The 72,089-nt window shown below is 32.1% G+C and overlaps 6 protein-coding genes across 9 annotated transcripts in view; 2 read left to right on the top strand and 4 right to left on the bottom strand.

Moving 5' to 3' along the window:
- The window catches only part of LOC124941362 (toMV susceptible protein tm-1(GCR26)), a 9,213-nt gene extending 2,341 nt beyond the window's left edge, over positions 1–6,872 (top strand). The window contains exons 4-10 of the mRNA XM_047481673.1: positions 1–133; positions 212–428; positions 1,620–1,867; positions 2,721–2,899; positions 2,974–3,227; positions 6,056–6,229; positions 6,651–6,872. The exon at positions 1–133 is cut by the window's left edge and continues 83 nt beyond it. Coding sequence (XP_047337629.1) covers positions 1–133; positions 212–428; positions 1,620–1,867; positions 2,721–2,899; positions 2,974–3,227; positions 6,056–6,207 — 1,183 coding nt within the window. The 3' untranslated portion in view covers positions 6,208–6,229; positions 6,651–6,872. The remainder of the gene's footprint in view (positions 134–211; positions 429–1,619; positions 1,868–2,720; positions 2,900–2,973; positions 3,228–6,055; positions 6,230–6,650) is intronic.
- A 2,476-nt stretch (positions 6,873–9,348) lies between these two features.
- Positions 9,349–14,979, bottom strand: LOC124942138. 3 transcript variants are annotated; one of them, XR_007099657.1, is made up of 5 exons: positions 14,599–14,979; positions 11,318–11,562; positions 10,704–10,944; positions 10,338–10,397; positions 9,349–9,537 (listed from the first exon to the last, which is right to left on the bottom strand). XR_007099657.1 is itself a non-coding variant. In XM_047482567.1 (4 exons), the coding sequence occupies exons 2-3, from the start codon at positions 11,483–11,485 to the stop codon at positions 10,750–10,752; spliced, it is 363 nt and encodes a 120-aa protein (XP_047338523.1). In that variant the 5' UTR covers positions 11,486–11,562; positions 14,599–14,978; the 3' UTR covers positions 9,351–9,537; positions 10,704–10,749. The 3 variants fall into 3 exon arrangements, 2 of the variants coding, with proteins under 2 accessions (XP_047338523.1, XP_047338522.1); XM_047482567.1 differs by lacking the exon at positions 10,338–10,397 and having other exon boundaries at positions 9,351–9,537; positions 14,599–14,978; XM_047482566.1 differs by lacking the exons at positions 9,349–9,537; positions 10,338–10,397 and having other exon boundaries at positions 10,655–10,944; positions 14,599–14,978.
- An 11,551-nt stretch (positions 14,980–26,530) lies between these two features.
- On the top strand, positions 26,531–30,607 carry LOC124941345 (CDK5RAP1-like protein). Its single transcript, XM_047481652.1, has 3 exons — positions 26,531–26,911; positions 28,391–29,436; positions 29,847–30,607. Exons 1-3 carry the CDS (start codon positions 26,607–26,609, stop codon positions 30,362–30,364), a joined length of 1,869 nt encoding a protein of 622 aa, XP_047337608.1. The 5' UTR covers positions 26,531–26,606; the 3' UTR covers positions 30,365–30,607.
- A 3,433-nt stretch (positions 30,608–34,040) lies between these two features.
- Positions 34,041–46,143, bottom strand: LOC124942701 (transmembrane and coiled-coil domain-containing protein 4-like). Of its 2 annotated transcripts, XM_047483248.1 has the most exons (15): positions 45,757–46,142; positions 45,556–45,637; positions 44,984–45,472; positions 44,150–44,321; positions 43,883–44,035; positions 36,622–36,719; positions 36,373–36,464; positions 35,584–35,654; positions 35,344–35,479; positions 35,206–35,265; positions 35,038–35,120; positions 34,877–34,953; positions 34,629–34,699; positions 34,481–34,538; positions 34,041–34,414 (listed from the first exon to the last, which is right to left on the bottom strand). In XM_047483248.1, the coding sequence occupies exons 1-15, from the start codon at positions 45,954–45,956 to the stop codon at positions 34,295–34,297; spliced, it is 1,962 nt and encodes a 653-aa protein (XP_047339204.1). In that variant the 5' UTR covers positions 45,957–46,142; the 3' UTR covers positions 34,041–34,294. The 2 variants fall into 2 exon arrangements, 1 of the variants encoding a protein (XP_047339204.1); XR_007099730.1 differs by lacking the exons at positions 34,041–34,414; positions 34,481–34,538 and having other exon boundaries at positions 34,635–34,699; positions 35,038–35,103; positions 45,757–46,143.
- Positions 46,144–49,621: 3,478 nt separating this feature from the next.
- LOC124943592 (histone H1-like) lies at positions 49,622–50,219 on the bottom strand. Its single transcript, XM_047484078.1, has 2 exons — positions 50,160–50,219; positions 49,622–50,086 (listed from the first exon to the last, which is right to left on the bottom strand). Exons 1-2 carry the CDS (start codon positions 50,217–50,219, stop codon positions 49,622–49,624), a joined length of 525 nt encoding a protein of 174 aa, XP_047340034.1.
- A 7,780-nt stretch (positions 50,220–57,999) lies between these two features.
- LOC124942486 (oligopeptide transporter 7-like) lies at positions 58,000–62,828 on the bottom strand. Its single transcript, XM_047483004.1, has 5 exons — positions 62,687–62,828; positions 61,999–62,596; positions 59,358–60,183; positions 59,101–59,283; positions 58,000–58,823 (listed from the first exon to the last, which is right to left on the bottom strand). The coding sequence occupies exons 1-5, from the start codon at positions 62,718–62,720 to the stop codon at positions 58,197–58,199; spliced, it is 2,268 nt and encodes a 755-aa protein (XP_047338960.1). The 5' UTR covers positions 62,721–62,828; the 3' UTR covers positions 58,000–58,196.
- Positions 62,829–72,089: the final 9,261 nt, after the last annotated feature.

The following is a 72,089-nucleotide window of genomic DNA, read 5'->3' as shown; positions in this document are numbered from 1 at the left end:
AATATGTGTTTGCTTACCAGAAAAAGGAGTATCTGCTCTCGATGCTGAGGGAAAGCCATTTTCTGATCCTGAAGCTACTGGTACTCTAATTAACGAATTACAGAATCTTATCCAGACAAATGAAGATCGACAGGTTCTTTCATCATTCATATGCCATTGTACTTGCTGTTGAACATTCTGATTCACTAATCAACAATCTATGTGTTGGTAGGTAAAGCTGCTTCCCTATCATATAAATGATCCTGAGTTTTCCTGTGCACTGGTTGACTCATTTCTGGAGATATGTAAGACTTCCCAATGTTCTAGACCTGAACCTGAGATTTGTAAACCCAACCAGGGGTTTCATGAGGATTATGTTCCCATTAAAAAGTTTACAGAATATGGTGCAATTTCTTATAGCTTGAGCGACTTTCCTGATGCAAAACCAGGTTAATCTGCTTCTGTTGTTTTCTTTTTGTAGTTTTATCAAGAAGAGAGAAAAAAAAGATAATTTCTATATAGAATGTAATATTATTGTGATGTGGTACAATGAATGATAAAGAAATATATACAGTTTTCTATATAAAGAAATACATGCAGATAAAAAATGCTGCATTGGAAAACCAAAGGTCGTCTTGGAAGAAACAATGGAAACAAGTAAAATAGGGTTGTTATAGGCATTCTAGAGATGTCAAATATCTAGGCCTGCTAGTAGGTATGCTAGATATGTCAAATATCTACACAACTCCCCCTCACCTCAAGTTGGGTAGTACATGTTGTACATCCCTAACTTGTTGTGTAGATCATCGTAATTTATGTGTGGTAGAGCCTTTGTGAGAAAGTCGGCAACTTGTTGATTTGCTGGGATGTAAGAGAGATCCATATTACCGTTGACTTCATTCTTGGCTATGAAGTGACAATAAATTTCAATGTGTCATCAACTTGTTGTTTTGATGGGATGCAACAATTATTCTCGGCGCTGCTTTTTGTCATTACTGATTACTTTTCACTCCTCCATGTGACAAGGTTGCCCATCGCTTAACTAAGTACAGGATCCTAAATTCGCAATTTGTATCAGTGTACACAACAATGGCAGTGTCATTAAAATTTTGAAATAGAAGTTCTTTTTCCGTAGTGCCCTTGAGCTATTTCAAAATTCTGTACACAACACTCATGTGTTCTTCGAAGGATTTGTTCATAAATTATTTTACCACACTTACATAGAATTCAATGTCTGGTCGTGTATGTGATAGGTAGAGAAGTCTTCCAACAAGTCATTGGTATATCCCCTTGTCGTTGTATCTGATAGATAAACTGATTACCCATAGCTTTGACAGTTTCCATGATAGTTTATCATCTGGCCTTTTGTTTCTCAGGGTTGGGTTTTTCTGTCCAGGAAGGTTTCTTACATATATTTGTTCACTATTCATCACTTTCTTGTTAGAATTTAGAATTTTTGTTTTGTGACCCGGTTTTAGTCCCTGGAGGTTAGCATGACCTCCCACAGTCATGACACCCCTTTAATCAGAGCATTCTTAGGCTTTAGATTATTGGTTACTAGTAATTAAACACTTCGATATTGATATGATTTTGCTATGTTTAAGTTTAGGACACTCAAAAGCTCAAGTTTTTCTCTACAGAAACGTTGCAAAGAACAAGGATGATATTGCAACAACTGAAAGATGAAATACAGCAGGGGAAGCCCATCATTGGTGCAGGTGCAGGAACAGGAATATCTGCCAAGTTTGAGGAAGTTGGGGGTGTGGATCTGATAGTGCTGTACAACTCAGGGAGGTTCAGGATGGCTGGAAGAGGTTCCTTGGCAGGCTTATTACCTTTTGCAGATGCAAACGCAGTGGTCCTTGAGATGGCCAATGAGGTGCTTCCGGTAAGTGACAGTTGTTTACCCATTACACAACATTAGCGGTATAAACCTTTTTTGGGGTTCATAAAAAAATAGTACCACAATCAAGTATTTATGCTCCAAAGCAATTCAAAATCTTTAAGGTTTTATTTGTTACGAAACAATTAAAAACCTAAATTTACATGTATTGTATAGTTAAAATGGCATGACCTGGACTAATACATCTCAAATTATTCCTTCAACTATGGTATCACAGTCGGGGTTGTGAAAAACACCAAAAACCTAGGTAACAGAGCCACCGCAGTTATGAAAAACACCTAAAACATTGAAACTTTGTGGCCAATATGAAACCTGTTTTTTTTTTATATTTCTTATGTGAATCATGATTAATATCATCATTAAGATGATTGTGTGATTTGTTTGTACACATTAGATTGTTTTGTGTTTACCACAAAATGACATCTTAAAATAAGCCCATTAATTCTAGCAAGCAAAGAAGAACATGATACTAAAGCATAAATGCATGCAAAACTTCGGCTTGAACTATATGAGTAGTATCTTAGTTATGATATGTGCTATGAGCTACATAATTTTGTTTCTGTATCCGGAAGCAAATGAGAAACCAATAATTTTTTAATGTACTTGATTAGTTTGCCAACATAATCTCATCTAGATATGTTTCCGGATCCAAAGTTATTATTAACCTATTTGAATGTATTTGTTGTTAAAAGGCTAAATCATATTTTCCAGATCTAATTCTGATTATTAACCTATTTGAATGTATTTGTTGTTAAAGGCTAAATCATATTTTCCAGATCTAATTCTGACAGTAGAGACTAAATTTTAACTGATGCGTATTGTTAATTCAAATGTACAGGTGGTAAAGAGAGTACCTGTGCTCGCAGGAGTATGTGGAACTGACCCTTTCCGACGAATGGAGTACTTCCTAAAACAGTTGGAGTCAATTGGATTTTCAGGAGTGCAAAACTTTCCGACTGTAGGACTCTTTGATGGAAACTTCAGACAGAATCTTGAAGAGACAGGGATGGGATACGGGTATGCCTGAAATTAATATGCATACTTCAGCTATTTCTATATATATGCCTTCCAACTATTACTTTAACATTCAGCCTGGAGGTTGAGATGATTGGAAAAGCTCGTGAAATGGGCCTATTAACAACTCCATACGCTTTCAATCAAGATGAATCCATTGAAATGGCTAAAGCTGGTGCTGATATCATAGTGGCACACATGGGTCTTACAACATCAGGGTCTATTGGTGCTAAAACGGCTCTCTCTTTAGAGGGAAGTGTAGATTGTGTTCAGGCCATTGCTGATGCTGCCCATAGCATCAATCCGGCTGTCATTGTTCTGTGTCATGGAGGTACACTTTTGATCTCTCTCAATTCACCCAAAAATAGTTCTACCCAACAATTTCTTGATTTCTATTTTGACTTATTGAGCATATTTGAAAACTAGTAATTTGTCACCATCACGGTCTAATTGAAAAATCTGTTAAAATCAGAGATATAAAATTCTAAAGCATAAGTATTATTAATGAAAAACACTTGATTTAGAAACACAAGGCATAAACTAATTTTACTAACTTTCAGCAAGCCACTAATTAAATAACTGTAACTAACACGTGTGGACTTAATCAACTAATTGAAAATAAAACTAATCACTAATCCACGTCTATGACTTAATCTACCAACAAATCTAGAAGACACGTGTATTACTAACTAAATAATAAAATCAACTTTCTAATCTAACTTCCCCTAAACTGAAACATGTTTCTTTTTAGTTTATCTCATCATGTGAAAATAGTCCAACTAAATTTATTTTATTCTCTAATTAATTTTTATATATATTAGAAAAATTAGTTGAGATATTTTAGGGATTCTGATTTACCTTAATTGAGTAAATTAGAATAATATTGGTTGCTATATTTTAAGGATTCTGATTTATTATAGTTAAGGAAAATCGGTTCCTATATTTGTATGAATAGATATAACCTATTATGAGAATTATATGTCAAAATTACTACTTTTCTCTCTCTATTAACAAATTCTAAGCATCACCCTTGCACATTCCAAGTTGCTTTTGCAGACCTTCAAAAGCCTCCAGTTTCAAGGCTTTAGTTAAAACATCAGCCAATTGTTTTTCAGTAGCACTGTAGCACAACGAGTTAACTCAATTATTGCTTACAAATCAGAAGATATTAATATGTTTACTCTAACCTTCATTACACCATTCTTACAAATCACAAAGATAAAAGGAAATGATGGTTAATTATTAATAAATATATTAGATATTATTTATTTATTAAATAAAATAATATATATAATTAAAGGGGTTTAATTATATAATTAAGATTTAAAAAAAATATTATTTATTTATGAAATAAATAATATATAATTAAATAGTTTAATTATGGTGTTAAGATCTTAAAAAATATATATTATTTATTTATAAAATAAAATAATATATAATCAAAAGTTAACTAACTTATTTATATAATTAAGAAACCAAAACTTTTGAGATGAACAGAATGCTAAAAACAAGAAGAGAGAAAGAAACAGTTTGTGAAGTAATAGACAGAGAGTTGCACAATTACTTTTGAAGTAATTATGAAGTACAAGAAAGTATTGCGAGTAAAAGAAACCATCATCTTTCCAACTAAACAATGTTGATTGCTTCCCTTGTTTGTCCAGTTAATGACGAGATAATCTAACCGGGCTCGTGTGGACTGATTAGAGGAGCAACACGTAGGGCTCTCATCTCCATTGATACCACCAGATCTGATCTGGTTCACGCATCAACATGTATTTTCTATAACTACATTTTTTTTATCCTATCATATTAAGCATATAGATCCTGGGATTAGGTGTTAGATTTAAATATAAAATTCAGCTTAAAACCTAATAAATCACAACGATATTCTTTTATTAGGTTTTAAGCGGAACTTCATATCTAAATCTAACACCTAATCCCAGGATTTCTATATTTAATATGATAGGATAAAAAACTGTAGTTCATAGAAAATACATGTTGATACATGAAACGGTTCAGCATGTTGATGCGTGAACCAGGTCAGATCTGGTGGTATCGATGGAGATGAGAGTCCTCACATGTTGCTTCTTTAATCCGTCCACAAGAGTTAGTTGACACAAAAATATGTTGATTACTTGATTGTTGTGATTTATTAGGTTTGAAGCTGAATTTCATATTTAAATCTAACACTTAATTCTAGGATCTCTATACTTTATATGATAGGATAAAAGATTGTTGTTCATAGAAAATATCTGTTGATACGTGAAACAGGCCAGGCATGTTGATGTGTAAACGGGGTCAGATATGATGGTATCGATGGAGATGAGAGTCCCACGTGTTGCTCTTCTAATCAGTCCAGTAGATTGATTACTTTTTTCTGTGCTCAAAATTTTCTCCTGAAATATAATTCTCCTCATTAACTTGATCACTAACTTTCTAATAAGGATACTAACTTTCTCTCGTACTGCTGCCTCAATTACTTCATTAAGGTCAGTATCACATTCTTCACTTTCTTCATCTTCCCATTTAGTTGTGCATTTATTTCATCATCCTTTCAATCCAATTCCAGCCGTTGTTTTCTTCAAAAACCACAATCTTGTCTTATCACAATCTTTTTTGAGACAGGATCAAACAGTCTAAAAGCCTTTTAACGTGATTTGTAAGCTTTTGTCTTTTCTGGTATATGTATTCTTTTCTGGTATATGTATATATGCAATGCATCCAAAAATCTTAAAGTAACTTACCGATGGTGTGACACCATTCAGTGGTGAGATTTATGTTCATTATATGTACACTCCACTGGAGCTTCTGACCAGTATTCTCTAGGGACCCTTCTCCGATAGTATGCTTATATCAGAATTCATTATTGTTATGTTTATTCTCCCCGAAATTCCATATATGTTCTTAATATGTCCTTCATGTCGAGAAAATCGCACAAATAACATAACACTTATCTAAAAGTTAGAGATTGAGGATAAATAAATGAACACAAGATATAGCGAGGTTCGGCCAACAAATGCTTACATTTTTTTATATTAGATCATTGTGCACAAATATATATTTTCCTTATCATGATTAAAAGACCATCTGAGTGTGGTTTCTCTATATGTTTGTCGCTTTTTAAGAGGAATCTCTAATAATTCTTGAACCTGTGGGCAGGTCCCATTTCTGGTCCAAAAGAGGCGGAATTCGTGCTGAAGAGAACAAAGGGAGTTCATGGGTTTTATGGTGCATCAAGCTTGGAAAGGCTTCCAGTTGAACATGCTATAACATCTACTGTCCAGCAGTATAAATCCATTCCAATGAAGTAACAACATTCAGCATAGTCATGTGGTGAGAATACATATTTCTTCTTTGAAGTCACTTTCCAGAGCAAAAATTCATAGTAGAAATAACAAAAACTAATTTTCCATCTTTTAAAATTATAATTCTAACGGAATTTACATATTTAAGTTTCAATTTCAATCTTTATCACTTCGGAATTGCAATTCTATGATTTCTCTAAACATAATAATTGAATTAGAATTGGTACACATTCAAAGCTAGCTAGCCTTTTGTTTATGTTTTTTTTCTGAATTATTGTCTTCTAAATTTGAGTGCAGTTATATTATTAAAAACTGTAATAGATGCTGTAACCAAATTGACATCGTACTGAAAAAATATCTACAGATTTGTAAGAGTTTCATAATACATTGCACCATTTCTTCATGCAAAAACATGTCATCCTCAGTTCTGGTGTTGCTTTTACTTTTAGGTATAAAGAAACATTACTTCTGTACCTGAGGGTGGAGAACTTGCACGGTCAGATCATTCATTTCATTGTGTGTTTTTTCTCATTTTGAATGACAAGTTTTGTTCTAGTTCTCATGAGTTTGTAATAATAAATGCTCAATTTTTATAATTGGTGATTAAGAGACTAAATGTCTTAAAATCGAATTTAAAATGTCTAAAGTTGAGTTGAAGTTATAATGACGGTAGGATTAACTTAAATAATAATAATTGCACAAATTTGCAATAAAACATGTAATAAAAGAAAATTGTCAAATTATTTACTATTTTTACATGAAGTTTAGTATAGGGGTGTAAATGAGTCGAGTCGTTTATGGGTCGTAAAGTTTGATTCGAGTTCGGTCAAAATCGAATTCAAGTCGAGCTCGAGCTAGTTCGTTTAAGATCCGAACTTAGGTGAGACATTTTTAATGGCTCGTCGAGCTTTTTCGAGCCTAATCTTATAAAAAAAAATTTATTATATTTTACTTTTCAATCAAAATTTGAAACATACTTATAAAGTTTATTGTTTATGGGCTCTTCAAAATTCAATCCTCCTACATAATCTTATTTTTTATCTTCTTTTCCAACACAACACATCAGCAGCAACAAACAACGCCACTTTTTTTTCTTAGAACTCTCGACTTTCATTTGCATCTCACTCTACATTCCACACAATAATAAAGATGACTCCTGACTTTCACAACCATTTTGCAAGAAGACTCTAGAGCCCATTGTTAACATTCAAAATTTAGATGAAATTGATATATTTTGTGTTTGATTATATTACTCGTATGTTTGTTTTGATTTCATTTATTTATATCTTTTGGATTAATATATGTCTATGGAAGAGACATCAATTCAACTTAATATAAATATTGGTGTAATATAAATATTGGTGTAGTTGAAAGTAATAAGGTTATTCCTAACTACAACTAACACAAGAAAATGATGAAGAAAAAGAGGATAAGAGGTTCCAAACAAAGAAAAGAAAAAAAAAATCAGAAGTTTGGAAGGATTTTGACATATTTGAGGGATCAAATAAAATAAAATGTAATTTTGTCACTCCCTTTTTACATTGAGTAAGTTAGGAGCTACATCAAATCTTTTTATGTATCGAAAAAATTGTGTAAGGAGAAAATTTTATTTGCGAGAAACTGAGCAACAGACAAAGTTGAATTTTATGCCCGTAGATGCAACTATGTTCTCTCTTTGCATTCTGAAAGTTTGACATGGAACAAATGAGGGAGGAAGTTGTTCATTGGATAATGATGCGTGAACATCCATTTACAATTTTTGAGGAAGAGGGGTTCAATTTAATGTAGAGGCGAGAATGCTGGAAAGACATGTAAAGAATATTGTATTAAAATCTACGAGATAGAGAAAAAGAGGTTGAAAACAAAATTTTGAGTGCGTTGAAAAAAGTAAGTTTGACAATTAATTGTTGGAAATCAAATACTCAAGAGATTGAATAGATGGTCGCCATTGTATTGATTCTTATTGGAATTTAAAGAAAAGAGTTTTAAGTTTTATAAATATTCCACCACCACGAGGAGGTCTTCAAATATCTGAAGCTATTTTAAAATGCGTGAAAGATTTGTACATTGAGAATAAGGTTTTACAATTATAGTGGATAATGCTCCAAGTAATGATTTGGCTATTTAGATACCTTCATATATCAATTTTCTTGATCGCTGATTCATGTATCGAATAGTTGAATCATTACTTGAAGTATTATCCAATGTAATTGTAAAAACCTTATTCCCAATGTCCAATCTTTTATACATTTGAAAATAGCGTCAGAAATTTGAAGACCTTCTCGTGGTAGTGGAATATTTATAAAACTTAAAAAAAAAATCTGCAAATTCGAATAAGAATCAATTCAATGGCCAGTGACGACCATGTACTCAATCTTTTGAGTATTTGATTTTCAACAATCATCGTCAAACTTACTTTTTCAACGCACTCAGGACTTTTTTTCAACATTTTTTTCTCTATCTTATAGATTTTCATACAATCTGTTTTACATGTTCTATTAATTGTTTGTCATTCGCATTTCTCGCCTCTACATTAATTGAACCCGAAATTGTAAATAAATGTTCATGGATCATGATCCAATGACCAACTTCCTCCCTCATTTGTTCCATGTCAAACTTTCCAGAATGCAAATAGAGAACAGACGGTGAAATTACATCTACGGGCATAAAATTCAACTTTGTTTATTGCTCAGTTTCTCGCAAATAAATTTTTCTCCTTACACAATATTTTCGATGCCTCAAAAGACTTGACGTAGCTCCTGACTTACTCTATATATAAAGGGATTGACAATATTTGCATTTTATTTGATTCCTCTAATATGTCAAAATCATTCCAAACTTCTGATGTTTTTTTCCTTTCCTTTATTTGAAACTTCTCATCCTCTTTTTTTTCCGTCATATTTCTTGTGTTTGTTGTAGTTAGGAATAACATTATTACTTTCAACTACACCAATATTTGATGTCTCATTTATAGATATATATTAATCTTGATTTAAAGATAAATAAATAAAATCAAAACAAAATATACCAATTTTAGTTTGAAACTTCAAATTAGACAAAAGATAAAAAAAAATATATTATTTGCAAACCCTCAAATAATAACTATAGATTAAACATCTAGATTTTGAATGTTCAATTTTTTTTCTCAGTTTTTCTAGAAGGAAGTTGCATGGGCTAAAACTAATTTTCTAACTGAACATGTGATAATCCGCCCATCAACTTTCAGAAATTGAAATATAAAAGAAAGCAAATGTATTGATCACTAAGGGAAGTAGAGAATTCGATTGCTAATTCATTGTGCTGAAGTAGACCCAAACAAGAGATGACAATGTGTACCTGAAACATGATACCCAAGGGGACATAATTAAAAATGAGTAATTCAAATTGGTTTGAAGTAAAAATGAAATAACAGCATGGGTAGTAATTGATAACGGGTCCAAAATCTATACGAGATTCAATATAAATATAAATATAAATATAAATATAAATATAAATATAAATATAAATATATATATATATATATATATATATATATATATATATATATATATATATATATATATATAAATACCAATTGAACCGTCCCTAAGTCTAAATCCCTAAATCTAAATTACTATAAAATACCAAAAACTGTCACATAAGCGGAAGCTAAAAAGGTGGATTCATCATTTAAAGAAATGTTTTACAAACATAGACACTTGAAGCCAAAAAATACTATAAAAAATATTTGGTCCGGCAGTTTTGAAACATTACAAAGTACTTAGGAAAGAACATAGTCTAAGTACTTTGTAATGTTTCAAAACTGTTGGACCTTTTTTTAGTAAAGAACAGAATGTTTTATGGTATCTTTTGGCATCAAATGCCTATGTTTGTAAAACATGTCTTTAAATGATGAATCCACCTTTGTAGCTTCTATTACGTGACAATTTCTGGTATTTTATATGTTCAAGCATGCTTAGGTTCCATCATCTTAAAACTTTTTTATTCTCTCACATCTTCTCGAAATCTAAATTTATTTTTCTTTGTTCTTATTTTAAGACAAGATTTAAGAAAAAAAGAGATACTGGTTGTGGACGGATAACTATATATATTAAAAACAAGTACGAATTGGGTTGTAACCAGCGAAGATAGTGTACCTTCAACAATCATCGAAGCCCTCCTAAGGAGCGTTAAGTCGACGCCTCTATTATATATTTCTAGATAATTATAACTTGGTTCAAAAAAATATTCAATTTTGTTATTAATATATATTATCTATAGTTAATTTTGTATCAAATATACAATTTATAAAAATACTATTTTTAACCAAACATAGTTAACTTTCTTATTTCTCCAAGTGCCGCTTTCATATGAAAATAGTTTTGACATGCTAACATAGGAGAAAATCTATTAAAAAAAAGTTACCAAAAAAATATAATTTTGTGTTTCTCAGCCAAATCCAGAATGAGAGGTGTTCCCAAATGAAGGTCTCTCTCTATATATAGTGAAGAAAGGAAACTCACAGTAGTTAGATAGCTGCATGTCAACTAAAGGCACTTGGTTTTTACATCAATGTCTTGGCTGTGAAGATTCATTCCTACTTCTTGTCTGGTCTGGCTTCGATTTTGTGAACCAAGTGGTGTACAAAAACTGCTTATGCGGTCCAACGTGGTTGCATATCAATCTCAGTTTCTGCCTCTCCCGCATCCATCTAACTACTGTTTTCATATGGCTCTTGCTTGTCACCCCTGTACCACCAACTTCCTGTTCAATAATTTTAAAAAAATCAAAATCTAGAAAGGGCTCAAAACTCTGTTTCTATCTATTTACTATAACTATTCACAGTCATATCCTAACTCCACCCGATGGCAATACATTTCTAATAAGACCTCATTTGTAAACATTTTTCATTCATGTTAATGTGATTCAAATACATAAAGAAACTAAATTTAGTGAGGGCCAGGTAAAAATATTTATCCACGAATAGAAACATATTTAAAAATTGTTTTGAAATGTCATATCTTGGACTTCTTAACTCTTTAACATGTTCAATATGGAGCAATCTAAAATTGGCGCAAACATGACCAACTAGAAATCTTGATAGATTTATAAATAGTTCATGAAGGAAACAAGTTACCATTACGCGTTGCCATGTGTCAGCAATGGTAAGAGGACCATGCTCCTTCAAGATATCAAAAACAGCTCTAGTAATTGTTTGATTCTGCTCTGGTGGTGTTTTTAGCTCAATTGGTTTCATTTTTGGCTTGGGCTTCTTTGCCATACACCTAATTGCAGTGAAAAACATGATGAACCTTCTTACACAACAATACAATTCGTTGCACAACACTCCTTTGTACAATAGAAGGATCTCTAATGTTTTACCTGTTAAGAACATGTCAGCATATGTTAACTGTTTTACCTGTAAAGTCACGAGAAACAAATGGAAGAAAATGTATGTTTCGTCTTCTTTTTGAATATAATTTGGGCAGTAAATGCAATAATATGCATTTTTTTTAAAATGAAAAAGAAATCCGGGCCTATTTGTTATCAATTTTTATGATCCTGATCGTGAACCGAAAATATCTACATTTGTATGTTTACCAAAATTCACAATGATATAGAAAATAATATGGAATTTGGGATCATGATACATACAATAATCTTTATACCACATGAAGCCAAAAAACACACAATAATCTAGATCATAATACCAAAAAAAAAAATTATACCAAATGAAGCAAAAGATCACACTATAATCCGACATGATGTGGAAAATAATCTTCTACCAAATGAAAACAAAAAGAAGCCATTTATTAATGAGATTGTAACAAAGTAGTCAAATAGGCTCAATATAAAGCATAAGCTTGCAACAGAATCTTTAAACTGTGAACATAAATTTCCTAAGTACATTACATAATTTCATTGTAACCATCTTTTTTTATGATAGATAAGATAATCTCCATGTCATTCACATTCATTTGGCATCCAAAAGTTTCATTATAAACATCCTTTGGATGGAACTTCAGAAAGACACAACAGCCCACTGAAATAAAAAGAATATTATGGAACATGGTTAATGTAGGTTTGAATGAGGAAATTATTCCTTACGATTATCCACATTATGGGTAACACATATATATACAAATATCAGACATGAGTCAATCTAATGATCAAATCAGGATTTCTATATAAAATCCTGAGAAAAAAAGGATACAACTAGGCAATAGATGTGATACAGAATTTTTAAGAAGATTAGCTTCAAAAGGTTCTCTCTTGTAGCAATTGGAATAAAACTAATTAACAGTTCGGATCTGGTTATGGAATAATCTAGTTATGTATGCCTCATTGTTTCGTCCACTGATGAACATCAACATCGACTGAGACCCCTTGTGGTAGTTGTGGCAATTGTTTGTGGAGGTGAAAAGTATGAGATTGCTTTTCTGAGGGAAGATCAATGGGAATGTGAAAATTAGGATTGGTCGTTTAATGAGAAGAACCACAGGGCTAGGAGACAACTCAACAGAGACAGTTACCGACGCTAAAAGGGAGTCAACGAAGAACAAAAACAAATTTTAGAGAAAAGAAACATTAAGATTTCTCTAATACCATATAATATTGAATGAGGAAAATATTATGTGTGCTTAGGTTACACCTAGGTATTCCAATATTATACTTGATTTCCCTAATCAAGATGTAATTGGATTTCTGATTTATTCTAATATATCTAGAAAATAAAATTACTGATACAATTAAACCTAGATTGATTGTGAAGGCTTAATAATGGCAACTAGAAAAGGCATGGTAAAACTCATGGCATCCAACTAAAAGGAGAAAAAGAACTACAAATTACAAGACTAACTTAATCACACTATTGTGACTATGGGAGGTAAAACTATGAAATATAATCTGGTCAAAAGACAGATAAGATAAGTAGGCAATCACAAATTTTCAGCTATTTTTTCTATGGCTTGATCATGTAAATCAAGGGCTGAATATGTATGTACCCAGTAGGAAGAAACTAGTTCTCCTAAGCTGACTAGCCCCCATAGATAAGTAGAAGGATACAATTAAGCTAGGTGTTAGATGTTATAAAGAATTCCATTAAGGGATAGAAAATAACTCTTAAGAAAGAAGAAGAAGAAATCCCAAAGAAGAAAAACAACTTCTACCCATTACAAACTACTATTTTGTACTACTTCATATTAAGTACTATCTGCTAAATAATTGTTAATAACTACTAATAATTGAACTAACTATTGACTGCCTTTTACTATCTAATACAAATCATAACAATATGTTCTCCTTCAACTTAGCCTTTAGTGGTCTCGACCCATATTGTTTCCTTGAGCATCCTGACTTCATATACTTTGTGAAGCATATCCGACAATGGACAATAGGACACATATATAAGCATTACTACATGAGGAAAGGATTTTTACAATCAATCTTTTAAGTTTCAGTGTACCATTTGCCACTAGACAATCTTTGTACATGTCTATACTTCCATTTGTCTTCTGCTTAACTAACAATATCAACTTATAACCCAATATTTCCTTAATTGGTGGTAGCTCTGATACTATCCATGTGCCAATATTCATGAAATTTTAAAGCTTCATAAATAGAGTTAGAATTCCGATCTTGTCTATTGAGGTCACAAACACTTTAAATTGTGGCGATGTAGCAAGGATGTGATACATTTTCCTTGAGCAAAGGGCCGATTCAATGTAGGATAAAATAGTAGACTGGATTTCTTAGTTTTTCCTTGTTTCATAAACTTACACAGCATAGTGAAGTTTTGGATAGACATTTGAATGGTCAAAAGACAGATAAATAGGTAAACAAAACTTCTCAACTATTTTCTACTATGTCTTGATCATGTAAATCAAGGCGTGACAAACTAGGTTCTTGAAATCTTCAACCTTCATCTTTCCTCAACCATCAAAAAGTCTCTTAATGAGTAGAGAGTTGAAACCATAGAGAAAACTGAAATATAGTTTGAAGATCAATTCCTAAATGTGTTCTTACCACATAATTGCTCGACACATACAAATAACTTCACAACTGTTTTCCAGGATCTAAAGCCAGCCAATCTTAGTCTGCATATATAATTTGATCCTACCATCATGATACTACTGAATATGATGAAGACAGGATTCTACCAATGTTATATACAAATTTGTACTTTAATGTAACAATGTTAACTAACAATAGGAGACTTCAGAAAGACTAGGACGCCCATGATAAATTATAACTTCCAGCCTATTCACATGTCTCAAATTTGCTTTTAATCCCACAACGAAATGTCTTTCTGTTAGCACAATCCAAATGAAACCCAGTTGAATATATGAAAAAAAATGATATCTTGAAATAATTCATCACAAAATACATGAAAAAACAAGTAATTGGATAGGGATGTACTCGGGCTCTACTTCAGAAGCAGCAGTGAGAGTGGCAGCTTGGGCAATAAAATGATGGAGGTTTTTGATTTCTGGATTCTTCGATTGAAAGCGGCGGAGATGAGAGAAGCTTCTGAAGGATTCCAAAGAAAAGGTCCGGCTGAGAGGACGCTGCTGCTGCGCACGAAGACAGAAGCGGTAGGAGCTGGAATGGGGATTCTTTGATGGATCACTTATTTGGTCTCAAAATGTTCCAATCACTTTAAAATGAATCCACTAATTCATTTCAGTGTGATGAATGTCAATTTACACCCTTTATATTTTCTCATATCAATTACTCATCCTCCAAATTGTTCTCACTAGGTTCAGCATTTCACGGGTTTATCCAAATCCCATCCAAAACTCGACTATTAGAGTTTAGGGTTTGGTTTAGGATATAGGATTTGAATTGTTTGAATTTAGATTTTGGGTTGGGTTTGAGTAATATAATAGGATTTGGGTTTGGTATTTAGTATAAAAATGTAATATAGATAATTTGATAAATAAAAATATTTCTAGTCTAATAGTTAATTTAACTACTATAAATTCATCCTATAAATTCATAGGTTTGAGTTTGATCCTTTAGGCATGTAATCCTTCCAAAGAAAGATTTTTAGTTATTATAATTAAAAAATAAAAAAATAAAAATTTTAACTATATAAAAAAAAAATTACAGTGTGTTCAAAACAATTCTTAAGGTAAAAAATATACTCAACGTGTACTAACCATTCAAGAACAAGTTAGTAAGATGAACACATGTTAAATATATTAAACAGGTTAAATACTTATTAACTAGATAAGAACATGTTAAATGGGTCATATGTATTAAGTGGATAAAAAAACGTGTCAATCATGTATTAGAATTTAAAGGGACATTTATATATTTAAATGAATATATATGATCATTGATTATAATAAGTCAATAAGTGATCTAAAGATGTTTGGGATTTGACTTAAGAACGTTATTGTTATGAATGTTAAATTGTGGATATCTTGCGGTATTTCTAATTTGATGAGGGGTCAAATTAGAAATTAGCGTAATGAGGCAGATATGACGGTTATGGTCCTCAAAAGACGGAAGAAATTATAAAAAGGAGATTGGTTGATAAAAAATAAGAACGAGCTTATTTTTATCATACACTCTCTTTCTTTCTCTGAATCCCCATCATCGTAGAAATAAGGCTAAAGGATTTATGCCCTTTTGGAAGACCATCTCATCTAATCATGTCTAAGAATTCATCTCATCTAATCATGTCTAAGAATTCAGGTATATATATTAAGCTTTTATCTTTCATATTTGAGGAACAAGAACGAAGATTTAGGGTATTATATTTATGATTTAAGTTTATTATGGAATTATTTTAATTAATTCCAATAATTGGTATCAGAGCCGAACTTGTTCTTTGAATTAGAAAGCCTTATTCTTATACATGAATTATGAATTTAGGGAAACTTGTTCTTGTCATGAATTTAAAGGAAAATAAATCATCGGTTTCATAATTTTGAAGTTTGTTGTATAGAGAAACCTAATTAGTAAACCCTAAATTGAAGTTAAAAAAATAATTTTTTTTAAGAAATAATATTATTTCAATTCCTATTCTAAAGGAAATAATTTTATTTCATTATCTTTTATTAAAAAAAAGAAAATTCGATAAAATATTTTTTTGGTAAATAATATTATTTCAAAAAATAATATTATTATAATTACTTTAATTTTATTTTAACACAATTATTTCATTACAATAAAATCAAAATAATTATATAATATTATTTCCTAATAATCCTCAATAATAATATTATTTTCACAAAAATAAAATATTTTACCGAATTTTAATAAATAAAATTATTTTCTTTAAAATAAAATAGGAATTGAAATAATATTATTTTCCAAAAAAATATTTTACCTAATTTTCTTTTAAATAAAACATAATGAAATAAAATTATTTCCTTTTAAAATATGAATTGAAATAATATTATTTCCCAAAAAATTATTCAATTTCAACTTATTGTTTTCACAAAAAAAATTATTCATCATACATTTCAATTTACGGTTTTCACATTGTTAAACCCAAAAAAAATTATTCATCATACATTTCAACTTACGGTTTTCACAAAAAATTATCCATCATACATTTCAACTTACGGTTTTCACATTGTTAAACCGTTACCTTTCAACTTATGATTGCAGAACTTCAATTTAGGGTTTACCAATTAGGGTTTCTCTATACAACAAACTTCAAAATTATGAAATCGATGATTTATTTCCCCCTAAATTCATGACAAGAACAAGTCTCCCTAAAATTCATGTATAAGAATAAGGCTTTCTAATTCAAAGAATAAGTTGTGCTCGCTATGATACCAATTATTGGAATTAATTAAAATAATTTCATAATAAACTTAAATCATAAATATAATACCCTAAATCTTCGTTCTTGTTCCTGAAATATGAAAGACAAAAGTGAAATATATATACCTGAATTCATAGACATGATTAGATGAGATGGTCTTCCAAAAGGGCATAAATCCTTTAAATGATTAGAATTCATAGAGAGAGTGTGTGATAAAAATAAGTTCGTTCTTATTTTTTATCAACCAACCTCCATTTTATAATTTCTTCTACCTTTTGGGGACCATAACCGTCATAATTGCATCATTACGGTAATTTTTAATTTGGCCCCTCATTAAATTAGAAATACCGCAAGTTATCCACAATTTAACATTCATAACAATAACGTCCTTAAGTCAAATCTCAAACATCTTTAGATCACATAATATTGACTTATTAAAATCAATGACCATATATATCCATTTAAATATATAAATATCCCTTTAAATTCTAACAATCTCCCACTAGACATATATATTTAAAAATGAATAATATATCCTTATTGTGCACAGTATTGTCATCGATTTCGAGAACATTAACAATCTTCCATTAATCATATTAACAAGGATCAAGGCGGTCTTCGTTGTATCAATCACAACTAAACCTTCAATGGTCACAAATATCAATATGACTAAATGACATAGATTAATCATGAATTTGTGGCATGAAAATTTACATGCAAAGTGATCTATTCATGTCAATTTTCAACTGGTCCTACCTTAACTTTAGTGAGATCAAACTTTAACTTTATTGTACAAAATGCAATAAACCATACAATACTTTATCTAATCAGAAACTGAATTACATAAATATCCATAAAACAAACTGAAAGACAACTGAATTTACAAACTCCCACTTAACCTAGAGATCATCCATCTCTAAAACACCCATGTTAGTAGTGTGTTCATGAAAGACATTAGGCGACAGACCCTTTGTCAAGGGATCAACTATCATGGAGTTTGTACCCAAGTGTTCTATAGAATTTTGACCACTTTGTACCCTTTCCTTCACAACTAGGAACTTTATATCGATATGTTTTGACTTAGTCGAGCACCTATTGTTATTCGAATATAACACAACTGAATTATTGTCACAAAATAACCTAAGGGGTCTTTCAATCCCTTTCAAAATACGCAACTCAGTGACAAAATTCTTTAGCCATATTGCTTGATTTGATGCCTCATAACATGCTACAAACTCTACTGCCATGGTGGAGGAAACTGTAAGTTCTTGTTTGGAACTCTTCTAAGAGATCACTCCACCATCCAACAAGAATACATAGCCCGAAGTGGATCTTAAACTAGTTTGGCATCCCGCAAAATTAGAGTCAGAATACCCAATGATCTCAAGATTATCCGACCCCCGATATGTGAGCATGTAACTTCTAGTTCTCTTTAGATATCTCATAATCCTGTTAGTTGTCTTCCAGTGATCCAAACCTGGGTTGCTCAAATATCTTCCTAATACGCCAACTATGTACGCAATATCTGGACGCGTACAAACTTGAGCATACATTAGACTTCCAACTGCCGAAACATATGGAATCTTTTGCATTTCTTGAATTTCTAAATTTCCTTTAGGGCATTGTTGAAGACTAAATTTGTCTCCCTTAGTGACCGGGGTATTTCCTAATTTACAATCTTGCATGCCATATCTTTTAAGTACTTTATTGATATAGCTCATCTATGACAATCCAAGAATTCCTCAAGAACGATCTCGATGTATTTGGATCCCTAATATAAATGAGGCCTCACCAAGATCTTTCATCTCGAAATTTCTCGACAGAAAAGTCTTAGTTTGGTGCAATAAGCCTATATCATTTGAAGCAAGCAAAATATCATCAACATATAAAATTAGATATATATATGTTTAATCCCACTAAATTTGTGATACACACAATCATCAATTAAATTTCCCTCCAAAACCAAATGAGAGAATTACCTCATAAAATTTATGATACCACTGATGAGACGCTTGTTTGAGCCCATAGATGGATTTCTTTAATTTGCAAACCATATTCATTGAATCTCCTAACACAAAGTTTTCTAGTTGCACCATATAAATTGTTTCATCAATTTCTCCATTGAGAAATGTTGTCTTTTACATCCATCTGATGTAGCTCCATATCAAAATGTGCAACGAGTGCCATGATTGTTCTAAAAGAGTCTTTAGTTGAAACCGGAGAAAAGGCCTCTTTATAATCAATCCCATATTTTTGAGTAAAACCTTTAGCCACAAGACGTGCTTTATACTTTTCCACATTACCTTTAGAATCCCATTTGGTTTTAAAAATCCATTTACAACCAACAGGCTTCACCCCTTCTGGTAATGGGACAAGTTCCCAAACTTTATTGTCTTGCATAGATTTATACTCTTCATTCATTACATCAATCCACTTTGCTGAATTAGAACTATCTATGTCTTGATGAAAGTTTATTAGATCATCTTCCATAATTCCAAGATTATCTTCATGTTCTTGAAGAAATACATATTCATCCAACATAATACTTCTCCTTACTCTTGTGGATCTCCGTAATGACACTTGTTCCTCAATAATACTTTCTTCTTGAGGTTGTTGAGTTTGTACCTCTGGGAGATCAACATCGTCTTGATTTTCTGGAATTATTCCAATATTATCAATGATTAGATGAGAATCTTGATCATTGCCCATACAAATCGGAATATGAGTCAACTCCTTGTTAACCAAATTAGAAGTTGACTCTTCCTCAAAGATAAAATCCTTTATTTGATTCTTCACCCCAAACTCAACATCCTCAAAGAATACAGTTGTTCCTGTCTCAAAAATTGACTTTAAGTTGGGATCATAAAATTTATAGCCCCTTGATCGTTCAGAATAGCCAATAAAGTAACTACTAACTGTTTTGGGGTCCAATTTATCCATATGAGACTTATAAGGCTTTGTCTCTACTAGGCATCCCCAAACATGAAAATATTTTAGATTGGGTTTTCGCCCTAACCAAAGCTCATAAGGGGATTTAGTCGTTGCTTTTGTTGGCACTCTATTCAAAATGTATGTTGCAGTCTTTAGTGCTTCACCCTAGAGTGACTTTGGTAAGGATGAATGGCTAACCATACTCCTCACCATATCCTGTAAAGTACGGTTTCGTCTTTCTGCTACATCATTCATGCTTGGAGAGCCCGGCATGGTGTGCTGAGGAATGATACCACATTTCTCTAGATATTTAGCGAAAGTCCCTGGACGTTGTTCACCTGAACCGTCATACCGACCATAGTATTCACCACCACGATTGAATTTAACTTTCTTTATCTTTCTGTTGAGTTGATTTTCAACTTCAACCTTAAATGACTTGAACACATCCAATGTTTGAGCCTTTTCTTGAATAAGAAAAATGTATGCATATCTAGAGAAATCGTCTATGAATGATACGAAATATCGCTGACCATTCCAAGACGGAGTCGGAAACGGCCCACAAACATCCGTATGTATCAACTCAAGTATTTCTGTAGCTCTATATGCATTCAATTTTCTATCTTTGGTTTGTTTTCCTTTAATACATTCAATACAGACATTAAAATCCATAAAATCAACGGAATTTAGAATCCCATCTGACACAAGACGTTCAACTCCATTTCTAGAGATGTGACCTAAGCGTTTGTGCCATAATGTACCCGAATTATTATTATTTAGCTTTCGTTTAGTACCTCTTGATTCCACATTCAGGGTTTCATTATATAAGGCAATTGTATCAAGTAAATAAAGACTGTCATAATGCATTAATGAACCGGTTCCAACATCCGAAGTACCAATAGATAACTTAAATTGACCATTTCCAAACAAACTAGAATAACCATGTTTGTCCAAATAACGAATAGAAACCAAATTTCGTTTAAACGAATGTACAATAAAAGTATACTTTAAGTCCAAATAAAACCAAAACTAAGCAACAATCTAAAGTGTCCAATTGCTTCAACTTCTATCGATTTTCCATCACCCATAAAGATACGTCTTTCAGCATCACTTGGCTTTCGGTAGCTCAGGCAACCCTGTATTGAAATACTGATGTTAGTAGTAGCACCGGAGTGTAACCACAAAGTATTTTCAGGTACTGATGCTAAATTAACTTCAGAACAAACCAGATTAAGAAATGTATCTTTCTTTTCGCGCCATGCATGATATTTAGTACAATCCTTCTTTATATGTCCAACCTTATTGCAAAAGAAACAGTCATTGTTAACCTTTTTCTTTGTATTTGGACCCTGCAGCATCAACATTCTTCCTTTTCTTGCCCTTATCTCTAGAGGTGTGCTTACCAGATGAGCACATTTTGTCATTTCTTGCTTTAATCTCTCTTCCTCTTGAACACAATGAGAAATTAGTTCATTCAAGTTCCACGTTTCTTTCTGACAGTTAAAACTGACCTTAAAGTGGTTGAATTGAATCAGAAGAGAAATCAGAATGAGATGCACAAGTAAATCCTCATGCAAATCAAGTTTTAGTGCCTTAAGTTTTGATGCAAGATTAGACATCTCTATGATGTACTCTCTTATATTACCATTGCCCTTATACTTCATTGAAATCAAGCTCTTAAGAATAGTGCTTGTTTCAGCCTTATCGCTTTTAACAAAACGCTTTTCAATTTCTGCAAGGTAATCTTTAGCATTGGTGGTGTCTTCAGACACAACACCCAACACCTCCAAAATTGCACGTTTTATAATCATAAGACTCATGCGGTTAGAGCGTTCCCATTTCTCAAATTTAGTTTTCTCTTCAGGAGAGCTAATAACCGTAGGAGTAGTGAGTTGCTCTGTCCGTATCGCAAGGTCCATGTCCATACAACCGAGAACTATCTGAATGTTCTTCTTCCAATCCTTAAAGTTAGAGTCATTAAGGACTGAGACTAAACTTAAGTTGTCATTAATATTTGCAACATTAGTTGAAAACATAATTTAAACTGTAACTAACATGCTCAATTCTTTAATTTTCAATCAAATTTAAAATAATCAGCAAATCTCATCCAAAATATCTAGTGCACCATTAAATTCAAGTCTTTGGACAATGAAATTTAACTGCTAGTGATATTTTGTTGCAATAATCAAACACTAACAATAATACATGACAAATAACAAACCTTTCTTTGGAATGATTTGATATTCTCATGTAAAAATCTTTATAATTGTTACGTGCTTATTATCACAGGTAATTGTGAACTTCGGTCAACTAGTAACCTTCTTCGGTCATAACTTAACTTATTTAATTTAAATAAAGAACAATTCGCTGAATTATTTAATAAGATTAAAACCTAAATAAAATTAAAAGAGTTCGACTCTTTCTTATATTAATTTAAGTAAATAATAATATTATTTAGAAACTTAACTGTGTTAAAATAAAATCAAAATTTTATTTTTCTTAAAATTTTATGGTCCTCAGAAGGCAGAAGAAATTATAAAAGGGAGGTTGGTTGATAAAAAATAAAAATGAACTTATTTTTATCACACGCTCTCTCTCTCTAAATCCCCATCATCGGAGAAATAAGGCTAAAGGATTTATGCCCTTTTGGAAGACCATCTCATCTAATCATGTCTAAGGATCTAGGTATATATATTCTGCTTTTGTCTTTCATATCTCAGGAACAAGAATGAAGATCTAGGGTATTATAGTTTATGATTTAAGTTTATTATGAAATTATTTTAATTAATTCCAACACTAACAATTCAAGTGACCGCACAAAATGAGCATATGGAGGATGCATGGCTATCAAATGAACTATGATGAAGATATTAGAAATAGGACAAATAAAATGGTTTCTCATCCAAATTTACTCCAAATAGATATCTGCCGAAATAATGTGCTCCAAGAAGAGGAAAAGAAAGCATACCAACCAACTTCACATTTGAAGGTTGACATAAAAGTTGTTGGTAAGAGAGGTTGAAATACCTATTTTTGATGAAGTAGTCTATGGATGAAACCAGGGACGGATCACCCTAAATGAAACAAAGTTATCCATAATAAACAAGTAAAACATTGTCAGAAGACTTCCAGATGAGAAAACTATATAAAAGACTTTATGAACTATATAAAAGGTTTTATACTAATATTGTACTTTCTCTAAACTTTTATTGTCCAAATCGCTAAATTTAAATTTTGATAAGCTGTAATCAAGAATAGTAGAAGGTAGTTTTAGCCTAGTGCCAAATATTCATGTGATTCACTTGTTCTTTTTTAATGTAAACTATTTAAAAAATTATTTATGGTGTAAATTGGAATCAACTCAATCTCTATATAATTGCGAGATGATGTTTAAAAAAATTTAGTTTCATCATTACAATATCTAAAAGAGAGAATTATCCAAGGGATGATAATGTTAAAATCTTAAAGAAGAAGAAGTGTAAACTGAAATCTATATATATATATAATGATGCTTAATTTTTAAAGTGTCCGGATTGCCGGGTCGAGAGCTGTGGTTAATTTGGATACTTGGGTCGGATTGTGGGTTTACCCGTTTTTAAATTTAAAACGGTTAAAAATAAAATTAAAAATGCTAGAGGTATGTTTCGAACTTGCAACTTAACAAAACAAGTACAACTCTTTAACCAACTAGGCTACAAAGACTTTATATTTTAAATTCAACACCAAATTTGATAAACGCGGAACGTTTTAACATTAATATAAGTTCAACTTTTTAACTAACTAATCTATATATATATATATAATGATGCTTAATTTTTAAAGTGTCCGGATTGCCGGGTCGAGAGCTGTGATTAATTTGGATACTTGGGTCGGATTGTGGGTTTACCCGTTTTTAAATTTAAAACGGTTAAAAATAAAATTAAAAAAGCTAGAGGTATGTTTCGAACTTGCAACCTAACAAAACAAGTACAACTCTTTAACCAACTAGGCTACAAAGACTTTATATTTTAAATTCAACACAAAATTTGATAAACGCGGGACGTTTTAACATTAATATAAGTTCAACTTTTTAACTAACTAATCTATATATATATAATGATGCTTAATTTTTAAAGTGTCCGGATTGCCGGGTCGAGAGATGTGGTTAATTTGGATACTTGGGTCGGATTGAGGGTTTACCCGTTTTTAAATTTAAAACAGTTAAAAATAAAATTAAAAATGCTAGAGGTATGTTTCGAACTTGCAACCTAACAAAACAATTACAACTCTTTAACCAACTATGCTACAAAGACTTTATATTTTAAAATCAACACCAAATTTGATAAACGCGGGACGTTTTAACATTAATATAAGTTCAACTTTTTAACTAACTAATATATAATAATGTTGAGTAAATTGATACTTGGGTCGGATTATGTGTTGACCCACCCATAAATTTAAAACGGTTAAAAATAAAATTAAAAATGTTATCCGTAATTTTTTTCACGGTTTTTTATATTATTACTCGTGCAAATGCACGGGCTAAATGCTAGTTGTTTTCAAACAATTGCATATCTCTCTTATATAGGAGTTCAATACTAACTAATTAACTAAACTAACTAATCATTACTAACTAATTAACGGTTTAATAAACGGTTAGTTATTATTTTTACATCCTCCCCTCAAAAAGAAACGTAGTAGAAACAAAGTTTCACCTTGACAAAACAAGTCGATGAAACATCAAACTACGATCATGCAGCTATTGTCTTCAGCAAACTTCAATTTTTTAGCTATCAAATTTAGACAACCGAGCAAACTCAATTCAGGAAGCTCCATTTTTTCCAGCTACCCAACATAGACAGGCGAGCAAACCCAATTCAGCAAGCTCCATTTTTTTCCGAACTACCCAATATAGATAGCTCAATCTTCGTTAGTTCAATCCACAAAAATCATCATGAATTGTCTTTTCTTCATTAGCCACCAACTTTTAACTTTTGCAGCTTTCGTTTTTTCTTTCCAAAGAAACTCAATTTAGCATTCTTTTTGGTATTGACGAAACATATCGACAAACCTTCATTTTTTTTCTATATTCCGTTACGCCTTTATCGGTGGCTCTCAGGCCACGGTAGAGGGTTTACTCATTTGAGTTGTATACAATATTTTTTTTAAAAGAAGGTTGGTTCAAGAATCATGGGATCATATCTGAAATGGAAGAAGAACTTCAATAGAGTGGTCGAGACAACCTTTTAGTGCGTCCCTCGATCCATCGAGATCATTGTACTTCCTCGAGAAAGTTTTGGATTTCTTCTTATGAGAAGGAAGACTCCGAGAGCAAGAAGAGGAAAGAGAAAGAAAAGGCCAGGGTTGAGGAAAAGATAAGGGCTAATAAATCGTGTGAAGGAGAATGCGGCGGCTACTAGCAATGTAGGAACCAAATCAACTATTGTGGATGAAAATATCTACTACGAAGGAAGACAAGAATAGGGTCCCGACATCCCAATGAGGGAAATGGCCTCAATATGGAGAACTATTAAAGGGTTCAAAGCTTGCAAGAAGGCCAACCTCCAGTTCTTGATGGTGAGGCTGTTTCAATCTATGAAGACTGAAGAATGAGGTGAAAATTCTCGGAATGGCGAAATTGCTGGTTGTTCGAGTATGGCCTGGAGCAGGACTAGAGGAGTTGCTTTATGCTTAGTTTGGCGAGTTTTAGAAGAAATTTACGTTGAAGGGACAGTGACATTCGTTCTAGAACACGATTGACCTCATTCACTCCAACTGCAAATTGTTTCTTGAGCCATATCTTTTCAGGTAGTGTTGTATCAGAATTTCTTGACGATTGTATATTCCGTTCAATTGAATTGAGGAAACTTGCAAGAGCTTCTCCTTCGTAAACAAATCTCAGCTTGTTCTTCACCTTGAGAAGGACTAGAGGAATGTGATTTTGATTCATTGAAGCTATTGAGATACCAGTCATTCCGTCTTCTTCCCGACTATTAGTTATGTTTTAAAAACCAAATCAAGTTCTGGTACCATGTTAAAATCTTGAAGAAGAAGAAGTGTAAACTGAAATTGTATTAATGAAAGTTATTTTCAAACAATTACATATCTCTCTTATATAAGAGTTCAATACTAACTAATTAACTAAACTAACTAATCAGTTACTAACTAATTAACGGTTTAATTATTTTTTTTTACCGATAATAAAACAATCAAGCAATTAAGTTTTTAAATAGGTAATTATACCGATTATAAAATAATTAATATAAATAGAATTATATATATATAATTATTTATTAAAAAAATATAAAATATAAATAAAGAAAGCATAAAATAAATAAGTGATTATACGGATTATAAAATAATTAATATCAATAAAATTATATATATAATTATTTATTAAAAAAATATAAAATATAGTTAAAAAAAGCATAAATAAGTGATTATATCCATTATAAAATAATTAATATAAATAGAATTATATATATAATTATTTATTAAAAAAATATAAAAAATACTTAAAAAAACAGAGATGAACTTTTTCATATACTATTTTTTTTTTTTCATAATTAATAATGTATTTATTAATTTTTTGTAATATATTTTTTCACTAAATAAAAAAGTTTACATATTTTATAATGTAGGGCAGGTATTTCGAAAAGAAAGGTCGGGCGACCGGGTTCTTCAAATCCCCAACCCACACACAGCATCAGCTTCCGTCTCACCTGCAAATTACGCAATGTCATCCTCTCTATCTTCTCTTTCCTCTATACTGCACCATCCTCACTGCGCCTTCCGTATTAGAATCCCTGGACGATGTTCCCTTCTCAAGTTTCCTTCAAAGAATCCCCATTCCACCTCCTACCGCTTCTGTCTTCGTGCGCAGCAGCAGCAGCGTCCTCTCAGCCGGACCTTTTCTGTGGAATCCTTCAGAAGCTTCTCTCATCTCCACCGCTTTCAATCGGACAATCCAGAAATCAAAACCCTCCACCATTTCATTGCCCAAGCTGCCACTCTCACTGCTACTTCTGAAGTAGAGCCCGAGTACATCCCTATCCAATTACTTGTTTTTTTCATGTATTTTGTGATGAATTATTTCAAGATATCATTTTTTTTCATATATTCAACTGGGTTTCATTTGGATTGTGCTAACAGAAAGACATTTTCGTTGTGGGATTAAAAGCAATTTTGAGACGTGTGAATAGGCTGGAAGTTATAATTTATCTTGGGCGTCCTAGTCTTTCTGAAGTCTCCTATTGTTAGTTAACATTGTTACTTTAAAGTACAAATTTAGTAGTATCATGATGGTAGGATCAAATTATATATGCAGACTAAGATTAGCTGACTTTAGATCCTGGAAAATGGTTGTGAAGTTATTTGTATGTGTTGAGCAATTATGTGGTAAGAACACATTTAGGAATTGATCTTCAAACTATATTTCAGTTTTCTCTATGGTTTCAAACTCCACGCATTAAGAGACTTTTTTATGGTTGAGGAGTGTCAGGCCTTGATTTACATGATCAAGACATTGAAGAAAATAGCTGAGAAGTTTTGTTTGCCTACTTATCTGTCTTTTGACCATTCAAAAAACTTCAATTTTGGATGATGCTGTGTATGTTTATGAAACAAGGAAAAACCAAGAAATCCAATCTGCAATTTTATCTTACTTTGAATTAGCCCTTTGCTCAAAGAAAATGTATCACATCCTTGCTACATCTCCTACTCATTGCCACAATTTCAAGTGTTTGTGACCTTAATGGACAAGATCGGAGTTTCTAACTATTTATGAAGCTATAAAAGTTCATGAATATTGGTAAATGGATAATATCGGAGCTATCACCAATCAAGGAAATACTGGGTTGTAAGTTGATATTCTTAGTCAAGCATGAGACAAATTGTAGTATGGACTTGTACAAAGATTGTCTAGTGGAAAAATGGTACATCCAAACATTGATTATAACAAGCCTTTGCTCATGTAGTAATGCTTAATACAATATGTGTCCTATTGCCCATTGTTGGATATGCTTCACAAAGTATAATCAAGACCACTAAAGGCTAAGTTGATGGAGAACATGTTATGATTTGCATTAGATAGTATAGGCAGTTAATAGTTAGCTAAATTAGTAGTAGTTATTAGCAATTTTTTAGCAGTTGGTAATTATTATGAAGTAGTATAAATAAGTAGTCTGTAATATGTAAAAGTTGTTTTTCTTCTTTCTTAAATGGGTTGTATCAAATACGTCTTAAGAGTTATTTTCTCTCCCTTAATGGAATTTTGTATCACATCTATCACCTAGGTCCTAGCTTAACTGTATCCTTCACTCTTTATTTTTTCAGGATTTGATTTCGAAATAATGATTTGATCTTTTGATTGAATCAGGTCTGTTACTTGTATATATATAGGTGTAGCCTATTATGCAAATATTTTCCTCATTCAAAACTACATTATCCTCAGACTGTCCATTTCTATGACATTGAATGCTTTTCAAGGTAATAATGTTTATATTTTTCTTTTCTTTTCAGCGTGCCGTCACCTTCTGAAGTTCCATCCAGAGGACGTATTTATCATGAAACTTTTGGTTGCCAAATGAATGTTAATGACATGGAGATCGTCTTATCTATCATGAAAAAAGACGGTTACAATGAAATTGTGCAGGTTCCAGAAAGTGCAGAGATCATTTTTATCAATACTTGTGCTATAAGAGATAATGCGGAACAAAAGGTATGGCAGAGGCTGAATTACTTTTGGTTTTTAAAGAGACAATGGAAAAGCAATGTTGCAACAGGAAGATCACAATCTGTCCATCCTCCAAAAGTAGTTGTAATGGGCTGCATGGCTGAAAGGTTAAAGGAAAAGATATTGGATTCAGACAAGATGGTAGATGTTGTATGTGGTCCTGATGCTTATCGAGACTTGCCCCGATTGTTAGAAGAGGTAGACTATGGTCAAAAGGGGATAAACACGTTACTTTCCCTAGAAGAAACATATGCCGACATCACTCCTGTCCGTATTTCCAAAAACTCAACCACGGCTTTTGTCTCGGTTATGAGAGGTTGCAATAACATGTGTTCATTTTGCATTGTCCCCTTCACTAGAGGTCGAGAGCGGTCGCGACCTGTTGAATCTATTGTTAAGGAAGTGGGAGAGCTTTGTAAAGAGGGGGTGAAAGAGGTAACACTTCTCGGTCAGAACGTGAATAGCTATAATGATATTTCCAATATTGAACTCGGTGAAAGTTGGAAGTATAGTGATGGTTTTTCCAGTACTTGCAAAGTGAAAAATGTTGGTTTGCGATTTGCTGATCTCTTGGACCGTTTAGCTTCCGAGTATCCTGAAATGCGATTCAGGTATACTTCCCCACACCCGAAAGATTTTCCAGATGAGTTGCTTTATGTAATGCGAGACAGGTACAATATCTGCAAAAGTATCCACTTGCCAGCTCAATCAGGGAACAGTTTGGTTCTTGAGAGGATGCGTCGCGGATATACTCGAGAAGCATATTTAGATCTTGTGCAAAAGATCCGCTCCATTATTCCAGATATGGGGATAAGCAGTGATTTCATATGTGGTAAGACACTGGTAATCACATAGATTTACTTTGAGTTTCTTTGGTGTCTTTTGTAAATTAAATAAACCGATGTTTTGAAAGAAAGTAAACTTGTTCGACGAAGAGTGGATTATTTGGGTAAAATGACTAAATATCATTTAAAATGTTTTAGAAAATAAAGCAATGGTATTTTAGTTGATGATTGAAATGATTTGATATATGATGAGATAATGAGTTATTTAGTTTAATTCAAATAGTTCTTTATCAAACATGACCTAAGAGCTTGTTTCTTTTTCTTTTTTTTTTCTTTTTTCAATAAACTGTTTTTTTGGGAAAAAAGTTTGGTTAGATAGCCTTTTGCAGATATTGCCAAAGTTACAAAAGAGTGAAAAGGCACAAAAAGGCTGATACAATTTGCTGGGTACTTGTAGGTTTCTGTGGAGAAACGGAGGAGCAACATGAAGACACAATAAGCCTGGTAAAGGAGGTTAGTTATGACATGGCATACATGTTTGCTTACAGCATGAGAGAAAAAACCCACGCCAACAGAAATTATGAAGATGATGTGCCTGATGATGTAAAGCAGAGGCGACTGAGTCATCTCATCGAGGCTTTCCGTGAGAGCACAGGTCAATGTTTCGAATCCCAAATTGGAACCGTTCAGCTTGTGTTGGTTGAAGGCCCCAATAAGAGAGCTCCCGATACAGCATTGATTGGGAAGAGTGATAGGGGCCATAGAGTTTCCTTCTCCATTCATCCCATCCCAGATCGGGATCATGTTGATGGGGAACGTATTCCCAAAGTTGGGGACTTTGTTGAAGTCCATATTGTGAGATCAACTAAAGCTTCACTTTATGGTGATGCTCTTGCTATTACAAAGTTGAGCACTTTTCACAACAACAATAATATACATGATCAAGAAGATGCATGTAGCGCTGCCAGTTGTTGAAAATTGTCCCACTTATTTAAGGTATGTTCTTTATAGTTTTAGTAGATGGTTTTTTACTTCTTGGGTTATTGTAGGCTGGTTTTGAATAGAAATGGGCAGATCAATCTTGAACCTTTGAAGAGAATACTTAAAACTGTGTATTATATTTATTTATACCTTTCTTTATTCAATGAATGCTAGAAGTGTAAATGTTCTAAAACTTTTAAACTTTTTTTATTTACATGTATACTCTTGCTAGCTTAAGGAATGTGATGTGTAACAATATTGCAGGTTTTGTAGATATATTAATGTTAGGAATGAAATCTGAAAATGAGAGGTCAAACTCAAGACTTCATTCTTCAATCATATAATGTGATAGTTCATATCTTCTTGACAACATTACATTTTATTCAGATTCCTAATAACTTACACATTTGGAAAAACATATTTTTTTGGGTAGGACAAAAACTATACCAGAACTTTTATGCAGATAATCCATCTGAAATGTCCATCAACTAATCAATTCCTTTTAATGGACTTGACAACATTCATGTAGAGCGTGTTTGATGTTGGTTATTTTAGGGTTTTGTCTAAAAAAAATTATTGATAAAAAATGTAAGTTATTTGTTTTTTTTTTAATGTTGAAAGTTAGTATGAGTACTAAAGTTATTTGAATTTTTAATACGTTCAATTTGGCCAAGAGCTTTATCCGCCATCATTTTTGTCCCATAAATCCTTATCATATTTTTCTTTTATACTTCAAATTTGCTGAGAATATGTGTACCTTCATAAGTTTTACCTTTCTAGTTTATTACCATTTTGAAAATCACTTCAACATTAGTTACTAGGGATGCCAATTTTAATTCACTCTGCAGTTTTCGATCTGAATTATCCTATTAGAGACGGTTTTTTTTTTCAGATTGATTGATAGTTGACGGTGGATGAGATGGAGATGATATATATTACTCGCCAAATAAAAAAATCATAATTAAATATGAGGAGTGATAGAGCGAGGGAATTTGGTGAGGGAATGACGTGGCATCACCTTCATTGGTTGAAAAATGTAAAAGTGGGAGGAAAGAGAAAAAAAAGAAAAATTATTTGATTTTTTCAGCGAATAAGATTATGCCACGTCATTCCCTCACCAAATTCCCTCACCTAATCATTTCTCATTAAATATATAATATCATTATTATATTTATTTATTATTCAAAATTTATAAAAATTTTAAGTTTATTTTATTATAATAATATAATTTTTTTATATTTTACAAAATATATAATAGTTAAAAAAAAAATTCTCAAAGTAGAATGGGCATAATCTCCCAATTTGGGACCGAAATATTTGTTGAAAATTTCAACCACAATATTGAAGTTATTGTCTCTAATGTATTGCCATAACAGTTTTTTCATTAATTTAATAATCATAATTACTTTTTTTTTAATACAAAATATTTTCTTTTATCATTAATATGTGTACTCATTCTAATTTTTTTTAATACAAAATACTTTCTTTAATATTAATATGTGAACTCATTCTCTTTCCATAGAAAATATTAAATAAATCATAGTGCCTTAATAATGATAGGGCTGGTATAATTTTATTTTTTTGTCTTTCTATTAGATCTACCCTTATAAATGTTTATTAATTTTTCAATATATCATAATCTCTAATTTAGTGATAGCCAAATTATTATTGTCTTCTATCGAAAAACATAACATAGATCCGACCCTATTCATTGTGTTCTTATTCATAATCTTAGTCTACCACAATTATGCCCGTAAAATTGACACATGATTCTTTATTTCCTTGAGATTCAGAAAGTGACTCATGATTCCATATTTATTGTAATTCTATGTAGGACATTATGATAAGAAATTGCGTATAATAATCTAAAGGGTAAAAGTAATGAACACAATATTTTAACGAGTTTCAATCAACAAATACATATATCATCGTTCATTCTATTGATATTTTATTGAATAATAATTAAATAATCTTATGTTACACTCTTTTATTTATAGAATTACATCAAAAGTCATAAACACTAAACTAGCACTCTATCTAAATTCATCACAATATAAACTTTAAAAATATATGAACTCAAAACCCAACCATCTTCGCATTGAGTGAATATGACGCTTATTAAGATGTGATAAATAAGTCACAAATTCAACAATACCTGTCTGGACGAATTTCACATCCCTCAGAAGATATACATGTCGTACCCAATAATCTTCACCTATAAATATCAAACCATCAAGAAATACATGGTTCAACATTTCAATCTTTAATTTTTTTCAAGCTATTTAAGGGATCAACCTAATCGTATATCAAACTATTAAGAAAGTAATGGGTCAGGCATTAATTTTCAACTTTGCTAGAACCATTTAGCAAATAATATAAAATTCGATAAATTGTAATGGGTTATTTCATTATTTTATTTTTTTTATTTTTTTATTTTTTCGAATCAATCAACTTACAATAACTATTTTGTACTCCTACCAAAACAACTAGTAATTCAGTAATTTTCTTTCAAAATTCACTAACTCTCTCTAATTGTCTTCACCGTGTTTCACATAATTATCTAATTTTTTCGAAAGAGGTCGCAAATATACTTCACCTAAATTGTGATTAACAACGTAACGTTAGACAATTAAGTTAAAACAAATGAAATAACAAAATTGAATTGATTGAATCTCTCATCTAGACCCTCTTCTTCATGATTATGAATCACATTTAAGTGGTCTTATTCATCTACTCAAATGAGATGACAATTCAATAATTTTCTTATCGTTTGTTTGAGAGTAACTAATACTTGGTAGATAGAGTTGGGGATGGAAGAAAATTCATCTCAATAAAGTGGACGAATTACATCCGGGTCTTCCCGAAGAATGATCGTACCGAGGAATTCTTTGAATTAATATTTGGAGATTTTATCTCAATAAAGCGGAACAAGTTAGGATGTAGTAGTTGAGATGGGACAAAGTTACATCTAGACAAAGCCAAGTTGTTTTGCCTTGGATTAAGAATCAAGAAATTAGACAAAATAAAGTTGATCTCTTGTCTCATCATTAAATTCAGCAAAAACAAATCTAATTTTTGTCCGTTTCTTACCAACTAAGTATTCAACAACTCGTTTTACTTTGCCTTAGCATTAATACTTAAAAAATAAAACTTAGACTTTTATCTTCATTGACAAAAAAAAGAGTATATAATGTTACTAAATTTGTTTAATATTTCTTTAATGTATTAAAACTACTTCATCAGCTCTAGTTGGAAGTTAGAAGGAACATATCATTAACAAAAATAAACACTAAAAAGTTGTTTATTTGATTTGAATGTGTAATGAAAGGAGTGTTTAAAATTAGATCACCTAGAATGTGTTTAAAATTTTCCATAACACAAATAGAAAATATGAGGTGAAAGAGGATCTAATTGCCTTAATCCTTTCTATTTTTGAAAGAAACCACTCTGGGCTCCATTGATAATAACAACAAAATGTGAAGTATACCTATTATGAATTAACAAGAAAGTAAATAATTAATCAACAATTCTTTCCAATTAATCAAACCAAAATCCTTAATAAAATCAATATTAATAACAATCCACTTCAAGTTATATTTTCTCATATAACATCTGAAAGTCAATGCTGAAGAGAACATTATGTGAAATAGATCTATTAAGAAAGAACATGGATTTATTGTGCTCATCATATTAGACAAAATATGCTTTAATTCTATTAACAAGATTTGATCATCTAGATTATCCATCTCAAAATTAAAGAACTTAAAATGATAGAATCTCTTTCTCTTAAAAGGACAACCGTGGGGCTCTAACCCACAACCACAAAGTTAAAGCCAGAAGGGTTTTTGTTTCTTTTTGAAATGATGTTTTTATCCCTAGTATTTTAAATCCCAAAGAACTCTATAACACGAGAAAAATTCCACTTTAGGGTTTTACAAGACTTCCCTTGACAGGGTAATACGAATCCAATTGAAGCTCTTGTATGATCTGTTGGGTAGCCCAAAGATAAGAAGAGTGTCCCTCTATCAAATGTGTTACATTGACCTGCAAATTTAATTGAAAGATTGGAATCCATATTTTATATAAAACAAGACAAATGGACTCACTTACGTTTTCAATTCCAGGGACCTCTATAGGTTGAATTCCAGCTAATCCTTCAGTAAGCAGGCTGATTACAAAAAACAAACAACATTGTTCAAACCTTTACTTCTTCAAGTCCAAGACCATTTCAATAATATGTTCTTTCTACGCATTTTACCTGGCACGGAAGGCTATCCCAAGCATCCAATCATCTGTGGAGAATGCATTCACAAATCTCCCAGCCACAACCTGGTCATTGGTAATGAGAAGATAAAATTCAAGAGTTTATCTGTTAATGTTAATTATTAGTTTAAATGACTAAAATATTCTTTTATTTAATATTTTAAAATAATATGAAAAACAAGAAGAAAAATAAGTAAGGATGTTTTAGTTGATTATTTAATTGATGATGGGATAAGAGATTACCTGTCTAGCTGATGCCCAATTCTCGTCTCCAAAAGATATAGGTGCGCCAAGTAGAACAACTCTTTCTACAAGGTGGGCTGCCATCAGCAGCAATTGATAAGGGATTGGTTAATTATTCAGGAAATCCAAATTTTTAGGATGATGGATAGTTGGTTACCTACCCTTTTGTCCAGATTCAGCTAAGAATTGGAGACATTTGAAGATCACTCGAGCTCCGAGAGAAAAACCTATAAGAGTCACAGGCCTGAAAGATTTATGAGCAGCCAACCAAGCCAATAATTAAATAAAACAGATCCAAAACATGGTTATCTGGGAAACCCCTTATCAACCTTTGTCCCTGTAATCCTTTCATCAATGCCTCTGCTAACATCTTCCCTGCCTTATCAGATCTACATGATGCATGAATATATATGTCAACAAGACTAACAAATAACTAATTCTTTTCATCATCATCATAAAACAATCACCTGTCCAAAGCAATTGCCCATTTGCTGTCAATAAAGTCAGTGGCGGAAAGCAGCGTCGCTGGCCACGCTAATGCTGCCACAAGTGTTCCTAATACAGTCAGCATAGCCCCTTGCTTCATAAACTCCATGGCAACTTCTGCAGTATATAGAAGTAACATAAAAAAATATTCAAAATTACATGTATGTCCCTGCGAATAACATATTTTTGACAGCTGAAGATATGAGCTTCGGATCATTTACTAGATGTGAGCCAGTCCTGAATGGAAGTGCTTACAGCAATCAGGTTCTCAGATTCCCATTGTAGTGCATACCTAAAAGACAGACACATTTAGAAAGTCATATTGTCTTCCTAAGAACATGTGATTTAAGTTACAATCCCAGTTAAAACATTGAAAAAATGCTACTGTGGATGATATAGATCGAGTAACAATATTGTCCAACATAAATGTTAGTCACTAAAAGAAAATGTAGCATTTAGGGGGGAAATAGGAAATATACAGCTGTTGTTACTAATGTTGTTTTCCGTTTGTGTAGATAATGTTTACACTTTTTAGGTTTGGGTTAGGATTTGTAATAGATAAGATTCAAAGAATGGCTGAGAGGAGAATGACCTAAGCCAAATAGATGATAAGAGTTTATCTTTTCTCTTTTCAAATTCTATGGTTTGAAAGAAAACACATTAGTTTCTAAGAAGATTCAGTGCTCAATATACAATACGACTAACTTCATATGAAAAGCTAAAGAAACCACATATAATGACTTCAGCCTATTGTTTTAAATCTACAAGAAGGAATTTTGACCGATTAAGAAATGTTCTCTGAAACCATCAGTAGAATAACAAGATCAGGTGAAAGTCTTATATGTTCTCAAGCCTGAAAATAAGAATAAGAAACAAAACTTCCATACAAAACTTCTAAAAGTGGATGATTTGTTTAATAAAAATCACAGGCTACAGGAAAGAAAATTCCTTAAAAACATAATAAGAGCTTCCAACACGAAGGCCAAAGTAAGGTAGCAATAAAGGCACACCTTTCCATGCAATCGCTTTGTCCTTCCCAAGGCATTACAAAATCCTCCTCCTCAAAAACGAAACCTGAGATAACGATCTCAACAGAAAGTCTCTGTAGAACAAGATCCATAAGTAACGAAATTAAAAAAAAAAACTATGAATCCACATAAGCCTAATTGACAAAATTTTATATAGTATGGTAAAAGCATTGAAGTCTGAGAAGCAATGGTCTAATGTTTTTGCTTCACAAAAAAATGTTAAAACTATACCTCTTGGTTGTGGTTCTCTCCAATGGGTATGAACTCAAATTCTTCAATGCTTCCAATTCTCCTAGCCATTTTAGTCCCGGTAAGTCCAGCTCCAGCAACTAGTTTATAATGAGAAACAAAAGGTTTTAATCATGTGAAACAATGAAAAATAATAATATAACAATAAGACCAACTTATGAGAAATACTTCCTCCATATAAATTAAACAAAAAGAGATCAAACTTGAGAAATGCAAAGGTCTTTGCAACCAAATTATCTTGATCCACTTCTTGAGTGATGCATACTGTTTATTTGTATTATAAGTTTTCGCCTCAACTAAGAAAAGGGGATAATGCACATGAGACTTTATTGATTTTATAGAAATTTAACATGTTTGATTTTATTTTATTTTTCTGTCAGTTTCCCTTTTGGCTTCGCTCTTATTTTTTACTGACTACAGAGGGGCATCCCGTGAAGCTTGAGATGTTCTCCATAAATGTTTGTGCTATTGAGGTTGCTGAGTATGGATGAGCTAAGGCCACAAAATGGCTCATCTTTGATAGGCGATCAACAACGAGAAGGATGATATTCTTGCTTTCGGAAGTAGGGAGCCCTTCAATGAAATCTATTGAAATAGCTGACTATATAGAATCTGAAATAGTTAAAGGTTTGAATGATGATTCTTTTCTTTGTGTTCCTGACAGACTGGGCAGTTTCGTACCCACTCACGAATATTCCTCAGTTGCCCAGGAAAATAGAATCCTTGATGGAGTTTTGAATATGAGACCTTATAACCACATAATGTCCTTCCAAAGGTGAGTCATGAATTTCTTTAAATAGCTTATAATATAGGGTTTCATCTTGAGATTCTTGACCTACCACTAACTTTCCTTTGAAATGTAGTTGGTTATTAACCCAAGAGAATCTCGGGTGAGCGATAGAATTAGATAAGGTTTACAAAAGCGATGACAGATCATTGAATTTCTGGTAAGCCAGATAGAGCATCAACTACTATATTCTCCTCTCTTTTTTATATTGAACTTCAAATGAATATTCCAACAGTTTATACATCCATTTATCCTGACAGGGGTTATGTATCATTTGATCTAATAAATGCTTATGAGGCTCATGATCTGTGCGGACAATATATGGGTGAAACATACTCTCCACTTTTCAATAGCAAAAATCAAGGCCAGTAGTTCTAGAGTTAGTTTTATTGAGAACCTTGGTAAAAAATGCAAGTGGTTTGTTGTTTTGCAGCAACACAGCCCCTATTCAGCAGCCATTGGCATCGGCCTCGACCACAAATGGTTGAGAGAAATCAGAAAATGACAAAATTGGGCTCGATGTTACCTCTAACTTTAATGATTTGAAAGCAAACTGTCTAGTGTTCCTATTTAAAAGAGCCTAAACTTTGTCAATGGTTTAGCCAAAGGGTCATACTTTTTGAATCGCCAGTAATATCTCGTTAACCAAAAGAACCCTCGTAATTGTTTAATAGATTTTGGGAGGGGCCAATCAGCCACTACACATAGTTTGTTGGGATCTATTTCCACTCCCCTTCCTGAAATAATATAACCCAAATAGTCAACCTCGAATCAAGCAAAAGAGCATTTGCTATACTTAAGGAAAAGTAGTGAAAGTTCAATATTTGAAATACCAAAGGAAAGTGAGATACATGGTCAGACATATTCCTTCTGTATATAAAATATCATAAAAATTAACACAAACTTCACAAGTAATTCAACAGGCTCTTGAAGTGGAGTATTCTCTTGAAGTGGTTTTATACGGCCTACAGGTAATTAAAATCAATTTATACTTTTTTACCTTTATCGTTTTTGCTTTTATATAATTCTTACCTTTATAGGTTGTGATTTGTTTCACCGAAGGAGGATCAGATGTTAACACTGGAGACTATATACCAACAAATGTGTGCTTAACACAAATAGATTATTAGTTGACAATAACATATATTGTTGATACTGGAGATATAAAATGTGAAAAAACTCATGGTTGAATATTCTCTTTATGAAAAGTATGTTGCTAAAAAATAATAAAGCAGCGCCTCATTCGTCCAAGTCTAAGAGTTTTGATTATTGTATGTTAAAAGATGTCAAAGCTATATGTATTGGGATGATTTTGATGACCATTGAGCAAAAGTTGAAACTTCGGAGAGTAATTGATCCGAATTGACAGATTATCTTGAAAAATGTCGTCTAAAAAATAATGAGATTTCTATAAAAATTTCATGTTTAGAATGGTGGAGAATGAATAAAATGCAATATTCAATATTTTCAAAGATAACATCTGACATTTTAGCGATCTCAGTGATTTCAGTGGCTTCAAAAACAACATTTAGTGCAAGGATAAGAGTCATTAATTTTTATCGTTCATTCATATCCACGAATATAGTGCAAACTCTACTTGGTAGGAGTGGTGACTGACTTCGACATATACATGGAATAGAAAAGAAGACTAAAGTAATTTTTCATTATTAATTTCTTATGTTACAAATTGATTTTTTTTTATAACAGTTCATTAAAAATTTCATAAATGGGAGGGTCAATAATCAAAACTAGACAAACCCTAGTTATGATTAAAGAATGATAATCAAAGAACCCTAAAAAACTGATTAGTGGCATTTGCAAAAACAAACAACGGAGATTAATTAATTTTGTTTTAATTTGAAAGGTAGATACCGACAAAAAAATATTCTTGTTATGTCTTCTTTTTTCTGAAAAAGTAAAAATAAATAATGAAATAGGTACTAAAATTCAGTTTGTAACATAAAAATTAATAATGAAAACTTGTTTTAGTCTTTTTTTTTTTTTCATTACATTTATATGTCGAAGTCAATCAACCCCACAAAAAGAGTCTGCACTGTATTCGTAGATAGTGATGAACGATAAGAATTAAGGACTCTGGTCCCATCACTAAATGTTGCTTCTGAAACCATTAAACTAATTAGGATCGCTAAATGTCAACTGCTATATTTGATAATACTGGATATTACATTTGCATTCTATTCATCATCCACCATTCTAAACATGAGAAATCTTTACAAATCTCATTCTCTTTTAGATGACATTTTTCAAAATTATCAATTCACATTTTTTATTATCTGAAGTTTCAACTTTTGCACAATAGTTATCAAAAAGCATCCTAGTTATACATATAACTTTCACATCTTTTAACATTTGAATAATCAAAAACTTTTAGACTCGAATGAATGAGGCGTTGCTTTATTAATTTCTTCAGCAACATACTCTTTCTAAAGAGAATATCCAACCATGTGAAAATATTCTTTCTAAAGAGAATATCCAACCATGAGTTTTTCACATTCTTATATCCTGTCAACTACTAATATGTTAATGACCAATAGTGAATGCATTAATTTTCATCGGTCATCTCGGGGGTGAGTTCGTTATAAATACAAGTGTTATCCATTCCGAAGTATGATATCATTCTAGGAGTAGAATGATTACCAACTCTTAATAATATAAGCTAAGAGTTTAAAGAATTGCTATTAAAATTTGAGTAGTTGGGAAAAATTGTGAATCTAAAAGGTGACGCTACAAAAAAAATGTAGAAATATGGAAAGGCAGGAGGCTGAAAAGGGAAGTTAGAAAAGGAGTCGATGTAGTATTACTTAGTATCAAGGACGAAGAAGTCAGTCAGACAAAACTGTACTTCATTGTTTCTTTACCTGAGAAGGATGTGGAGAACCAACTGAGAAATGTGTTCTACGACGAGTTTGAAGACTTGTTTCAGGAGCCCACAAGTTTACCTCCAAAGAGAAGTTATGATCATCAGATACGCTAAATATTCATTTAATTAAAAAGCTAATGGATGAACGTTATGACAACTGTATTTTTTCTGAACTAGATTTGCGTTAAGGCTTTCACCATGTGAGAATGAATGAGGATGATATTTGTAAAACAGCCTTCAAAACTCATGAAGGACATTATGAGTTTGTGGTGATGTCATTCAAGTTAACCAATTCTCTATCGACATTTCAGAAAATGATGAACGAAATCTTTAAACCTCATCTTAGAAAGTTTGTTTTAGTCTTCTTTAATGACATTCTTATTTATAGTAAGAGTTGAAATTATCATATCAAACATCTAAGGTTGGTTTTTATGAACTAAGACAACATCAAAGTACTCGAAATATGATTTTGTCTGGAAATTGATTACCTTAGGCATATAATTTCACAACGAGGAGTGGCAGTAAATATGTCTAAGCAATCGTAGACAGACGGTTTATCAGAGACTATGGGTCAATTGCAGGACTATTGAAAAAGATGTTAAAAAAATGAAAGTTCAAATAGGATGATGCAGCTACAATTGCTTTTGAAATACTCAAAAATCTGGAAGAAAAAATTGTGATTGAAACATATGTAAGTCTGAAAGAAATGTGGCAATTTTGACACATCAAGGGCCCCCGATTGCATTCATCAGCATATGAACATCAAATGTTGGTCGTACTATATGTCATTAAGAAGTGGAGTGCTACTTATAGTTCAAACCATTCGTGAATAAAACAAACCATTAATCATTTAAACATTTGCTGGAGCAAAAGATAAAACATCAAAGCCAAGAGAAGTATACAAGCTGGTGGGCTTTGAATTTTCTGTTCAATCCAAGAAGGGTAAGGAGAACTTGATAGCAGATATCTTATCCAAAATTTCGTTAAAAAATCATTTTATGTTATTTCTGAATTTTTATCTGTCTTAATGAAGAGAATAATGCAATTATAGGAGAACAATGAGAATTTGAAAAAATATTATACTCACATTGAGAAAGGATGCTTCAGGAGTGACAGGTTTCACTTTAATTAATCAGCAAGTGGGGAAAGAATGAAGAATTTTAGTAAATGCTGTCCAGGGGTTAAGAAATGATGTGATTTCCACATTGCACAATTCAGCGGTAGGTGGACATTCGGAGTGATCACCTATCAGAAACTTTGATAAGCTCAACATTATAAATGATTGAAACGGGATGTCCGAGAATTCGTAAGGAACTGTGATGTATGACAACAACAAAAATGGGAAACTCAAGGTTACAAAGGTTTGCTGCAACCTTTGTTTATTCCTATTTCAATCTGGAGCGACATATCAATGGATTTAATCGATAGGTCGCCAAAGTCTAATGGTTATTTAGTAATTTTGGTCGTAGAGACAGACTTACGAAGATGACACATTTTATCGGTCTTCAATATTCATCTTTAGCAAATACAATTGCTCAAGTGTTCCTTGACAATATTTCAAACTCAACTGTATGCCCCTAACTATTGTCAATGATAGAGACAAGGTCTTTGTAAGCATGTTTTGGAGGGAATTATGTAAGTTGCAAGAAATTCAACAGACAATGTCATCGGCATATCATCCACAATTGATGTTCAAACAGAGGTAGTCAATCGAAATTTGGAAACATACTTACATTATATGACTGACAAAAAGCGGGTAAATTGACTTTCTTTAATTGAATGGTGGTACAATACCAATTTCTATTCGACAACTTTATCATCATCGTATGAAATTGTATATGGTCAACCCCTACTAATCCATTATCCTTATTTGGCTGGAGACTCAGAGGTGAAGGCAGTTGATTGTAGTCTATCTTCTAGGGAAGACACCAAAAATCGTATGAAACAATAAGATGACAAGAAAATGGTGGACGGTGTGAATGGAGTATGGGATTGAGTATTTGTTAAATTACAGTCATACCGACAATTGTCAATTCAAGGAAAGATGCACGAACTTAGTCCTAAGTTTTATGGACCCTTTCGGGTTATGGAAAAAATTGAGAAGGTTGCATATAAGCTGGACATTCCTTCAACAACAAAAATACACAATATTGTACATGTTTCACAGCTTTTAAAATTTCATATTTAGAGAGCCCAAAATCGTATTAAACAACAAGCTGACAAGAAAATGGTGGACTGTGTGAATGAAATATGGGATTGGGTATTTGTTAAATTACAGTCATACCAACAATTGTCAATTCTCAGAGTGTAGTGCTTATTCTCTCTCTCTTCAAATCTTATTCTCATCTAAGAAACCCTAATCTCATGTATTCGATTGCAAATTTTTGTGGTAGATATTCTCTTCTCATTCTATCTTCACAATCTAGCTAAACACTAAGGTACTATCCTAATTTGGATCTAACATCTTTAAATTCTAATTCAAAACTTATTAAATACGATGAGCCATTTGCAAAAATATGGCATGGTGAGTATTATAACAAGACATTTATGAGTAATAGAGTGTCGTGAGTTTACAGTTGCCCAATAATTAACATAAGTTGAATAGATGAACGACGTGGATACTTGAAGTTGGGTGACGTAACAAAATTCTGGTTGCAAAATTCCTTGGATCTAGGAATGCGATATGAAATGAGCTGTCGCCTAACTGGTCTTACCCTTACCATACCTTACCATTTTTTTTTGGTATACCGAAAAAAATTATATTTTTGGTATTTTACAGTACGATATTTTTGATATATCGAAACTATCGGTAATTTTCCACCACTATTTATCATTATAAAATAAGATAATTATAATAACTAAAGTAAAGTCAAATAAGTAACATGTTCTCTTAACTGATAACATGTCTCTTAATCAAAAGATTTATCATTATAGAATCAGATAATTATAATGACTAAAATAAATTTAAGTAACATATCCTCTTAACTGTAGCATGTCTCTTAAACGGAAGATTTAATCTTTGACGGGAGTCCGTATATGGATTACGTACATGACATCCATATATCTTGATTTTCAATAAATCAGTGATTAGGAACATTATATTAGATTAGTTAACTTTAATTCTTCAAATAAAGACATTTTAATAATTTAACCCAAATAATAAAAAAACTCATTTTTTTATTAAACAAGATTCTGATTTCATAACCTTCCTATAAACTCACATCAAACAAATGAGCTCATTTGAAAAACTCTACAATACACTGTCTATCATCTCATCGATTAAATTACTTAATTCATCAACTAAAAATATCAAAATACCTTTATTTCATTTTTTTATAACAATAGAACATTTTAGTAATTTAACCCAAAAAATCACTTTTAATCGATTTTAATTTCATAACCTTCAAGTTACAATGACCTTTTCTCTATGTTATAAAAGTTGACCCCTTTTCCAAAAACAAAAGAAAATCAAATATGCATCTCCACCTTTCGTACTAAGAATATTTGCCACAGTGATATTTCTTCACTGAAAGGGTATATGTGCTATAAAATAGAAAGTTAATTAATGTACTCACCCCCAAATGATGCCGCCACTGCAACTGAGCCAGCAGCTGTTCCTGCAGCACCTGCAGCTGCTGCAAACCCACTTGCTCCTATTACAGGAACAATAGTGCCAAATGTAGGAGCTAAAGCACCTAAACCAGCAGCAATAGCTGGTGCAGCTAAACCTTCACAGAACAAAATATCAAATATTGTTTAGATATTAACACTTCAATGAACTTTTTGATACATTTTCAAATCTAGTGTATTTGAACATCAATAATATTTGCAAATGCTCATACCACCAGTAATTGCCATTAGAGTCCCGCCGGTTAATGCAGCTGCACCTACTATTCCCCCACGCTTCCATTTTTCCCATGATCTTTCTGGTGATAGGACCTCATCATCATCATCTGTTGCCTTCTCTTCTGATAAAGCTATTGCAGAGCAGGCAGCCATTATCTCAATAGCTTCCTACAAGGCTTTGGAATACTTAAATGTACTTACAAATTGTATAATAATAGTTTTTTCAAATATACAATGCAAGAATGGGAGTAATATGCCTGCATAGCAGCATAAGGGCCTCTTCATCCTTCATTCGGTCTTTATTATAGAGATTATCTTTAAAGTAGAGTATATGATGTCTTCTCTAATCATGCTTTATATGGATACTCTAATTTAGAGATTGATATATAGAGTATCACTGTTCCTATGAAGGATTGAAATAAATATGCAATAAAACGAAAATGCCATTGAGATAATTTAGTACAAAATAGAGTACATGTGTTGGAGAAGATTTTTGAAAATAGAGGTTGTCGTTAGAGATGGACTAAGTGACCAGCCACCTCATCTGATGGAAGCTAACATGGCAGTCTAGTATAAACCAAATGACAGTTAAGGAACTTGTCACTATATGTGCTAATCTTACTTCATTTACTAATTAACATATGTAACACCCAGAATAACCTACTAAATGAGAAAATGGATACTAGTGAACAACAAATGGATAAAGCTTCTATATGCAGTAAAGTAGACATTACTTGCTTTTGGAGAAGACAATGAACATGATCAGGGAGGGGGCTTCTGGTTCTATATTCTGGCGTTAACTGTAAATAACAAGTAAATGAATAACAAACCATTGTATTCCACTTGATGTTGAGCCAGGATGCCAAAAGTCTCAATGCAACCCGATGTTGAGAATAATAGCCCTTTTCTTTTTGTGCACTGTCTTTGCAATCTTCAGCTGTATGGGTAATACAAGCAGATACAAGCTCGTATAGAACAGTCACTTTCCTCGATTGACTTGGCTGACTTGCCTCTAGTAGAGAACTTTCATATGCTTTACCGGAATGACTGCCTTCCTGTTCAGTTCTAACCATCTTACAGCTTGCATTATCCGTGCCTTTAAAAAGTTCAGGTACTTCATCGGAGCTAGACTCTGGGATTGTGCCGTATTTCTTCTGGCAGTCAATCTTATATTGTTGATGCCTCTCTAACTTAAATTGAATGTCCCTTGTTTTATCCATGCTTTCAACAATGGAATGTAGTGCTTTACAAAGATTAAGTTCTTTATCTTTAATCTCTGGAGAAGTATCATCACTCTCGTCTGAAAGTACTCCCAAGAACTGTTTCAAATGAAGAAGACATAACAACCCATCTGTCATTTTTCTATACATTGTTTCAACTTGTTTATCAAGAAAAAACAAACCTCTTCTACAAAACCCTTTGAAGGAGAAGATCTTGCCACTTCCTCAAGCCCTAACCATGATTTTCTATCAATTTCTAGAATGCTGTTCATCAGAAAATTAAATAAATTAAAAAATTATCATACCCTAAGTCTAAACTACTCATTAATAATGAATTTTACGGAGGAAAATTTCAATTAGGGATTTTAGCAGATAGGAGGGACCTGAAGACGGGACGGAGGAGGCCGGATTTCTCATGGACCCAAAGGTCAGAATCTTCGGGTAGCCATTCGCAACTGTTGAAGCGCTGCTGGTCAGTAATCGAACCAAGAGGATGAGTCTGATGCAGCTGAGCCGCATGCAAAGCCAGACCGAACAGTCCTCCAGCTGCGTACCTCTTGGACGGTGCCAGCAACGACGCCATTGCCAAAGGAAGGCGATCATTGGACTCGAAACAAATTCAAGGATTTTGTTTCGACAAATTGGAAAGAGTATGATCTTTATTATTTGAATCGGATGATTATGATTCTCATCTGCTCGTTTCCATGTTGAATGTTTCGACAGTTGATGGAGATTGGAGAATAATCGGGCGGTAAAGATTGCATAACTGTTCATCCGAGGCTGGATTCATGAGAAGAAACATCTTGACGAAAATACCCTTCCCGCTTAACTTGGGATCTTAGATATAATTAATATGAATGATCATATGCTTAATTTTCACCGCAAAAGAAAATATAAAGAGAAACTTTCAAAGAATATATTATAATTCTTAGTAATAAAAGGAAAAAAATGTATATTTAGATTATAATTAGCACATTTAAATATATAAAGTAAAAAATATATTTAAATGTATAAATTACAAGATGGAAAATCATAACAAAACAATCCATTTAAAAGTGGTGGTAAAACAAAGCAAAATAACACTGAAAAAATTAATCCAGACAATGGTGTGTCACTGATTATGCGGGTTTGTTGGCATTAAAGTTTGAAAAACTAATTACTTTCATTGACATCTAATTGAAGAGTAGAATAGATGAAAGGACCCTTTTAACCTCCAATTCAAAAATCACGTTTTATTGTTAGTTCTCGATGAAAAAACACATTACATATTGGATGGCTATTGTCTTTCTTATCGCGGGAGAGAGGCTTCTGAAATTGTATGCAAGGACGTAAATTGGTTTTCTCAAGTGATCCCAAATAATGATTTTAACTGAGGCTTCCATCCATAATAAGATAAGAAGCACCGTGTTAATTTTTGTCTATAAACGACTCCATAACCCTATTTTTGAAATTATGAATGTTTTTATTAAAATAACGACTCTAAAACTTTAATTGAAATTAGAGGAATTTTTATTAAAATGAAAATAAACGATTCAAAAATCCTACTTGAAATTATGAATGTTTTATAAAAAATAACAAAGAACTCTAATTGAAATTAGAGGAATTTCATTAAAATGAAAAATAACGATTCAAAACCCCTACGTGAAATTATGAATGTTTTTTTTTATAAAAACAATTACTCTGCAAATCTATTCAAATGAAAATAAACTATTCCCAAACCATACTTGAAAATATGAATGTTTTTATAAAAATGACAACTCTACAACTCTAGCTAAAATTAGAGGCATTTTTATTAAAATAAAAATTAACGATTTCAAAACCTTACTTAAAATTTGGAATGTTATTATAAAAATCACTATTCTTAAACTCTAATTAAAATTAGGGACATCTTCGTTAAAATGAAAATAAACAATTATCAACCTTACTTAAGTTAGGCAATTTTTTTATTAAAATAAAAAATAATAAACCCTACTTAAAATTAGGAATGTTTTTTATTAAAATAAAAATGACAATTCTGAAATCATACTCAAAATTATGGAGGCTTTCATTAAAATGAAAATAACAAACCCTACTTGAAAGTATGAATGTTCGTTTAAAAAATAAAAATGACAATTTTAAAACCTACTTAAAATTAAGGACATTTTCTTTAAAATGAAAATAATGATAGGGATATTTTTATTTAAAAACTTACAACATCAAAGTTCCAACATTAAAACTAAGAAAATTTTATTAAAATAAAAATTATCAAAACTAAAAACAAAACCAAAAAATGTTTATTTCGAAAACTCGTATGTTACGAATTACTACGTTCATACCTGATTTCTCTTTGAGAATGCGTAGAAAGTCTATCACTAGTTTCGATCCTAATAAGATAAAAATCCTAAAAATTTTAATACTAAAAAAATGCAAAAATACATGTTCAAAATTATGTTCAGACCTAATTTCTCTTTCAATGAGAATACGTAGGTCCTATCATTAGACTCGGTCTCAATAAAATAAAAAATACAAAATTCATGTGTCAACACTAAATGACTTTTTAATAAAAAAATGATTCAAAAACAACGACATGTTTTGATTCCTTGTTATGAGGTGTAGTTACAATAAAAAAATAAAACTATAAGAGAAGATGACGACTCTTGAACCCTCTAACCTAAAAGCGCATAGTGGAAAATGACCAAATTTGGAATAAAGGTTCAAAATCGAGTAAGGATTCGAAAAATCCATGTATTCCATTGACTATTTCTAGACGAGCCAATGTAACTATCGAGATTTGAAAAAGGTTCTCTTCAATTGGATCTTTCTCAAAGCCTTACGAAAAGCTTAAACTACTGATGTTAATTTAAGCGGGAGCTCGTGGAAGATGAACGCCCAAACTCAAAATTATATTGTCAACGAAGGCAGTGGCTTGTCTTAGATAGAGGTTATGTACAAGAATATGATGTCTCAAAACAAAAATTGTATCACACAAGACTGTGTTGGTTGAGATACGAAAATCAACAATTGTGTTCATCTAGACTCTTGTCTAGTTTGTCAAAAGCAAAAATAAAGTGTTTTGATTCTATCAGATATTGAAATCACCATTTGTTGTTAATCTAGATTCTTGTCTAGTTTGTGAATGCAAGAGCATGCATATATCGATTATATCTGATATACCTCGAGTATAAAAAATCCTAAAAGCATTGGAGTTCGAAGAGCGTTCACCTATAAACCCAATAAATGAGACTAAACCTCATGGCGTATGGTTGAAAGATTAAGGGTATGATGTTCGAGCAAACAAATCCCTCTAAGAAAACTCAGGACAAAACGATTGTGCAAGAGACCAAATCTAAAATTGATAGTCTTTGTCTCGAGTTGTATTTGGTCTGTTTTTTGAAAACATAAATAAATAAGATCTAACCGATCAGAATCTTACCTAGACCTAAACGAAGAAGTTCTAATCGATCAGAATCTTACTTAGCGAAACGGTGCGCGACGATCGATATGGTAAAACGACGAAATGGAGAGGGAGAGTGAAACTGGAGCAAGAGAAGCTCTCAAGTTGTTTTGATAATTTTATAGGAAATACCGATTGGTTTACCTGTCAATCGATATTATAACTTAAGACTTCACCGATTGAGAGATCAACCAATCGGTACTACTGCTTCATAAACGCGCCAAAAGATAGCGCCATTTTTTGCGGGGTTTTCCAATTGGTTTTGAAACCAATCAGTGTTATATAGGGTATTTCACCACTCATCCGTAATGCTCATAATATTGATTGGTGTTTAAACCAATCGGTGGAAATGATCGATTGACCCTTTTTTTAGTGTTCACAAAATTTAAAATTTTTACTAATAAGAGACTTTACAAGTTTTCCATTAATAAAACGGTCAAAATTAAAAGCCAATTATAATTTCACTTTAATTTCAAATAATATTAATTATACATATAATAAAAAATAATTTATATACATTAATTAGTTTTAAAACAAACATATTAATTAAAAAATAATACTAAATAAATAACATTATACACCATAATAACTTTTTTTTGAATTTATAAATATAAATTCATTTTTTCCCAAAACTTTAAAAACTTGCATAAATAACTTTATAAAATATTAAGTCTATTTAAAGAGTTGCTCCTTTACACAAAGACAAGTCACAACAGCACACATTTTACTACATAAAAAGAAAAAGCATCCTAAAGTTTACTACCATTATAATTCACTACTTCATTTCTTACATGCACTATCATAACACAACTAAACTAAACCATCTTTCCTCTCTTCTTATCACCAACAGGTTGAGATTTGATAGACTTTGGCTGTTTCGCCTTCACACCCGCCGCAGATTTCTTCGCCTTCACTGTCTTCCTTCCACTTCCAGCGCTTCCCTTCGTCTTCTTCTCCGTCTCCTCCTTCCTCTTCTTCTCTTTAACCTTCCGATCACCACCAACCTGTCCCGGTTTCTTCTCAGCGTTCGCCCTTGCAGATTTCGTACTCGTTTCTTTCTTATCCTTACCCTTCTTCCCCACATCTTTCGATGAAAGTTTATACGAAGCCTTAACTTTCATAAGCTTTCCCTTCGCCTCATTGTTCTTTAACTGTTGCCCTAAAGTTTTACGGAAATTCTCTGGAAGTACCGATTTATGTTTTTCTTCCATGTACTTGGCGATCGCGTAAGGACTCGAACCACCCTTCTCGTCCAAAGCAGTTAAAGCCTCTTTGATCATCTGCAACAAACAATCAGAATATTGAATACCATCCTCCAACAAGCAATTCAAACCCAATAAAATAGATGATTACCTGAAAGTAGGGTGGATGAGATGATGTTTTCTGGGCACTAGGTTTCTTTGCATTCTCCATCTTTGATTGCTTTGGCTTCTCTTGAATCGATGGGATCTGAGGAGGTTTTTTAACTTCTCCGGTGACCAACATATTGTATGAATTCAGAATTTTAGTTATTGTGATATTGATACGAATTTATAGGAGGGAGGGAATGGAACCGTCGAGAAAGGACGAGTACTGGATGGTTATTGGCTTGCGAATGATTACATAGATCGATCGATGTTTTTGCATGAAATATTATGAGTGGTACAACTGGATAGATTATAACCGTTGATTCATTTAAAAGATTATAACCGATTTAGTACTAGTAGATAAATACAAACACTAGCAGTATCAATCTTATCTACAAAATAAATTGTATTGGGAATATTTCTAAGTTATTTTGTTTTCTCTGCTCTATAAATATAAGTAGGAAAACTTGCATTAACATATATTCAATAACTAATAAAGGATTTGCTCATGGTTATCAACCATTATTCAAAATATATATAAATATATTTAAATTGTCTCCCTAAGATTAAAATTCACTTTTTCTTAAATTCCTGTAATGACTTCTTTATTATAAGAGGATATCTTGTTTTTATTTTTATCACTCATATTTATATTGATATTATATTTTATTCGATCCAACATTTTGTTTAGTCGAATGAGATTTTTCGTTATAATTTTTTATAATCTGAACAATATTTTCATTTTTTTTTTGTGTTTTGTTTCTAGTACCTCTTTTTTCAATCCGAACAGAACTCATACTCCACAATTATTTTAATAATGATTTCTCGAGTTGTTAGTACATTTCTTCTTAGAACCTATTATATATATAAATAAAAGATAGTATTGTGATAATATAATTATATTATTATACAAATTTTCTTATTAGTTTATTATAATGTATATATATTATACATCATTTATATATTTAATTTTACATAACATTCAAAACAATTTTAAATTTTATTTTAACATTGTATTATAGTCTTATTTTCGTTCTTAGCACACCAAGTCATAATTTCTGATGTCTTCATCAATGGTTACTTTAGTCATTGATGAGAAACTCTAATAAATTTATTATTATATTTTTTTATAATATTTTTTTCTTTTAAATGTTTTATTGATATTCTTATTTTTTTTGCTATCATATCCTTTGATTTTTTTTTTCGATTGTTTTTTTACCCCAACAGTCAATGCCTATATTTTTGTTCATCATAATCCAATCATAGGTGATGTTTTTTGTTGGTTAATTAGTCAACACATTATCTTTCTGTCATTTGATGAAGCTCAACACTCACGAGTAACATCAATGTTCTTTCAGTTGTTTCTTCAACCCATCATTCAATGCTCATGAGATTATATATATTTTTTTTTTATTAGTCAACATACTATCATCCGGTTTGATAAATCTTAACACTCACGAGTAACATTAAAGTTCTTTTAATTGTTGTTTCACCCTAACATTTAATGCCCATGGGATTCTAACTTTTTTGTTGGTTTATTAGTCAACACACTACTATCCCGTTGTTTGATGGATTTCAACACCCTTCAGTTTTAAATGTTTTACTCTAGTAGTCAAATTTATAAGTTCAGGGTCAAAATTGGATGTTGAAAGAGTTTAGGGGTCAATTTAAACATGGGCAAAAAGTCTAGGCGTTGAATAATTTCGAATTAATTAATTAAATTAATTCAAAATTGGAAGTTTGTGGTGGAATTTAAAGGTTATGGGATTCAGAGGGTTGATTTGAATATAGAGAATAAGTTAAGGGGTCTGGAAAATCGGAAAAATAAAATCATGTTTTGTCTTCTTCGCCTTCAACCTCCTATGAACCTCTTCGACAATATCCGAAGCACTGGTCTTTGTGCAAAAGGATTCACTTGGAAGCCTCATGTTCGAGGTGTCCGTAAGCAATCGAAATCCGAGATCCAAAAACAGAGACATGCTCTGTTTCTGAACCTCGAAGTTGCTCTTCAAGAACAGTCTGCATGAGTTCTGTCTTCAACCCGAGCTTGGATTATCCGCATTCACGAGCTACTTGGTTACACAAGGTTTCATCAGACGGAGCGTCGAGTTTCCATAGTCGATTGTGATGTTGTCTTCGTCTTCCTCGGCAAGTCAAAATTCGAAAGAAGATTTTGTTGGCAAATTTATTTCATCATAGCTTTGGCCTAAGCTAACTCGAGGCCTTCTTCATTGCGAGGATACGTCTCTATTCATTCATTCGCCAAGGTTTTCCGAGCAAATGCGGAGTACAAACGGAGTTCACGAAATCATCCTTCTATAGAGGAGAAGGAATTTTGGTCAATGAACATAAATTTAGATTGAAGGCAATCTAATCTAGGATTTCTAGCAGTTAATGGTTAACCATACATTAAGAAAAACATTCAAATACGTTGCATTTATAAATTAAGCAACTTATTCGAATAAATTAAAGCTAACTTGAAATTTACGTATGAATTGATTATCAACGGTATAACACTGCAATGACTTGAGATTACAGTTGTAGGATTAAAGCTTACCTTAGAGAAAGAAAAAGACAGTTGAAAACCCACGAAAGACCTTAGTTGTCCACCAACTTCTTCGCTGGAGAGTGGAGAAGAATGAACTCGTAAGAGACAACGATCTCTGAGCTCTCAGACTCTCTTTTTCGAACACTGGAAAGCTTTCAAGTGTTCTCTCAAGTATCTCTGACTATGATTAACAAATGATCCAAATGTCCAATTAACTACCTCATTTTGTGAAGAAAATGTGTTTAAATACCCTTAGGTATTAGATAAGTCGGTTTCCTTAGTTATCAGCTCAGCGAGTCGACTAGGTGGTGACTTAGGTCTTGGGATGAGTTTTGGTTGAGTGGCGTATGTAGGTAATAAGTTTATCTTCAATTTCCAACTTGAATCACCCGGTTTTATACATTGTAGTCCATGTTGAGATTTTTTGTTGAAGTTATCTTCGGAGTTTCATTTTTAGCCACTTTGTGAAAATAGAAATTTTGTTGAGCCATCCTAAACAACTTAGACCATGCCAAGATCTGAGCCATTTAGCAATAACACTCTCATGTTGTTCACCAATGTCAAGACACGTCGTAGGTCCATGAATTTCTCGATGGAACGTTATTGACCATGAATTGGACGTGTTGGATTACGAGCGACCTAGTGTGGGTTGTAGGTCGAGCCATGGGCGTTGCTTGGTATCTTTGGAAGGCTAACTCAAAGACTTCCCAATGGTAGATCATTCACCCCAAATGGTTGGGTAGAGGTGAGCTTTTAAAGTGACACATAACTTCAATTCGTTCCAAGAACTAAGCTAGTGCATTTGCATCGTGTTGTGTGGACATACAAATTCCCTTAAACATCGAATGACAACCAAATATCAGTGTCATTTCATTGGGTTGTGTCTCAACTTTCCAGTTTTTGAGGCATTGTGGCTCAATTTATGAATTTTAAACCGTAGGTGTGTCAATTTTGATTCAATTTTGGGAAAATTTTATTGTTTTGAAAATACGTCGCATTCGATGGCTTTAAACTAAAATTGATTTGAGAGGCCTTTATAGAACTTTCCTAGCTTTCCAAAATACCTAAAATCATTCAAATCCATTAAGTATTGAGGATTGCACGATTTTTAGAAGTTTTGTGATGTTGTTGATCTTCCTTTAGGTGAATAATACCAATTGAAACACACATTTGAGTTTTCAATATAGTTTTAGTTGATGCCAAGATGATGTCATCCATGCATATTTTATTAGTTCTAGCATTGTTGACTCGCATTGACCTACGTTGACCGAGTCTTAAAACGTCAGGATTGACTCGATTTTCATCTTTTTGTTTTTTTGAACACCTTATGTACAAAATTTTAACATTAATATTGTACTCAAAATTCATATTTTTTCGAACCAATTAATTTGAAAGTATTAGGTCTTCCAAATTCTGATTTTTTAAGAAATGGCATATGGACAATGTTGACACTCATTTTTCAATACCCAATTTTATAGTCTATATTTTTGATAAATCTCGAGCCTATTGTCATACAAAATTCATATACGGGCTCATTACACGGATAAATAAATGAGGAAGTATTTGTAGACTAATTAAGGTGTCAATTGGAATCCAAGAATGATTGAATCCAACAATGCCTCTTGGGAGGCAAACAGAAGTCGATAAAGGCAGGGCAATGAAATTGAGGTACCTTGGGCATATAATATCGGGATGGACAATTAGTACAATTAAAGTAGACTAATGTGAGTGTATTTATTTGTAAGTTTGGTCCCAGTAAAACTTAAACTAAAAATCCAACATATCTTATCACACTCATGCGCGGAACTACGTTTGGAACTTATTTGTCTTTTCATGAGAATACATTGGCAGCATGTCACGGGCTCACTCCCAATAAACTCAAAAACACAAACCCTTATGTAATTACTAAGAGAATTTTTATTAACATAAAAAATAGTTTAAAACAAACAAAAAATAATGATGTTTTCTATTATATGCTCGTGTAAATTGAACTGTGTTTGACATGATCTCTCTTTGTTATGAAAGTACGTAAAATAAAACATAACTTAGTCATAGCTTCAAGGAAGGATTACGACCCTTTAAACCATTTATCCCAAAAGCATGAAATAAAGATTCAAGAAATAAGTAAGGATACGGGAAAAGTCATCAGTCTCATTGACTGTCTCTTGACGAGCTAATGCAACTTCTAAGAATCGAACAAGGTGCTCTCCTAATAGATCTTTTTCAATCCATACATAAGCTTAAACTAATGATGTTTAAGAGGGAACTCTTAGAAAATGTACGCCCAAACATGGGATAATCTTGTCAATATAGGGGTGTCTCATCTCGAACATAGGTCAGGTGTAAGAACATAAGGCCTCAAAAGAAGAAGAAAAATCAGCATATCAAACAAGACTGTGTTGGTTGTGTAGACACTCATTTTTTACTCCTCAATTTTATAGTCTATATTTTTAATAAATTTCGAGCCTATTTTTATACAAAATCCATATACGAGCTCATTGCACGAATTATTAAATGAGCAATTACTTTTGGAATCATTGATGTGTTCTATCGGTTTCGAAAATAGTTGATTTCAGTAATGTGAGAATAGTTTAAATTGAAATAATTTAGGTTATTATTATACTTAAGATCTTTTAAGAAAAATACTTAATAAGTTTTAAAAAAATGTTTTTCAATTAAACTTCAAGATTGATTTAAGATTTTAAAATAGATTTTAGGTTAAATAAATAAATTTTTAGTTTATAAATAAATTTTAACAAATTAATTTTATGACTCATGTTGAGTTTTTTTTCTTTTACATTAAATAATTTCATTTTTGAAGTCAATTGTAGGTGATCTTTGAAAAAGATTATGAAGTTGTTTTAAAAAAGTCTTTTGGAATGAATGGATATATAAGTTATAATTGATTTTGAAATAACTGATTTATGATTAACATATTTATTTAATTTTGTAGGTTTCCTTTTCTTTAAAATGGGGAAATCAAAATGTCCAAAACGATCAAGCCCAAACCTAACAACCATAGGTTAATGACTCTTATGAGTATAAAAGGAGGACAGGGCTACGAATAAAATAAACCAACACCCAAAAAGTTACCCTAACGATACACTGACAACCGACAAAAAAACATAGAAAGCACCCAAGCTTACACTATTTACGCCCCTAGACTGCCCAATTATTTTCCACATTCTAACTTAATAGCCTTCATCTTCGTCCTTAAATAAAAACACCAAACTAGTGTGGTTTGGTTTCAAATATTCTTGCCTAAGGATCTTGTACTTAGGATATTTCAGATCAAGAACTCCATCTCCAATGTAAGGATTTCTTGATCCCTTGTCTCGTCTATTTCAATTTCTATGCAAATAATAAAAAAAACCTTAAATCTATGTATGCATGCTTTTGTCTTTCTTTTCTTTCATTTTGTTTGATTCTTAATCTTGATCTTTTGATTTAGTTTCTGCATAACAACTTATAAATATGTAAAATAAAATAGAATAACTGAATCTAAGATTAAACTAGAACTAATTGACCGAAATAAAAATCCAAAATATCAAAATCGACCCTAAAATGGTCATGTTCTTCACACCTCGGTCGTTTTCTTTAAATTCGATTTTATTTAATGTTTTTCTTGCACTCATAGTATTTATTTTGTATATTAAACATTTAAGCCCAAAAATATTTTAGATTTCTATTAGTTTCGGATTACTTAGTTTTGTTATTTGGATTTTAGGATCGTCCGACCAAGAAAAATGTCCAATGTTACTCCTAATGCTTCTTCAACTTTCACTGATGCTTACGACCCTATTTGATCCTGTTTTCCTGCATTACTCACATCCGACCGATGAATCAAACAATCCATTGTTGACGCTCTCATTCGATCATGGAATCAAGGCCGCTTCCTTGCTGTTGCCGATACCACGACCAAGGAACTTAGCCACGACTCTTTTTTTCTTTCTAATTTTCAGTTTTTTTTCGGTTTTGCTTAGCTTTAGGTTTTATTTTCTTATTTTATTTTTGTATGTTGTAAGTTTGTGTTCTGCTTGATCCTAGGTTAGCTAAACTAAAACTAAAATACATCATAAAAATATAACAAAATCAAAATATAAACCCCAAAACAAAAATAAAAAGTAAAGCGTAAACCACGTTTTAAAATGCCAAAATTAAATTAGTAGAGATCTACGGGGTGTTGTGGGACATAGATGTCTTCGACCCTTAACCATACGTAATCATGTGTCGAACTCATATTAATCTTTAATTGTGGCGCCCAAACGCCTAAATTATTTTCCTAGTTTTGAAAAATAAGGTGACGACTGACGACTCTCTAGTCTTGAGATTATAAAATCGAAAAATAATTTAAATAGACCTATGGTTACTTCCCATTAAAATCTCTCATCTCTCCCAAGTTCGACGTGGATAGTAAGTTATGGAGTGCCTATAGAGTTGTTTTCAACATTAAAGTTTTGATCACGTAAAGATTTATCTAGATTCAAACTGGGCGACTTTGCTGAGAACATTCGACGCTTAGCTTGAAAATCATTTTTGACCAAATTTAAAATATAATTTACACTTTAATGTTCTTCCCAAAATACAATTTAATTTCTTTTATTAGGTATACGTCGTTGGACGAAGCCTATACATCTATTGTTTGTGTCTTAGGATTGTCAATGTGGATGACAATCTCAACCCACTTTTAAAACTTATTGTGTGAATTGTTCGATGAGTATAAATATAGGATAAACCCGAAAGTAACATTTTTTCCACTTAATGTATCCCCGCTATTGAAAATGAAGAATCATGAGTGGCGGCGATGGGGATGACCCAATTAAGAGCCCTCCTTATATCGTCGATCCATGGATTTTTCTTGTCGGTGGTATCATTATCTCTTAAAGCCATGCTATAGTTTAGAACGAAATTCTCTAAACAAATTCTATCAAACCGTTGACTCGTCGTTTTGAGTAACAAAGTCACGTGTGAAGCCTTTTAGTTTATTATGTGATTAATATATATATATATATATATAAATAAATATGGGCTTATTTGTACATTATGTCCATTTAAATAAATAAAAAAATATGAAATATAAATTATAAATTATAAAAAAAATATGAATGAAAGAGAGAGAAAAAAAAAGTCTTAACTTAACTAACTACTCATCTCACTATTATTAGTAACTATAATCAACATATTCAAAATGAGTATAATTTATAAAGTAAAATATTATATTTTTAAATGACATTTTATTGAAAATGAAATAATAATGATGTAAAACCAGAACAAGGTTGATAAAACAAATACAATCTTATTGAAAAAAAGTTTGTTTGCTTCCACAATACCCAAACATATTGAATTTTTTAATTGAAATTTACAAACTAAAGTTCCTATTATTAAACAAATTTAAATGAAAAAAAATCATTAAATGGAGTAATAATACAAAGTAATTGTATCAAACGATGTTGTCTTTAATTGTACATTGAGTAAATCATTTCCTTTTGTTGTGCTTCATATATGAGTTTCATAATTTGGACACCCTTTAACCACAATACCATTAGCAGTTGGACATGAAGCTAATGGACATCCATCAGGATGATTACCCCACCAATCAAGACTAACATGTTGCATATCCAAGCACAAGTAAAGCAAAACCGCCATGAATGCAAGACCAGCATCGAGTGCTCCCGACAACACATAGTTATGTCGACTCCACCAATTCCTATAATACCGATAAGCCACAAAGCCCGACAAGAATCCAATCAACAACCAACTAGTGTAGTTAACCGCAGTTGCTGGAGGCATATTGATTGTCGCACTCAAAAGCACTGGCATTGAGATAAACTTTATCCATCCCTGGCTTGGAAAACACTTGGAAGCAATCCAAACCAAAATTGGTGCCATAGCTCCTATGAGAAAGAACCAATTGATCGCTGAATAATAACCCAAATCACCGAAAATTCTTCTCGGCCCAATCAAGCCCCAAATGACCGATGCATCATAGAACACATGGTCCCCAGGGCAGGTCCATGGACTACCTGATGGTAATACTGCTCGATCACATATGTCTGGAATCGTGTCCATTAGCCACCATGCTGTTAACAGATGAGCCATAGCTGATACCATTGTGCCAACAAGCTGCAATAATGAATTACAAATTTTGTTTTCAATATCAGAATGTTGAAATGTTAATTATATTATGAGATTATAACAAGGTTGAGCAAAGAAGACAAAATTCATACCTCCTTGTGGAGTTCAGATCTTATTCACTTTTATAAAATCACAATAATTTGACTCATAACTTAATGATAAAGCATAATAACCCGGGTCTAAAGATGACAATTATAATCTTATATAATGTTTTTAATATATAATCCAAATATAGAATAAGAGATTAATTAATCTATTTGCCTACCTGTGCCATGAACATTGTTCTAGGAGGGATCTTCATGTAATGTCCAAGTTTGAAGTCTTGAAGGAATGTGATCCCCTGTTTCATGCTAATGTATCCATACACTTTAAAGCACATGTTTGCAACCGGATAACCAGGATAAATATACCCGATAATGTATTCGGTTATCACATTTAATCCTGGAGTCTGTCAAGAGGTAACAACTAATGGTTAATTTACACATACAAAAAAAATTGAAACTCGCAAAATAACTAAGAAACCTGATTGGTTGTCGCGGTTATAACTCCAATGGGAAGGGTAAAAGAGAAAGCTAGGCCACAAGCTAGCAAGACACCCCACCATGGGAGCTGCAATTGATCTTTGTAGTATTCGCATGCAAAAATGGTAGCCACAATGTTCAAAAGGAGTATAGAAATGAACCACCATTCCGGGACTTGTTTATACCTCTGCATAAGCTTTGTATGAACATCAACTTTCTTTTCATTAAGGGCAGACTTACTTTGTTGCCATAGATCACTTCCATGGAAGATGAAAACATGCACGATTGTGGCGGTCAAACAAGCAAAACTAAGAGCATAAGTGATGGCAAAAAATGTGCTTATATAAAGACGCCCCTCACGATTGTAAGCATCCAAATCAATATGAAAATTTTGATCAACTATGGCTGTTATGTTGTATTTTTGACCGGAGGAGGTGAATAGGCCATCTGAGAAAATGGGGAAAGTCTTGGCATTATAGATGTTAAGCCAATATGTGATTGGAGTGATGACATACATCACTAGGAAGAAGCCTGCACCAATGTTGGCTGTGGCAAACCATGGACTGGCAAATGGGCTTTTGATGTAGGATGAAATGCTGGACCAATCGAGGCCAATGGCACCTATGCCAAGTCCTTTCAGACCAGAGCCTAGTTGATGGGCGAGAATAGAGTCGGGAAAAACCCAACATAGCCATGAAATTGAGCTTAGCATTGGGAAGAGATAACCAGGAAAGATATAGTATGCAAAACTACAAATGAAGCTCATTATGAAGAATTGGTTCCTTGTTAATCCTTCTTTTGGTCTTTCCTCTTTATCATGTAATGCCCTGCCAAGTCAAATTAATTTATCAAGTTAGGTTCTTTCTTTTCTATATCAAAAATAAACACTGCAGTTCTCGTGTAATTAAGAAGTTTTACGCAGCTTTGAGTCATTTAATCTATATCAAAATTGAGTATTTACGTAAAATCGTTACTTTTTTTTATGTAAACTTAAAAATAGGGTTAAAAGTATTATTTCTACACAAATGTTTTCAACAGGGATGATATGAACTACTATTTAGGTCAACCTTATTTGATTCATATATAGCCATGAATAACAATATATAATAAAAGAGCATATTATTGCACTATTGTTGTTAATTTATTGGTTTTAGTAATCATTTAATATATTTCTAAAAAATATTTTAACTTTATTAACTTATATATAAAAGGACAAAAACATGTCTGCATAGAGCCAAACACATCACCAAAAAGGTCACCAACTTGCAACTTGCAACTTGCCAGAAAAATATCAAATTTTGAAAGCTATATCTAATCACTTTCACGTCAGATTTAAATATTTTAATATATCAGTAATAATTGAATTTAAGGAATTGTATTAAAATTGTTTGTTTAAATTGCTACATATTTTACTTAACTTTATAATTGTTCAAATATAGTTATTTTATCCCCATATTTTTTATCCTTATTTATTTGAAGTATTCAAACTGTGACATTTTAGCTTCTAGACACGGTTAGTATTCCTTGATCTCTAATAGGTTCATATTAATTATGTATATTAATAAAAATATAATAACTTAATAAATCAATCAAAGTTTAACAATAAATTAATATTTAAAATTATATAAAAAAAATATATATCAAATATCAAGCCTGATTTATTTGAAAACAAAATCAAACATCATTTATTTCATTTATTTTTGATTTATCACTCACTTAATTTATTAATCAAAATATTAAAATAATTTTATTTTAAATAATTATTATTTTTATTTTATTTATTTATTTATATATATATATTAATTATTATTTTTTTTTAGTAAAAAAACTTAAATATAAATATTTTTGATGATGATATATATATATCATCATCAAAAATATTTATATTTAAGTCTTTTTACTAAAAAAAAAATAATAATAATTATCATTTTCTTAAAATTATCCATTATCATTATATTTTTCTCTAATTATTAAAAAAAACAATATTCACAAACAAGCTCTATGTTTAGGATTAGTATTTTTGTCTTAAAGAACAAATAACAATATACAAGGAGATAACTATAGTTACTTGGGAATTTTACCAAAAATATAATTTATCACTTTTTAGGTAATATATATCTAAAAACCCAATTTTTATTTAAAAAAAAAAAAAATTATCCCAAAAAACCCTGATCAAACAAGCTCACACTTTGTAGCACATGGACAATTATGACAATGAGTTGTAATAAAATAAATTCCCATTTAAAATTAACAACTTTCTAATTTTTACTATAAAAAAGAAATTTATAATCAAAATTTTCAAAACCATTTATAAAAAGTTTCACTAATCATTTAAAAAAAATAAAAATTACATCATTTAAGGGTTTGTTCGGATTGGGTTTTTTTTTAAAACCTAGAGGGAGAAAATAACAATGATCGGTGATGATTTTGAGAAAATGATGATTATTTTTTGTAGGTATTGATATATAAATAAAATAAAAATAATAATTTAAAATAAAGGGTATTTTAATATTTTGATTAATGAAATGAGTGACGTAATTGTTTAGAAGTGATTGATTGAAAAATTGATTTTGTTTGAATTTTTCAAATAAACAAAGAGAATCAGGCCTAAATCAAACTAAATGTTATCCATCCATACATACCTGAACAAAGAAACCTGAACAAGATTCTGCGGCCACCACATAGCAGCCGGTTCAACAAGATACCGTCGGAATATTCCAGCCCATCCAAACCCCAAAATCTGTGTAGTTACAACCACAATCAGCGCCACCCCAAAGTTCAAATTCTTCTTATAAAACACTTTCACAGCCGTAACCACATGAATCGCATACACACTATCAGCCCCAGAGTTCGCTAAAATGGTAATCAACACATGTTCCTTCACATTAAATGGACCAGAGTTCAACGAAAACTCCCATTTACTCCCTTGAAAGAATACTCGACGAGTTAAGACCGCAGCCATGAGATGTCCGATTGGAACCACAGCAATTTGGGCAGAAATTGATGAGATTGAAAGTGGTTCACGACGGTACCAAAAGAATTGATTGAGGAAAGAGAGAATCATACAAGCTAATATTCCAAGTACCCACATTCGAAAAGTTACTGCTGGTAAAGTTGGATCGTCTGTGATTGGAACTGTTAATGATACTTGTTCTACTGATGAGTTTAACAATTCTAATTCATTGGAATCTGGTTTGTTGGAGCTGGAAGCATTGACTTGAACTTGTTTAGATTGATCAACTGTTATGGAAATTGAAGGTCAACCCATTAGATATATGGAATGAATTAGTGAAATTAGAATTATAAGTTTACAAATTGATGAATACATACTCAGGGGAGAAGTGATTTCTTCAGAAATCGTCATCTCTGAAACACACGATCTATCTTTAGTTTTGGAACACAAGAACACATCCAACTATCTCTCACTAGAAGAAATTGGTGAAGTAGAAGGGATGATTCATTTGTGGGGAAAGATCTGGTCCGGGGTGTTGGGCTCGTTTGATTTGGAATCAATTTAAATAATCTTACATTTATTTAATTAAATTATTAATTAAAATAGTAAATTATCTCTACAAATTTATGTTTATTCTATTATTGTTGTTAGTTACATAATTTCTATTTTTGCTTTCTTATTGTTTTGTTCATAAGATTTTTAATTTTGTTTAATAATAAATATTTATCAATTATGTAAACATATTAAAATATCATGAATTATTTTTAAAATTTATTTTTATATTATAGTAAGTTTTTTTTAAAAAATATTTTATGGTAAACAATTAACATGTATATTGACATTTTAAATTAATTATTTAAAATATATTCAATATATTCAAAATATTCAAAATAAAAGACTAATATATTAAACATAATTTTTTTTTATCTTTCATACTAATATTTTACAAATATTGATTATTTATATAAATATATATAAAAATAAATTCATAATATATATATTCAAATATCAAAATAAAAATAATTTATTTATTTAGTATTATATTTTAAATAGTTGGTAAATATTTATTATTTTAATTTATAATTTGATTGTGATTGTATTTTTTATATAAAATATTATAATACTATGTTATTATTGTTTAATAAAAAATTAATTAATTGTAATTTTTTTAATAATATGATATTATTTAAAATATATATTATTAAATAAAAATATTGAAATAAAAATAAATTAAAATTTTGAAAAAGAAATAGTAAAAAATATTTAAATTAAAGAAATAAAATAAAGATACATTTAATTAAGTAAAAAAAAATATTATTATTTGATTGAGGGTATTGGTTATGCACATAAATAAACAAATAGGTATTTTAAGCACTGCATTTAATGGAATATTTAAATATTATAGATATTTTACCCAATAAACTAAATATCCAAATTCTCACTAAAAAAAAGTCAATTCAATTAAATTGAAAGGACATCCATTTCAGCCTTTTTAGGTTTTTAATTAAAAGAAAAATACATTTACTTGTTATTGACCTGAGATTTTTATTTACTATATTATTAAGTTGTTAATTATTACACAATAATAAAAAAAAAAACAAAGGCCTAAGACAGATTCTGCACTCAGCAGCCTTCATTGTTCAATTCCTAGAAAAATACATAGAGAAAAATATCTAAATGTACATGACTGGGTTCCCGACCAACTACATTTTCTATATTCAAATGATATCCAAATGCAGCCAAAAAAAAAATTCAAACTCCACCAAACCAAGATGTTTTTCATTTGGAAGAAAATCAATCATATTTAATTATAATGAATTATTTAAATAATCAAATCATCCGTAAATGCTGGAAACAATTAAAAAATAAAATATTTTGTTTATTTATAAAAGAAATAATAAATTCAACGAAATATTAGCGAAAACAATACCACGAATCTTACGTGGCCTTACCACGTGGGTATGAGAGAGAAATAGAAAAAAAATAAAAAAATAAAAATAGGATTGAAAACGTTTCACTTCCCTCTCTTTCTTCTTTTCATTTTTCATTTACGGCGATCGATCTCTTTCTTCTCTAGCGATTTCGATCTCCGGCATCCATCCGCGACTTCTTCTCTTTTCTTCATCGTCGTCCGATCGAAAATGGTAAGTTTTAAGCTCTTATTCGTGTATCTTCACTTTAGAGTAGGTTCAGGTTCATACTACTCTTCTTTTCAGGATGATGTTGGTCCAAGTACATCGCCCGACAAGACTCCAAGATCTCCAAGGACTCCAAGGACTCCAAGGTAAATAAGAAATCTTATTTGTTTAACGTAGATGATTTTGATATCTGTTTATTATTTGATAGAGTTTAGCTTCATTTAGGATATAATTACAGAAAAGTATAGAGTTTAGGGTTTAACGTATAAACGTTTTTTATATCCATATATTGGCTGCATATTGTGTCATATATTGGCTGCATATTGTGTCCCGAAAGGTTTATTATCTGCATATTGTCCCGAAACCACCATTTCGGGACGAGAAACAATCATTTGAAAAGAAGAAATGATGGTTTCTCGTCTTGAAAGGGTAGTTTCAAGACCCAAAATGGGTGGTTTTGGGACCCGAAATGGTGGTTTCGGAACCCGAAATAGGTGATTTTAGAACCTGAAAGAGTGGTTTCAGGACATAATATGATACTTTCAGGACCCAAAATGGTGGTTTTAGGACCCGAAAGGATGATTTCTCGTCCCGAAAGACTCGTTTCAGGACAAGAAATGGTTCATTTATTTGATTATCTACTTCATGGTTCATTTATTTGCTTATCTGCTTCATTGTTTTTAAATGTTTATCTTCTTAATGGTTTTTGAATGTTTATCTACTTCATGATTTTTGTTTTTTAAAGCAAATAAACGTAAAAGGAATGCCGACAAAAAAATCTAAGCACCCCCCACAACTTATTTTTAACGAGGACCTTGTCTTTTGGCCTTTTCAATCTTTTTCAACTATAGTCTAATGAACAAAAAGAGGTTGTAAAGTCAATAGGTTTTGGCTCTCTTCTATCACTACCGCTTTCAAAATGCCCCGGCGCAATCTCTCATTATCTCGTCAAACAATTTGAACCTAGTAAATTTGCATTCATCCTAGAGAGTGGCGAGGAAGTAAAAATCGAAGAGAGGATATTCAAATTGTATTGGGTCTCCCTAGAGGAGGTGGACATTGTAGAATACGAGCATAACGAGATTGATGACAAGTTGAAGGCCTTTAGGACTCGATGGGGTAACCCTGTTAATGGAGCTCCTATATTGACCGATATGCCAATGAAAATCATGGAGAACAAAGCAGCTCACAACAATTTCAAGATAGACTTCGTATTATTTGTTGTCAGCTGCTTTCTCTAGTGTGATCACATGGGTCAACTAACCAGGTATATATCAAAACTTACATATATGTATGGTATATGCATTGTTAATAATATCTAAAATCTGTTTTTTCACTTACAAGTTTAGAATTCTGAAATCTATTTAAGATGTTCATAATATCAAAAAGTTTAATTGGTGCAAATTTATAATTGAAAGATTAGTTCAATCATGCGAAAAATGGAAGGCACATGAAAAACGATATTTCCAAGGATCACAGACGTTCCTTATTGTAAGTTATCACTAATTTATTTCCGTGGTTGCAAATGTAAATGGTTTTAACATATGTATGTTTTCAATTGTGCTACATGTATAGGGTTAGCAACCCTGAACTGGGATTGGGAGTTGTTGAGCATCGATTTCTTATATTGTCATGTTGGAATGATACGAAGTTGAAGCTTAAGCTGGATTCGGAGACAAAAAATGGAGGATTCGGACGTGGAAGCGATGTTGGATGCATTCCACTACCACCTCTTCAGAACGAGGAGACAACTAGGGATTAGGGGGAGAACGCGGAGGCTGATAGGGATGGGGGAAGAACGAGGAGGCAGATATGGCAGATAAGGATGGGGGAGAATGAGGATGCAGATATGGAGTGCCTGAGCCTCAGAAGGCACCGACTCAGAAGTAGGGGTGGCCAAAAAATCCGATCCGAAAGACCCGATCCATTGATTTGGCTGATCCGTTCCGAAAAAATCCGTATCCGATGGATCAAATTCATATATCGATCCGATCCGATATTTTTACCGGATTTCCGGATCAGATACGAATTGGGAAAAAAGAAATTCGGATACCCAAAGCCGGTCTGGTATTTTTAAAAATTATTAAATTAACAAACTCAAACAAAAATATTATTAAATAAATACAAACCCAACAAAAAAATCTCTCTCTTTCTTTCTTTCTTTTCCTTCTCATTTCTCTTTATAAACCCAAATAAAAATATATTAAACAATTACAAAACAAAAATCTCTCTCTTCTCTTTACAAACCCAAACAAAAATAAAAAAATCTCTCTCTTCTTTCTATTTGCTCCCATTTTCCTTTACAAACCCACAAACCCAAACAAAAGTATGTCTCTTCCATTTGTTTTTCTTCTCATTTCCCTTTACCCTTTAAATTTGTTTGTGAATATGTTCTCTTTAGATGCAAACCTAATTTTAGAACTTAAATCGCCAATAATCAATGGAGGCTTGGAGGCTGGAGCTACTATAACTTGTAAGAAAACATTACAAATATGAAAAAATCGGATTAGTGGGTATCCGGTTGGCTGATCCGATTCGATCCGGTATTTTCGGATCGGATAGTGGTCGGATACTGGGTCGGATACAGATCACAATTTTTTTAAAAAAATAGAGGCAAATATCCGATCCGAAATACGGGATCAGATTATATCGGTAGGTTTGTCCACCCCTACTCAAAAGGCAGCGCCTAAGAAGGCAGCACCTAAGAATGCAGCACTTCTGAACGCAGCACCTCTGAATATAACACCTCTAAACGCAACACCTTTGAACGAATTGTCTTTTAACCGGAATTTGGTTTGCATTTCTAAATGTACATAGATGATTCACGAAGCCACACAAAATTTGGCAAATTTAAGTGTTGGCTGAGACATATCGCCATTGTAAGACAACACGATCCATATCTTATACAAAGCCATGGACAATGATAAACGTTTTAGGGATGACATGCACAAATACTTCAAAGATCGAACATCCGAAGTGGTGGTACCCAGAGTGGGGTACCCAAAGTGGGGGTACCCAAAGTGGAAAATTGTTTACAAATGGTGGTTAGTATTGTAAAAAGACTAGAAGTGGTGCCTAAACAAAAAGTCAGAAAAAATCCCTTGCGGAATGTGAAAATTTTGGCACGCCTTCAATATCCATATATGACGAAGAACAAGCTAAAAAATCAAACTTACTTTGACTCTATCCAAGTAGATTCCCGAGATGAAATCATTGTGGGGTTCATTTTTGCAAATGAAGATGATGAGGACACGAGGTAATTAATGATGTTTATATTTCTTAGTTAGTTTAATGATGGTTTCGGGTCCTGAAATGGATGGTTTCGGGTCTTGAAAGGGTGGTTTCAGGTCCTGAAAGGGTGGTTTTTGTTCCCAAAGGGTGGCTTCAAGTCCCAAAATTGATGGTTTTAGGTTCCGAAAGGGTGGTTTCGTGTCCCGAAATGGATGGTTTCTTGTCCTAAAAGGGTGGTTTATGTGTTTTCTCCATTATGTGGTTTTTAGGAAGGAAGTGATGTATGAAACCGAGCATACCAAGATCAACATAGGGCATTTTCAGTCAATGAAAAATGGATATCAATCTCGTAAGTCCAATATTTTAATATCTTCTAAATCTTGCTCATATATATCATATTTTAATATGACTTTGCAGATTTTTTTTTCAATTTTATATGAAAATCACTATTATGTTGTTTGCATCAATATGCAAAATAGAGTAATCGAAATCATCGACAACCTCCCACTGCCCAAAAAAACGGCATGGGAAGATAAATATGTCACAACTCGGAAACTAGCAAGTTGAACGTGTTTGTATGTTGAAGTGTTTTCAAATCTATGTTTATTAACTTCATTGGTAAAACGGATAGAAACCTTCGTGTAGTTCTTCAAAACTATCGACCTGAACATCGCAACCAAAATTGCTAAATTCTCATTCAAAGTTTTGAAATTAGTTTGGCAAGACAATTCAAATACAACAGAATGCGCAATATACTATATGAGACATATTCAAACTTATTTGGGCGATACAAAGTGGGATTGTGGCATAACCATAACAAATGTAAATTACATATTTCACATTTTGATTGTTTTATGATTCTTTAATAACTACTGAATTTTTTTTAGGCAATCGGATTGCTGGAAGCTTTACGAGTGAAATTCTATGCGACCATCGTTAGGTCAACTTTAAACAATTAAATTGAACAATATTTTTACGAGATATTTAGAAATTATAAAAGTAGATTCTCTTGAAACGTATGAGTTGTATTTATATAAGTAGATAATTGTGATATTTTGTGATCTTCAATTCTGTTCGATTTTCTAGTCTTCAATTCTTTTCAATTTTCTAGTCTTCAATTCTTTTCGATTTTGTGACAAAACCATCCTTTCAGGACGAGAAATGACCCTTTCGGGACAAGAAACCACCCTTTTGGGACGAGAAACCACCCTTTTGGGACGAGAAACCACCTTTCGGGACGAGAAATCACCCTTTTGGGTCTTAAAACCACCCTTTTGGAAACAGAAATATCCATTTCGGGAAGAGAAACATCCATTTCAGGTCCTGAAACCACCTTTTTGAGTCCTAAAACCACCATTTCAGGACAAGAAACCATCCATTTTGGGTCCTGAAACCACCCTTTCAGGAAGAGAAACATCCATTTTGGGTCCCTAAACCACCATTTTGGGATAAGAAACCATCCATTTCGGGTCCCGAAACCACCCTTTCAGGAAGAGAAACCACCATTTCTTAAAGAAATTCAAAGTTACAAAGTTATCTTAAAGAAATTCAAAGTTACAAAGTTATCTTAAAGAAATTCAAAGTTACAAAGTTATCTTAAAGAAATTCAAAGTTACAAAGTTATTTTAAAGAAATTTAAAGTTACAACATGATCATATAATTACTATCTTAGTTGAATGTTATCCCCACATGCATTATCTTTGACATATATTTGAGAGGACAAAAGTGATGTGAAGGAAAATTTAGTCGATAGTGGATCATTCCATTGTTGTTGTTGTGTTGAATCCAACACTATTGATGTTGTGGCCGTATTTCCCTTCATTTTTTTATCTCGGCGACTTCTTGGGGATTTTATCAATTAAAGATTGTTTCCTCTTTGTTGGTGGTCGTCCTCGACTTCTAACTTTGTTAGGAGAGTGTATCAAAATGGATGTAGTTGAAGATGGAGATGGAGATACTTCTGTGCTTTTGTCTTTAAATGCTTCTATGCTTCCATGATTAAGTGACATAAACTGTTCCATCAATCATTTTATGTCGTTCATTCAGAAAAAACAATTGTCTTCAGATTTTCCAACTTATTGAACCTTTTGCATCAATCGAGTTAGACTATTATGACGTTTTTTTCTTCCAAAGACATATCTGAATCATAAATGTTGGTGATATTTTGATAGACACGCTTAATATTTTTACGCCATCGTTCCATTATATAACACATTAGTACCTCATTCACCTTCATTTTCTTCAACACAGCCATGATATGCATACACAAAATACCTCTGAACTCAAACAATCGACATTGACATTTAACATTGCAGTCCATTTCGGTATAATTCACTTTGTAAGAAACATCTCTTACATGTTCTCCATTAACCCCCAAAATGATTTCCTCAACTCTAAATATACAACTTGTTCCTTCCTCTTCAATGACTGAGATGTCGCACAACATTAACCCTCTAACTTCTTCTTGAACCAACCTAAATATATCTAGATTGTATAATGTTTGGTACTGCCTTTCAAAGGCAAATTCACTGACAGTTGGTATCAAAGAATTAAACGATTGAAAATCTAATTTCTTTTCTCTCTCGATATTTCTCAACAGAGTTCTATCATATTGCTCGACGAATTGTTTGAGGGATGTTTTGGACTGCACGTAGTCATCAAAGAAGGCGTTCATACTTTCACTCTGTTGAGATGTTGATATCCCGACCCAAAATTGTCCTTTCACATAAACATATATATCCATTTAGATCTTTCCAAAAATAAAGATTTCAACCAGACATTATCTTCCAGCTGATAATCTTCTATTAGTCTAATCCAATCCTCTTCGCATTGTTGAATATTTATGGAGTTGTATACTATGTTTTCAGCCTCTTCTTTATTAGATGGTATTCAGTATGGCTTCCAAGTTTTATAAGAAGTTTCTTCATTATATGCCACAAACAAAATCGATGATGAGTTTTAGGAAATACCTTCTCAATTTTAATCGCCATGGATCAACATTGGTCTGTGATTATGGCGTTTGGAGGTCGATCATCCATACATTCCAACCAAGTTCTAAACAACCAAGTGAAAGAATTTGAATCTTCACTTGACAATAAGCCACATCCAAGTAAAATTGATTGACCATGATGATTAATCTCGATAAACAAAGCGAACGGCATGTCATAACGATTTGTCAAATAGGTTGTATCGAAAGAGATAACATCGTGAAAATCTTCAAATGCAGCCCTACACCTACCATCTGCCCAAAACACGTTTTTAATTCGGGATTCCTCGTCCAAATCAATAAGGTAGAAGAAGTTTGAGTTCTTGGTTTGCATTCTTCAAAAAAAATTAGTGAGTGCTTCAGCATTCTCACTCCCTAACCTCAACCTTCGTGCTTCTGTAACGTAATTTCTATATGTTCTCTCATCTAAAGACATGTTTTCATACCCTCTAGCTTCCACTATAAGGGATTGAAATATTTTGGCCATAGTTATTTCAGCTTCATCGTTTGTATTCAATTTTCTCTTTACATTTCCGTCTATTACTTTGTAGAATCTAACATGGCGTATCCTCTTAAGGCTTAATGTATGGTTGTGCTCAAGACAAATACTTGTTATCATATATTCCCCTTCATTCCGAACAATAACATTAATCTTTGTTTTACAATATGTCTTCGTTATTGGTATAGGCTGATGAAACTTATTTTTGGCTTTCGATTCTTTCATAAAACTCTTGGCACAACCAATGCTGAAGTATTTCCTTTTACCACCTACATTTTTACTCCCTAACTTGGTAATGTCGAATTGAGTTAAGTGGGCATATGATGTGTAGAATTCAAAATTTTATTCTTCGGAGGAAAATGTCATTCCAACACTAGGAATGTCACTACAAAATATAAGTGTAATCGTAAGAAATACGTCCCAAAACCACCAATTTCAGGTCCCAAAACCACCAATTTCAGGTCCCAAAACCACCCATTTCGGGTCCCGAAATGACACTCTTGGGTCTCGAAACCAGTATTTTATGGTCTAGAAACAACCTTTTAGGCCCCGAAACCATCATTTCTTGTCCCGAAACCATCCTTTTAGGTCCTGAAATGATGGTTTCGGGACATTTTGAGACATTGAAATGTACATTTTTTATACCAACAATCGGGTACCTTTCGGGTTCAACATGGGGGATTTATTCAGGTTTAGTGCTTCATCTACTGTGTTGTTCAAGTTCGGTGCTTCAGCAGTGCTGGTTTTCCTGAAAGTTCAAACAGTTCGTCATCATACAAGAACGAAGCACTAATGCAGCTAAATAACGAACTGAAATAAATCCCTAAACCCTGAATAACTAGATCTATAAAAACTAAATAACTAGATCTGCAAAAACTAAAAACTAAATAACTAGATCTGTAAAAACGATACCATGGGGTTTCGCT

Source organism: Impatiens glandulifera, chromosome 6 (assembly GCF_907164915.1).
Source record: "Impatiens glandulifera chromosome 6, dImpGla2.1, whole genome shotgun sequence".
NCBI lineage: Eukaryota > Viridiplantae > Streptophyta > Magnoliopsida > Ericales > Balsaminaceae > Impatiens > Impatiens glandulifera.
The sequence above is the reverse complement of the archived record's forward strand: the minus strand, read 5'-3'. Positions and strand labels throughout refer to the sequence as shown.

Excerpts from the sequence above, each read along its gene's own strand:
- LOC124942138 (XM_047482567.1), bottom strand. The coding sequence starts at position 11,485 with ATGTTTTTCACTGCAATTAGGTGTATGGCAAAGAAGCCCAAGCCAAAA. Across the intron at positions 10,945-11,317 it reads ACACATGGCAACGCGTAATG|GAAGTTGGTGGTACAGGGGT; the intron begins GTAACTTGTTTC and ends ATTATTGAACAG.
- LOC124943592 (XM_047484078.1), bottom strand. The coding sequence starts at position 50,219 with ATGGAGAATGCAAAGAAACCTAGTGCCCAGAAAACATCATCTCATCCA. Across the intron at positions 50,087-50,159 it reads CTCATCCACCCTACTTTCAG|ATGATCAAAGAGGCTTTAAC; the intron begins GTAATCATCTAT and ends TGTTTGTTGCAG.
- LOC124941345 (XM_047481652.1), top strand. The coding sequence starts at position 26,607 with ATGTCATCCTCTCTATCTTCTCTTTCCTCTATACTGCACCATCCTCAC. Across the intron at positions 26,912-28,390 it reads ACTTCTGAAGTAGAGCCCGA|CGTGCCGTCACCTTCTGAAG; the intron begins GTACATCCCTAT and ends TTTTCTTTTCAG. Across the intron at positions 29,437-29,846 it reads AAGCAGTGATTTCATATGTG|GTTTCTGTGGAGAAACGGAG; the intron begins GTAAGACACTGG and ends GGGTACTTGTAG.
- LOC124942486 (XM_047483004.1), bottom strand. The coding sequence starts at position 62,720 with ATGACGATTTCTGAAGAAATCACTTCTCCCCTGA. Across the intron at positions 62,597-62,686 it reads AGAAATCACTTCTCCCCTGA|TTGATCAATCTAAACAAGTT; the intron begins GTATGTATTCAT and ends TTTCCATAACAG. Across the intron at positions 60,184-61,998 it reads GTTCAGGTTTCTTTGTTCAG|GGCATTACATGATAAAGAGG; the intron begins GTATGTATGGAT and ends TTGACTTGGCAG.
- LOC124942701 (XM_047483248.1), bottom strand. The coding sequence starts at position 45,956 with ATGGCGTCGTTGCTGGCACCGTCCAAGAGGTACGCAGCTGGAGGACTG. Across the intron at positions 35,655-36,372 it reads CAAAGCGATTGCATGGAAAG|GTATGCACTACAATGGGAAT; the intron begins GTGTGCCTTTAT and ends TCTGTCTTTTAG. Across the intron at positions 34,954-35,037 it reads AGCTGAATCTGGACAAAAGG|CCCACCTTGTAGAAAGAGTT; the intron begins GTAGGTAACCAA and ends TGCTGATGGCAG.